This window comes from Meriones unguiculatus, chromosome 3, assembly GCF_030254825.1.
Source record: "Meriones unguiculatus strain TT.TT164.6M chromosome 3, Bangor_MerUng_6.1, whole genome shotgun sequence".
Classification (NCBI taxonomy): Eukaryota; Metazoa; Chordata; class Mammalia; order Rodentia; family Muridae; genus Meriones; species Meriones unguiculatus.
In genome coordinates, this window is record NC_083351.1 from 8,678,817 (window position 1) to 8,741,909 (window position 63,093).

General features: G+C 43.8%; 1 protein-coding gene and 1 pseudogene across 1 annotated transcript; one reads left to right on the plus strand and one right to left on the minus strand.

Annotated features, from left to right (window-relative positions):
• Positions 1-7,786: 7,786 nt before the first annotated feature.
• On the minus strand, positions 7,787-23,200 carry LOC110541076 (arylacetamide deacetylase-like 4 family member 1). The gene is made up of 4 exons (XM_021627893.2): positions 22,974-23,200; positions 16,130-16,346; positions 13,496-13,559; positions 7,787-10,570 (listed from the first exon to the last, which is right to left on the minus strand). Exons 1-4 carry the CDS (start codon positions 23,136-23,138, stop codon positions 9,796-9,798), a joined length of 1,221 nt encoding a protein of 406 aa, XP_021483568.1. The 5' UTR covers positions 23,139-23,200; the 3' UTR covers positions 7,787-9,795.
• Positions 23,201-39,417: 16,217 nt separating this feature from the next.
• On the plus strand, positions 39,418-43,751 carry LOC132652713 (uncharacterized; annotated as a pseudogene).
• Positions 43,752-63,093: the final 19,342 nt, after the last annotated feature.

Consider the following 63,093-nt stretch of genomic DNA (forward strand, 5'->3'; position numbering starts at 1 on the left):
CCACATCTCCTAGTAGTGCCACTCAGTGGACAAGCATTCAAACACACGAGTCTAAGGAAGCCATTCCTATCCAAACCAGCACACACGATACTGTGGGTTTATAACACTGACTCACAAAGCACTATAACACGTGCGTGAATGAAGTTCCCCTCTAGAAACACATCTATGGCAAAAGTTTCCCCGTGGATACATTATAGTCTTCTCAAACTTACTAATACTTCTGTACTTGATTAAGGGTTGTCTTAAGCTGGCAGTGGTATTGGATGCCACAAATCCCAGCTCTCAGGAGGCAGAGGCAGGAGGATCACTGAATTCAAAGCATGTAGTAGTCAGTTTCAGGCCTGCTAGGAGAGCACAGCCAGACCCCACCTCAAAATTAATAAATAAAAAATACTCACCCTCAAAAGCCAAATTATCCAGCAAGCTCTCTCTCCCCCTTCCCCACCCCCATACACGCTGAAACTGTTGCATTAAGTAGACTATAAATCTGTCTTTCACACCATAGGCAGCGATACAAAAAGACAAAGCAGCAGCTGCTTTACTTACCCTCAGCTGTACTGTGTGTTCTGGGACTCAAATGTGTTCTCTTTAGCATATTTATATCTGGACCTAGCACTGAAATAGTACAGGCATTAGTGAATGATGGTGGTGGGGGTGTAGGTAGGTAGGTTAAGAGGTTGCATTTTTAGAATTTACTTCTCATTTTCCTTTCACCTTGTTTTAGAGGTGAGTCTCTCTTGCTATACTGAGTTGAATGCTTCAGGAGAGCCCACTCAGAGGCTTCCAACCACTTCTCCTGCCTCTGCCTCCTGTCTTGCTTTCAGTCTTCTGGGATTGCAGATATGAACCACATCCTGCTTTTTATATAGATCCAACTCAGGTCATTAGGCTGGTGTCTGAGCCATTCTCCCTGAATTCACAATTATTAATTTTGAGAGTTCAATGAAATTTTCATGAGTAGGAGAATTTAAAAATGGGGAATTCACAAATCTTGAGAATGAATCTTAACACTAAAGGCATTGAACCCACCTATAGGACCAGGTGAAAAATGACCATCTTAAAGTGTGAGTCAAACAAAAGCAAGCTCTGAGGGCAGCCTGAGTTGTAGTGAGAGCTTCTGTCCCTCTTGTGATCTAGCGGGTACAGTGCTGCACTGGAAGAATTATAGTGCAGACTTCTAGGGTTTAAGAGTAAACGACCTAGCTAGCTCCACAGAGTAAATACTCCTTTTGAAAAACAACTTTGAGCTAGCTTCTTGTTCTGGGCAGAGAATGAAAACCTTAGCATGTATGAGGGTTGTTTTTTTGTTTTTTTTTTTTTGTTTGTTTGTTTTCCTTTGCTGTTGGTTTCTTTCTTTCTTTCTTCCTTTCTTCCTTTCTTCCTTCCCTCCTTCCCTCCCTCCCTCCCTCCCTCCCTCCCTCCCTCCCTCCCTTCTTTCTTTCTTTCTTTCTTTCTTTCTTTCTTTCTTTCTTTCTTTCCTTCTTTTGATCCGTTTGATTGGTTGGTTTTGGCCTTGCAATATAGGCTAATTTAGACTTAGTAATTTATAAGGAAAAGACATTTATGTATGTCTTTATATGTTTTAAAGCCTAGCAGGCTGAAGATCAAGATACTAGTATCTGGTAAGGCACATGTAGTTTGTGTAGCCAACAGCCTGAACTTCAGTATCAACCTTAGAATTTAGTAGGGCCTCAGTTTCCCATCATTAACTAACTGTTCAAGAGGAGGCAACAGTGTTGGTGTACAGCATTGACCGCTCTTCCTCAGCTCATCCCTGCAGGGGGATACTTACAACTCAGAGCTGACCATGAAGAGTATGTTGATGATCAGAATCTCAATGCAACTTTGAATTTTCCATTTCATGTGTCTCAGACAATAGTCAGAATGAGGTTCTACAGGTTCATGGTGGATTTTCTAGTGGGCTAGCTGGATGGCAAGAAACTTAAAGGAAACAAGAATGATGGAATTTGAGGTTTAGACAACCATCTCAAAAAGAAGTGAACTGTGATGACAATTATATTCCATTGATTATTCATCTACTGAAGAAAATGTCAGGATGTTAATTATGCCAGAACATGTGATATCTGCCAAGGAATGCTACAGACAAGAGTGAAGTCAACCCAAGAGAGAGCCTACATATACTATAGGCAACAGAGATGGAGGATGTCTTATTTTCATTTCTTTTGTTGAGGTTCAGGAATAGTCACACAAACTACTCAGACACAGATCTCGGTCAGATATGAATGGTTTATTGAATGTATACCCCAGGACTGATTGATCAGGGATGCAGCCCAGATGTAGGAGCTGAGACTGTGACCTCGAATGTTTATCAGAGTCAGTTTTTAAAGACAAAACCAGCAATTAGTTCATACAAGGGGGTAGACAGTGTAATAGGGTGGTCATCCCTGATCCAAGTTATTTTTGCTAACTTGACTTTGATTCTAATAGAAAATGGTGGCTAGGGAAAGCTGCATTCAGCTGTTTCTGTAATTGAGGGATTTCCAAGAATAACAAGGTTATGGTGTAGGCTTAGGTTTTTCACCAAACCTGCTTTATTTAGGGTTCTTAAGAATCTTCACCTCCTTTCCACCCACCCCCCCAACCTTAGATAGGAGATTAGTAGAGAAAAGGGCTGCAGATCTCCTTTATTACTTCCTGCTGAGTAGGGTCGATGAGTTTTTAGGGGATTACCAAACTCGGTCTTCAGGATCCCAGCAGTCCAGTCCAAAGGCCAACACCAAGCAGAAAAGCCTCAAGATTCAGTGGTACTGCCCTGAGAAGTTCACTGGAATGTCTCTCTCTGCAAAGTCAAATGTTGAGGAATGAAGATCAGTGCAGTGATGTAGAGTCAAAAAGCGATGTCTCACCGTGTGTGGCCTCTATATATCTCCTCTCCTCAGAGTCCACCCACGGATGTTCTCATCCAAAGTCATGCCCCTCACATATGAGAACACACAGCAAAACATCACATGCCCTCTCACAAGCCAACGTCCAACAAAACATGATGTGCCCAGCTTGCAGCAAAATATCACATGACAAAAACTGAGTCTTCAAGGAAACTAGAAATTTCTACTTCATTACAGCTGAATAGAGTTTTTGGTCAACCTGGCCTTATACAGAGATTCTTCTATGTCAGCAACAAGCTGAGATGATGTGGCTGGTGGGCCTGAAACAAAAAATGGCTAAAGGCATAGGCATATACTTGGGGATGGTTCAGTAATGGTGAGTGAGCTGAGCATTTCAGATCCACTGCTCAAGTGGGCTCTTGAGAGCCCCATCTGTTACCTGGGGGTGTGGTGATGATCAGGGGCTGTCCAAGAGTCCATTTGTCTTTAACCAACAGGACTGTGGCCGTTATGATCTTAAGCAATTTGGTCTTCCTGTTGCTAGGAGTCCAGTTTCCTAGACAAATAGGCCACAGGTCAGTGCCAGGGACCCAAAGTCTGTGTCAGTACCCTTTGCTTTAGCTTTTGGCCACAAATAAAAGAGTTTTGTCACATCAGGTAGGGCCAGGGCTGGGGTGGACAACAATGATAGCTTCAAGTCATTGAAGGCTTTTTCAGCCTCTTTAGTACATTCCTGCTTCCTAGTGGTTTCATGGAGTGGCTTAGCCATACATTTCAACAAAACTGGGAATCCAAAGGCTACAGAAGCCAGCTGATTCCAAGAACTCCTGTATTTGACATTGAGGTCTTAGATGTCAGGATACCTAAGATGGCCTCTTTATGGGCCTGGGATAGGCTTTGTTGGACCCCCTTTGAGTTGGAAACCCAAGTAGACAACATCAGTCACACAGGCCTGAACCTTCTTGGCTGAAACTCTACACCTGAGTTTTTGTAGGAGGGTCTTGGTTGCCTCCATACAGGAGTCAGCGTCTGTGGTGGCCAAGAGCAAATCATCCACATACTGAAGTGATGTAACATTTGGCTTATCCCATCTGTACCCATTCAAGTTCTGGTGGAGGGCCTCATCAAAGATGATGGGCAAGTTCTTAAACCCCTACAGCAGTCTTGTCCACGTCAGTTGAACACTAAACCCATTTTCTGAACCTTGCCATTCGAAGGCAAAGAGGGATTAGTTTTTTCTCCCCCCTAGGAGGATATTAAAGAATGCATCATTTAAGTCTAAAATTGTATAGACCTGCTTATCAGGTGGTGAGGAACTCAGGAGTATATATGGGTTTGGGATTGTTGAATGTATATCTCCCACTTTTTTGTTTACTTCCCTTAAGTCCTATACTGGTTTATAATCCTTTCCTCTCAGCTTTATAATTGGTAGTTCCAGAGGGAGGACATGGAACTAGGATACCATGGCCACACAGGCAGTTGATATGTGGTCTGGTATCCTGGAGCCCCTCCAAGAACGAGGGGTACTGGTTTTTTTTTCTAAATTTTAATTTTACTAAATATTAATATTAATTTAATTTTATTAAACATTAAATATTAATTACAGTTTATTCACTTTTATCCCAGTTGTAGCCCCCTTACTCATTCCCTCCCAATCCCCACCCTCCCTCCCTCATCTCCTCCTGCCCTCCTCCCTTTCCATCTGACCATAGTTTATCAGGTCTCATCAGGACTGGCTGCATTGTCTTCTTCTGTGGCCTGGCAAGGCTGCTCTTCCCTCAGGGTCAGGGGAAGGTCAAAGAGCAGCCACTGAGTTAGGGGTACTGTTTTATCTTGATAGGACTGGCAGTAGCTTTTAACTCTATTATGGAAAGTTGATGAGAAGCCGGGATGTGTGTGTGTGTGTTTTCAGTTCACACTTGGGGTATCTGGGCAATAAGTCTTCCAAGAGGGGTGATGGAGAGCTATGTCTCCTGTCCCCTGGCTGCAGGTGATATTTGTCCTCTAAAGAGAGGACATAGACCAGAGTTGGGTTCATCTGGACCAATATCTTGCCCCCTGGGGAGAAGTGAATTTGAGCTCCCATCATAGTCCCTTCCTAACAAGGTCCCTTTCTAACAAGGGCTAAAAACATTCAAGAGGACTGAGTGGTGAGCTCTGGTATCCATCAGAAAACTCACTGGGCATTCCCCCCACTTTTAAGGTTACTCTGGGCTTGGGAGGGGACTTCAAGTCCTGACTGTTTCAGACTGACAGTTCCAGGAAAGACTTTGGTTCCTGGTATTTCTTAGGGTTTGGGGAACATTCGCCATTCCAGTGATCCATCTCCTAACAGCAGGCACATTGGCTCTTTAAAAGTCTAAGACGAGACTAACTGGACTTGCCTGGCTTGCTTCCAGGCTGGTAGAAGCCTCTGCCTTGACCTACTTGGGGTTTCTGGGTTGTGACTAGGACTGTTACCGATTTCCTCACTTGTCTGTCCTCCATACTTTTTTCTCTGTTATTGAAAGTTTTATGGGCAACCTCCATTAATTCAGACAAATTCTTACCTTCAAATTCTTTAATTATCTGTATTTTCTTTTGAATGTCTGAGGCAGATTGACCAACAAAGGCCATGTTGATGGCTTGTTGATTCTGGTACCTTGTGATCAATCAGTATGTTAAGTTCTGTAGGCATCTAGGAGGCACTGTAAAAACAAGCAGCTTCGGATTTTGAGGGCCCTTGGACCACCTGACTTACTTTTGACAAATTTGTTGGACACTTGGCAGCAGTCCTGAGGCCCCTCCCCTCCGGAATCTGGCTATAACTTTTGAGTGCCTTTCTACCTTCAGCCATGTTAGGGTCCCAGTCAGGGCTGGTCCAGGAAAAGGCAGTGTCAATAGTCATGGGGTCCTCAGAATATTGCTCGTTTCTCCCGGCACCAGCTTCCAGGCCTCCCGCCCAGTGTGGTCCCATTCCTCGGTGGTGAAGAGTCTGGAGGAGCCGTTGGATGTCCTCCCAAGTGGAAAAAGTGGTCTTTTAAGAGAGAGATGAAGGCCTGGGGCTCCTCAGGAAAAACGAGGGTTCTGAGCCTTTCAGTTGTAAATGTCACTTGTGGAAAAAGGTTGGCGAACCATGAAGGGCGTCAGCAGCAGGTGGGGCAACAATGCACAAGGGGCAAGCTTCAGTTGGCGGGCACTGAAGAGGGTTCCTGACCAGGTATGGAGTGGACTGGTGAAGGAGGAAGAGGAGGGAGGGGCCGAAAGGGCCAGTCTCCTGGGTAGCAGTGGTGCCTCAGGTCACTGCCTGTGTGGGCTGCATGCGATGAGTAACAAGGAGTGGCAGCAAGTCCTCATTGTCAGGTTGCCACAAGATTGGTGGGCTCTGCTTGAGATGGTCCTGAACCGCCATGGTGAGAGCCTTAATTGTTTCTTTGGTCTGCCTAGATTGGTCCTGGAAATTTCTAGCTATGGTAGAAACATTTTCTTTCTCTGTAGGTGAAGGAAAGGGAGAGGAATATGATTTTTCAACCATTTGTGTGTGTGTGTGGGGGGGGAGTTTCAGAGAATAGAACTCTCCAAGACATAATACAGAGGACTTGGTCAGGGTGTCTCAAAGCCTAAGGAGTATGGCCTGTATGGGGAGAAGTTAAAGAAGCCCTCTGATGGCCAGCCAGTGCCAAAAGAAGGCCAGTCAAGTTCACAGAGGGTCCAAAGTTTTCTGAGTTGAGTCCAAGTTTCCTTCTGAAAACCCTTAAAGTGGAGCAAGAGGAGTGCCTCAAGAGGAGTGTCTAGAGTAGATGAGAATTATCTCATGGTGAAGGAGTTAAATATTATAAAGAACAGAAAAAAAAAACCAGAAGGAACACAAAAGACAGACATCAACAAAACCAAGTATCAAAGACAGACACAGCCCTGGGCCTCTCATACAAGAGTCCCGCCCAAGTTGAAGGGGTGGATTTTAACCTGTTCCCCTCTGCCAAGTAGAGAATCAGGGAGTCCCCCATCTCCTGACTCGAAGAGCAATGCCACATCCTGATTCTCTTTGAGTCACTAAGGGTCTAGACCATACCAGAAACAAGACCAAACCAAAAAGCCAAGAAAAGAACTTACCTCCTCGCGGAGGTGCTGTCTAGTTTGGTGACATTCACTTATCAAGCTGAGGGGTGTTCAAGGGTATGGGACCTTCTGGCCAACATGCCAAGTGTTGGGGGTCAGGAATAGCCACACAAGCCACTCAGACAGTCAGATATGGATGGTTTATTGAAAGTACACCCCCAGACTGATTGATTAGGAATGTAGCCCAGACTTGGGAGCTGAGACTGTGACCACTTCTCAGAGTCAACTTATAAAGGCATCACCACAATTAGCTCATACAAAGGAGGTGGACAGAGTAACAGGGTGGTCAATCCTAGCTCAAGTATTTTTGCTAACTAGACAAAGCAGTTCTAGCCAACCTTGGTCCTAAGCTGGGAATGCCAGTTAGGGCCAGCTGCATCCAGCTGTGTCTATAGTTGGGGGATTTTCAGGAATAACAAGCTTACAGAGTATGTCAAACATAAACATAGTTTTTGGTCAACCTGACCTTGCACAGAGATTCCTCTGTGTCAGCAACAAGTGAGATGATGTGGCTGGTGGGCCTGAAATAGAACTGGCTACTGTTATGCTAAAAGGGTAGGCCTACCCAAGAGGGAAAGCAGGTCTTAACAATTTTGATGTCAGAAAGTATCCTAACAAAAAAGTAACAAAGTAAAATTTGCTTTATTTCAGCTAGAATTCTAGATTGCAGTTCATCATTGTGGGAAATCAAGAACTTAAAACAGATAGTCACATCACATCCATAGTCAAGAGCAGAAAGAAATAAAGTTTGTTTACTTGGTTTTTTTTATCAATTGATTCAATTTACATCTGAGTCATAGGCCCCTCCCTCCTCTCCTCCCAGTACCATCCTCCCTCCTGCATCCTCTCCTCCCTATTCCTCAGAATAGCCAAGCCCCCCTACCCAGACACCCATCTAGTCACTTGAGGACTGAGTTAATCTTCCTCCTGTGTGGCCATGTACGATGTCCCATCAGGGGGAAGCAATCAAAAAGCAGGCAAAATAGTTTGTGTCAGAGATATCACCCACTTTCCTAACTAGTGGTCTGACATGAAGCCTAAGATGTCCATTAGGCTTATCTTCTTGGGGTCTGTGCATTGTAGTATGTCTGACTTGTACTATGTGACTAAAATCAACTTTTAAGTGAGTGTATATGCTATGTGTGTCTTTCTGTGTCTGGGTTATCTCACTCAGGATGATCTTTTTTAGTTCCATCCATTTGTCTGCAAATTTCATGATTTCCTTGTCTTTAATGGCTGCATAGTATTCCATTGTGTAAATGTACCACAGTTGTTTTTTTGTTTTGTTTTGTTTTGTTTTTATTTTGTTTTGTTTTGTTTTCCATTCTTCAGTTGAGGAACATCTAGATTCTGGCTATTATGAATAAAGCTGCTCTGAACATGGTAAATCTTGAATGATGGAGAAGCACTTAAAGAAATGTTCAATGTCTTTAGTCATCAGAGAAATGCAAATCAAAACCACTCCGAGATTCCATCTTACACCTGTCAGAATGGCTAAGGTCAAAAGCTCAAGTGACAACACATGCTGGAGAGGATGTGGAGAAAGGGGAACCCTCCTCCATTGCTGATGGGAGTGCAAACATGTACAACCACTTTGAAAATCTATCTGGTGCTTTCTCAGAAAACTGGGATTAGCCATAGCTCAAGATCCAGGTATACCACCCCAGACATACACCCGAAAGATGCTCCACCATACCACAATGACATTTGTTTGTTTACTTGTGTCCAGCTCAATTTCAAGACTCTCTACCAATGGCATGATGCTCCCTCAGTTTGCTGACAGCTTGAGATGTAGCTGGGTCCTCTTGGATCACAACTGTACCAGCTTCTGTGAGAAAAACCCAATGAAATGCTTTCCTGGACATTGGCCTTCAAAGACAGAGAATCTGTTCCTTTGAATGAATTAGGATCCCCACAAATGGTGCCTCTAATGGGTGAGGTGGTGACTTCAGGATGTCCTTTCTATTTACTCAGTGCAGAGTTTTCCATATTCCAGTTGGTCTCAGATACTCACAAGAGAATCTTGACTTGAGACTGTGCCTCCTGGTAGATAAGAGTCTTCTCCAGAAGCTCCAACTGAAGATCTGAGTCACGGCAAAGCTCACCACTCGTCAGAACACACACTTTCCTTCCACTCCTTCTTTCTTCCACATTCTGCGACTCTTTTTCCTACAAAGGCCTATGAAATTTTCCTGTGATCCATCCTAAGGGTAGATGGGTCTACAGAGTTCCTAATGATTTTCAGGCCAGAAAGAGAAAATGTAAACTGGGCTCTAACCAGTGAATTTGACTTCATCCACCAGGAGGGTGGTCCCTGCAATGCTTTCTCATCATGGATATAGATTCCTCCACCAGTGACTATGAGACAGATTGGTGGCATCAGTTCAGCACATTACCATAGAATAGTGCTTCTAGAAAAACTTGAGATTCATTCTCTAAGGGATAATAATAGAGTTCTGCTATATGCAACACTGAACATTGCCATTGAGGGAAGAAAATAGACATGATGAGAATTCATGCACCCAGCAAGTCCTCAGCTCTCTCTCTCTCTCTCTCTCTCTCTCTCTCTCTCTCTCTCTCTCTCTCTTTCTCTCTCTCTCATGATCTGGGGTACTCAGCAAAGCCCTTTGCTGATGTCAGAGGCTGTCTTTGACTTATCCTACCTACGTGGTTACTAACACATACTTTTTTCTTTATTTTCCTTTATGGGTTTTGTTTTTTTCATTCTGCTTGTTTTCTCCAGTCTGCTTGTTTATGTATTTCTTTAAAGTTTTTTTCCTTTTTTTGCAGTGCTAGAGCTTTAATTATTTCTGCTAAGCAATTATTAAACTACTGGCTCACTCTTAAGGTCTCAAATGCCCTTTATAAAACTGACTGTAGAACTCATAAGTTTATGTGAACAAGGAAAAGAGAAAATGTTCTTATCAAATAAAAGTATGGATCCATGAAAGCCATCTTCCAGGTGGCACCAGGTCACAGGGACCCCCTGGTCCTCCAAGCGCTTCTTGTAGAGCAAGGTGTCATCCCGGAGAACATCATATTCGTTGCTCACCATGAATGCTTCAGGAAGCCGAGCAATGACCTTGTCATCTGCCAGTAGAGGTGAAATTTCTAAATTGAAAACACGGTTGATTTCCAAATAGGCAGTTTCATTGAAAGGTCCAGGAAAATCAGGTTGTGAGCAATGGCTCTTGAACCTTTGGGGGATGTTGTCAGGGCTGAGCCATTTCTCATACTTCTTCCAACTGTCTGGGGGTATAAAAGTACCTTTTAACATGGCATCAATCCAAGAAAGGTCAATGGCTAAATACTTACATACACAAGTCATCAAAAATTTCCTAGGCAGAAAAGGGGAATTTTGATACTGTTGGTAAGATGGTAACTGAAAATTGACCCCCTGGATGACTGGATTAATCAAAATCTGAGCCCGAAACTGGGGAAGATCTTGTCTGTCCAATAATATCTGGGCAATGACAGCTGCAGCCGTAGCTCCAATGCTCTCTCCACTAACTACCACCCGGGCAAGGTCTACCCCATAGGTTTTCAGGTCTTTCAAGAAGTGGATAGTGGCATTGAGGCAATCCTGGAAAGCAGCAGGGTGATGGTAGCCAGGGACCTTGCGGTATCTAAGGAGGAAAAAGAAACAAACAAGCCATAGCACACTGGCACATATAGGAAGTTATTCAAATAATGATCTCTATGCCCAAAGGAGACAGAGCCTGATTAAACCCCAAGACTGACCCAGTCAAATAAAGATGGAGTCCTGGTTAGCTTTAACTGTCAATCTAAGAGAGCATGTAGTTGCCTGAGAGGAGACCCTCAAATGAGGAATTTCTTAGATCAAACATGCGTCTGTGTGTGGGATGGTTACCTGACTGGTGCCGGAGAGTCACTACCATCATGGGTAGCACCATTCCCTGAGCAGGTTGCTTGGGCTGTTCAGCATGAGCCCAGAAGCCACCAGCCAGGGAGCATCCTCCATGGCTCCTATCATACGTGGCCGGGAGGTCCGTTCTTTAGTTACAGATAATGCTTTCTGTATCAGCAAACAGGCCATGCCTTCGAGTTCCCACCTTGACATTCCTTAATGATGGGGCTGTGACTCAGAGTTGTAAGCTAAAATGAACCTTTCTTCTCCTGCTTTTTGGTCAGGGTATTTTACCACAGGAAAAGAAAGAAAAAGAAAAAACCAACCAACCAACCAACCTTGGCTGAATAGTTACCCTCATTGTTTTCTATGTGACTTCAAACAACCTACCCAGAGTAAGAGTGGCAGAGACTCTCCATTCAAATCCATATGGATGAACAAACCCCACACAGGATTGTGCAATCCCGTGTCAAGTTGAAAGCTCATTGCACTGAAGTGGGAAAACAAAACAGCAACAACAGGGACAAAGCAATGGCTTTTCTCACTGCCTGTCTAAAGTAAAGTAAGGTTAAAGTCAACATGAAGTTGGTTCAGCTGAACATAACAGGGAAGAAGAGAGAGGATGAGAGGGAGGTGAGGGGGAACAGGAGAGGAGAGAGGAGTGTTGGTCTCCTTGTGTTTCAGCCTCGGGCATTCCCTCCTGGCACTACCCACTACAGTTCTCTGGCAACCCAAAGTCCCTTTTTTGGCTAAACAAAATCAGTCACTGCCTCACAATATTCAGACCTACAGGCCAGAACTTTGCAGTTCCCCACAAAATATCACTTCTGGGAGTCAGGAAGCTTGTGGCATACACCCAAGGAACAAAGAGAAACATAGCACAACAGTGCGCAGCTGCCAGTGGGTGTGTGTCTCTTCCTGTGCCTCCTCTTGCCCTGCATGCAAGAGATCTTCAGTGCCTACGAGGCCTTCTGGGATTTGGATTCTAATAATGGAAGTTCAGTTACCATAGAAACCAGGTAGGAGGAGGTCCCTGGAGACTCTAAAGATGCTGCCATCAGAGAGAGCCATAAATGCTTAATGTGATGGCTAATTATGGTTGACCAGTTGACCACATCTAAACTCAACAAAAATCCAAGCAACATGTGTGAGGGGTTTTCTTGACTGGATTCACTGAGGTAGGAAGACCCATCCTAAATCTGGGCCACATAATCTGGGTGGCAGGCAGCCCACATAAAAGGATATGGAAGATGGAATGTTTGCATTTGCCTTGGTCTTGCAGACAAGCTTATCTATTCTGTTGCTGAGGTATTCCTTAGCTGGTATTGGAACCTACTTTGTTGAAATTCCAACACAGACTGAAGACTAGCAGTTCTCTAGGAACCCTTTGGGACTTCAGCACCAGATTGGGACTGTTAAGACATCCAGCCTTGGTCTTTCCATTAGAAGACAGCTCCATCACAGCCTGTAAGCCACTCTAACAAATATTTTTTTAAAATATATTCATTCTCCCAGTTCTGTTGCTCTAGAGAACCCTGGATAATCCACTTAGTAACTTTCTCCAGTCACAGTGTCTGCACTGTCTACCCAGCCTGAGGGAAGCCAAGGTGTAGAGGCAGTGGAACAGTGTTGGCTTTTTCTCTGCTTTGTTTTCAAAGTTTACTGTGTTCTTTTGGAGCAAGGAACTCATGTTCTTATAGAACAAGAAGCAGAATTTGTAGTGAGCAGCCCCCTTTGCCCCTCATTCACTCAAAACCCCCCTTTTGTTTCCAGAAGACAATAATAGGGTCTTAAGTCACTCTCCACTCTGGTTCTCGTGTGTCTGGTATTTGGGCAGGTGAGTTTTTTAACAGCGCACAGAGAACTTTCAGAATCGTCTCTCCAACAATAACCTTGACCTTGATCTGGGTCATCTTTCAGTCCTCCATCACCCTCCCCAGGCCAATGCCAGCCTGCTGAGAACAAGGTTCCTCTGTGTGATGGTTTGAATGAGGGATGTCCCCCACAGGCTCTGATATTTGAACATTTGGTTTTTCCAGTTGGTGGCACTGTTTATCAAGCTTGTGAAACCTTTGGGAGCTAGAGCTTTGCTGGAGGAAGTAAGTCACTTCGAGTGGGCTTTGGGTGTAGCCTTGCCCCACTTTCTGTTCACTCTCTGCTTCGTGTTTGTGGTCAAGGACGTGAGCTCTCGGCTTGCTTCTCCCGCTGCCCTGCCTGGTGCTAGCTGCTGTGCTTGCTAGCCTCCTAGGATAATGGACTCTTATCCTCCTGGTACCATAGGCTGAAATAAATCCTTTCTCCTTCATACTATGTTTGGTTGTGATGTTTGATCACATCGACAGAAAATAGTGACTGAGACACTCTGATTCCTGGATCCATCACTTTTTTTTTCCTCTAATATCAGTTTATTGTGTCTCTGGTTATCCACAGAATATATCCTACTGGTTTTAATTATTTTAGACTATGATAAAGAAGACGTGGGGTTTGGTGTAAGCTGTTGAAAAGCTTATTATTTAATGTTTTCGCTGTCTAGATTCGTTCACATCATGAGGTACCTTCTGTTTCACTTACTGATTGGCCAGGGGCTGGCCCAGAGCAGAGTAGGGCTGTGTAATCTTGTATTCACTCTACCTCGGCTCATCCAGATCCCTGATGAAGTCAGTGTCTACTATCAGCTACTCACCCCACTGACAGCAGCACTGAATCTGTCTCCCGGGCCAGATAACTGCATACGTTGTGGTAACAATCTGGAAGACAAAAACGGGTCTAATGCAGCCCATGAGAAGGGTCTGGAACTCTCTACCACAGCGCTAGGGCAGAAGCTTCTGCTCCAAGTAAGAAGGTGACATCCTCCTGTGTTCTGGCTCTTGCCACCTCGGGCACTTCCGACACCTCTGGACAGATCTGCCAGGCAAAACCAGTCACCACTCCCCACCTCAGTGTCAGGGCTCAAGGGGACTTTGTGGCTCATCTTCTGTGTTATTGCACTTTACAGTGAGGAAACTGATGACTTGGAAGCCTGGGGGATCTGAGATGGACAAAGCCAAGGCTGTAGAGTTTGGAAAGATATGCTGGGAATATTAATAATTTTATCTACTTCATACTGAATAAAAGTATGCAAAGTTAAGAGGGTGGTACACCTGAAGTTCCAGAAGGTGGAGCCTCTAAGATTACTAGCTTTCACATCCAGGTACAGTGTCAGGCACAGAGCCAGTGAAATGCATCTTCAACTCAGCTGTGTCCTGCCCTGGCTCTTCTTACAGAGGTAGTCTGTGTCTATGTTCTGCTCAGGATGCCCAAACTCACTGGACCAGAAGCTCTGCAGTGGGAACTCAGGAACCAAGATTTTTAAAATGTTACCAAGTAATGTAGTAATAGCGGGCCATTGCTAGGTGGAAACAAGGACCTTCAATGATAATGGCAAGAAGAGAAAACAGGTGCTGAGGCCAAAGTACTGAGGAGTCGCAGCTGAGGGAAGAGGCTAGCTCCTGTAATCACGGTTCTGAACAATCATACTTTATCCTTGATGTATATTAGCATCATTCAGTCTCTCTTAAGGATAGCATCTGGGACTGTCTTAGTCAGGGGCTGAACTGGCTTCTAGGAGAGAACTGGGAGTGGGTGTGGCAGCTAATGGAAAGCCAACACGAGTCCCTCTTAGCTACAGCCTTGGCCCTCCCATCTGTTCAGCTTTCCCCTACTCTAGCCCACTTGCATCCTTCCTCCCCTTAGGAGCCCTACGTTGCTACAGTTTCAGAGTTTTGTACCTGCCACTCACCCAGCTTGGGGTGAGAAGAACAGGGTTAAGATAGGTAACTCATCTCTGTGGCCTCTGAAGCAATAGGGCACCAGGACTTCAGCAACTCATATAAGCAACATTTCTCTTAATGTTTTACACCACTGAAGAGCTTGGTAGTCTAGGTGGAATCTTCCAAGGATTTCTGAGATTGAAAAAAAAAATGCTCCTGAGCGGGGGTCCATACCTGTGTTCTAATCACAGTTAATTTATGGGCATCATAGAAACACCTTCAGGTGTAGAACAGCCATGGATATTTCCACCACCAGGTGGCAGCAAGTAACCACCATCGCATCCTGTTCTACCAAAGGAGGTCATCCATCTATATTTGTCTACATCTATGCTTATTGTTCATTCACTCATTTGTTCCCTTGCAAACTTATCCTTTCACTCAACCATCAATAGATAATTACATCCATGTGTTTATACAGTCAAAAAGTACAAACAGAGGGAGGGAGGGCAGGACTGGGAGGAGATGAGGGAGGGAGCTACAACTGGGATACAAACTGAATAAACTGTAAATATAATAACAATTTTTAAAAGAAGAAAAAACTGCAAACAGTGAGGCCAAGCACTAGAGATCCAGCAACACAGATCACACCGTTCTTCCCTCTTTCTTGGTGTTAGGGGCAGAAAGTCAGAAAATAAGGAAACACCGGGGTTGGGGAACCAAAGCAAGCTCAGATGGTGTCCAGTGCCATAAAGATATTCAATAAGAAAGCTGTCATGGGTGGAGTCAGAGCATATGAGTTCAGCCTCAGGATGGCAGGAAAAAAAAATTGCAAATAGTTGTTGGGGGATACTATTCCAGAAGGGCCTTTTGTGAAAAGGTCCAAGATCAAGGGAGTATTCACCTATTTCAAGCCAGTTATTGGATACATGTTTTAAGAGCAAAGCAGCATGCACAGAATACCAAGAATGCTGAGCTCAGTATTCTGCTGGGCATAAGGGAGTCTGTTGTGTGGCATAGCAAAGGCGGGAGCAAACAAAAAGTGAGTGCGTGGGAGAGAATAGCAAAGGGCCAAAGAAGGGACTGGACCACCGAAATGCTCTTTAAGGTGTGTTTTAACCCCTTGCCCCCAATGGTTGAGAAAGAGGAACAACCTACAACTTAAGAAATGGAGTAGAGGGCTGCCATCACAATGCCCAGACTGCGTGGTGGGTGGCTACAGATGGACTGCACTGTGCTGGTCCAGCAGAGCTGAGGAATGTGTGTGAGTTTGGGATCTCGGATGAGCCAGTGGCTTCGAGAATGGATGGAAGGGAGGAGGCACACCCAGTACTTGGCTGCTTGTGACACTGTGGCCCCTCCTGGACTAAGACTTACCATAGGAATGCTTCAATGGAAACTGCAACCTTATTGGTTGACGTGACCCTCAGCCTCAGTCTGGCCTCCCCAGAAGGATTTCTGACTGTTGCTTTCTTTGGCTCCCTCCCAAGAATCCCAATGGGAATGTAGATGTACCTATGTCAGTCATGACCTTCCCCCCTCCTTTCCTGTGCCTCAGAGACACTTCTTACCCAGGCCACCGAACATGCCACCTCCTCCATGGTAGAAGATAATGCCTCTCCGTGGACCACAGCAGGCTGCCTTTGGCTGAAACAGCCTCACAGGGATTGAGCCGAAATGCAGGTTCTTCACCAACACCCCAGAGCTGTTCTTTGTCACCAACAGGTCTTGTATAAGGCAGAAAAAGCGGGGCATGCTGCAAATTTTCATCTTCTCCAGTAAATTCCCCTGGGGAGAGATAGAAGGAAAGACCAGTTAGCTACCTTCTACATCTATCTGTCCCTTCCTCTTTACTGCCGTTGCTTAATCTACTGTGTGGCTCAACTTAGGGCTTCACCAAAGCTCCTACTTGTCTGTAATTGTTTCCTGTAAGCAGGTGAGTGCTTCATTGTGCTCTGGGAAATGAGAGAAAAGCTAGTCCTCCTTGCTGTCAGGATTTGCCAGTGGCCTTTGTAACAAACACCGGTGGTCCCATAGTTTTGGCTTATGCTAGCTCTCAGCTCATTTCTCCTAATCGGCACCTCATTTCCTAGGTACATAGGTGCCTTTTCACATTGCTTTACCCATTCCTTAAAAATGCATCAAGAGGTCAGGCAGTGGTGACACACGCCTTTAACCCCAACACTCAGGAGGTAGGGGCAGGCAGATGTCTATGAGGTTATGTCCAGCCTGGTCTACACAGTGAGTTCCATGATAGCCAGTAAGACCCTGTATTGGAAAAATAAGAACAAAAAATAAATACAAACACGCAAGCAAAAACGTGAGAAAAGCCATCATTTCTAGTTCCATGATCACTTTATGACTCATGTGATACATGTCACACAGTCCATGGTGAAGCTGAGTGCTGGCCAAAGCCCACCAAAGAACTGAAGTTTCTTGCTTCAGCCTTTGTAGCTATGAGGCCCATACCTAGTTCAAAATCTGCCCCAAATTATGTGCCCTAAGCTAGGTGACATGGTGACAGCTTTTTGCATATTCCTCATCCACAAAGCAGGACTAATTTCCATATACTTCAGGACTTTCTGGGATCCATAAAGTGGGCAGGTTATGAAAATTACCAGACAGAAGTTTGCCAATGGTGGCTCTCTTTTCCATGACACCCTGAGTATCAACCATGTGCTTGTCAGAAACTACGTGGTGCTCTTTATATGTGAGTGACAGGGATAGACTCTACCGGTAAGCCTGAAGTCAACGGCAACTTTAGATTTTTGAGGCGCCAAAGGGTGGGACTAGAACCTGGTAGCCACAAATGTCTCACAGCAGGTCAACCTTGGACTGACACTTCTTTGCCAGCTGAGATGGGGGCTAGATTGGTGAGTTCGACTTTTCACTCTTAACAGGTTGATAGACACCAGGACATGCCATGCACTCCACCTAGAAGATGTAAGTGGGCTTGCTTATTGTGGAAAACACCAATAACCTCAAGACATGTTTAGCGGTTTACACAGTCCACAAGCACACTCCCTGATGCCAATGTCATACTTTCCCCCTCCCCTCCTTTCCTGTGCCACTAGCCTGAACTCTGTGCTGATGGAGAGCATGTCAGGTATGTTCGTGAATGTGCAGCACTTGCTACTAAAGGGAAGCTCGGAGTGATGTTTGTCTTCCGCATTCACCTCCCTGTTCTTGGAGCCTTGTTGGCGCCACCTGCTCAGAAGGTGTACTCAAAGCCCGATGTGCCAGGGCGTAGAATCCCAGCGGGCTCACACAGACTGAGAGTGTCATTGGGGATAAACCCAGCACAGCAGCGGCTCCACGCACCACATCACAGCACTGGCTCTGTGCACAAGCCTCTTTGTGTTTGCTAGGAAATAAGGAAGGAGAGGTGTTTCCTCTTCTTCTCTGGAATACACTGAGGATGGAAGGTTCCAAGAGCCTTTCTCAAGGTGGGCTGACAAGGACTGGATCTGTCTCCTGCCAGTCCTCTCCAGGTCTTCCCCCAACTTTATAACTTATACTTTTCACCAAGCGTGGCACTACACAGATGCCCACCCTATGCTTGCTGAATAAAAGACCGGTAGAGTGACTGAACACTGAGGTGGACAATCTAGGCTTATAAAATTAAACAGTCATGAACCTGAAGAGGATCTTCAAACAGCTAAGAAATTCCACTGTAAACAGTCTGTTCCTGCTGAGAGCAGTCAGCTTCCTTTAACAATGTCCACAGAATCAAAAACCCCCAAAGCCCCGAAATGTAGTGGTGGATGTCTGTAACCTCCATACTTGGAAAATGAAGGCAAGAGGATCACAAGTCCAGAACAGCGTGGGCTACACAGTGAAGTCTTGTCTCAAAATGTTAAAATAAAAAAAAAAATCTGAAAGGGAGCCCTGTCATAGAGGAAAGCATAGAGGAAAGGTTCATAAGAGGTTCACAACTCTATCACGAGCCACTGAGGGTGTGACCAGACAGCTTTAGCAATTAGTTGGTGACTTGGCATCTTTCAGCTCTACCCAGTTCCCTTAACTTTTCAGACTAGATTAGAACCTGGAAGTTAACTATTTTAATAAGGTTTAATTTCTGTACTTAGGTGGGCTTTCTATCTTCTCTCTCAGTTTGCTTTTGTGATGAACCTTCCAGGAGGGCTTTTCTCACTAAAAAAAGGATGACTTAAGACACTCCAAGGACATCCTGCTGCATATTGGAGCCTTGAGCTTCACTAGTCTTCATGAACCCAAAGCAGACCCCACATGACCTCTTCCTGGTATACCAGGGTCTGTCATTTAGGTGCTACTGACATATGGGACTGGATTAAACTTGGGAGGTGCTTAGCAACTTTCCTGGTGACTAACTACCCCAGACACTGCCAAAACAACCTTTGTGAAAAGGGACACTTTTGGTGATAATCATTGGTCTGCACCATGGTACTTCTGACCCTCCTATACAGCCCATGATTCAATAAGGATTCACTTGGAGAATCGCCCTAAGAACCTAGATGCATTCTTCCTTCTAATTTGGGATAGAAGAATATCCACCCTTGTGATCATGGTGTGTGTTCTGTGATCAGACTGCCTGTCTACACCATGCAAGGTAATGAGTCCAGAGAAGTAACTAAATCTGCCATTGGTGGACAGTAAGGTTGAACCAGATTTGGTGAAACTCAAGGAGGAAAAACGTGCAAAACTTCCACCAAGAGATCAGTGATGCTCTTGTGCCTTCAGATTGAGTGGAAGAGCTGTCACCTGAAATCTGATGTTTCAGGGGAGTGGATCATATCCCACCCCAAACATGACACTTTGGAATAAGGAGTATTTTGAGTTGACAACAAGAGAGAGATGTCATATTAAAAGGCTTTTTGCTTCCCTGTTATTTGCTGAAAAGTAAAAAAGTAAAAATAAAAATAAATTTCCTAAGGGCAGAAAAAAATAAATCTAACCCCCCTCCTCCAAAACTGATTGTTGGTATATATTTTTTTAATGTATACACCTTGTTCATTTAAATACTGATTTCTCCCCCACCCCACCCCCAACTCTCTAGTTTCAATCTGGATATTGCATTGTGATACTCATTCTAAGCATCCTGTCTTAACTCTTGTGTAAACAGGAACAAAATAAAAGCAACTAGACACAATGTTGAGCAGGGAGGAGCCAGAGGACAGGAAAGAGAGGAGGAGCCAGAAGGCAAGAGATGAGTCGGAAGAGAAGGGGCAAGGGGAGAGCGAGGAGAGCAGAGCTGGAGGAGAGAGCTTGGAGGACTTGGAGCATGAACCAGACCTAAGATTTCACAAAAAGCAAGTATAATGTGGGAAATCTAAATGTTAGGAAACTGAGGGCTTGGAGGTTTAGGAGGCAGTAAATATTGCCCAGCATTGTGTTCTAGGTTAACTAAAAACCCAGTCTCTGTGTGGTGATTTGGTTATACAGCTGTTTAAGATTAACAGCAAGCTTTACTAGAAGATAAACCAAAAGTAAATATCAATAATCTCTTACAACAACTGACTTAAAAAAACCCAGCCAAATCTTATTGCATGTAACTTTCCCCATAAACATACTTTCTTATAGTGGGTTGCCTGTAAAATTCTGAACACCTTTGCTTTCTCATTTCTCTTTGTCCTAAATGGGACATCTGTATCATATCCCTCTCCTAAGGCCCAGGGGCTTTCACCAGAGAAAGGACAAAATCATTGTAAGAGCTAAAGGAAGTGAGAAAATTTCATGAAAACAGTGGTCGCTGAACATACCAAGGCACATACAAGTAGCACATATGAACTAACAACAATGTGACAGCATGTCCAAGACCTCAAGCTCAAGGCAGACCAACATCTCAGCATGAAGGGGAGGAAGGTGGGTGCAAAACTGCAGCACTGCATGAGGGGCTACTGACACGTGATCATGTCTGTGTGAGGGAAAGCCAGTTTCTTAAGTGATGTGGCCCTAGTAGGTGGACAACTCTCCAGGGCGGTCCAACTCCAAGAACACAGAAACCTAACTTGACAAAAAGAAGTAATGGAAAGAAAAATAGAAGTTTGGGAGGTAAAAGTGGAGAGGTTAGAAATAGCAGGAGTGGGAGGAAGGGTTAATATTATCTAAATACATACTATGAAACTCTCAAACAAATTATTTGGTTTGTTGGTGTTTAATTTCTTGAGTTCTTTATATATTCTGGACATTAGCCCTCTGTCAGATGTAGGGTTGGTGAAGATCTTTTCCTAGTCTGTAGGCTGTCGCTTTGTTCTGTTGACTGTGTCCTTTGCTTCACAGAAGCTTTTCAGTTTTATGAGTTCCCATTTATTGATCATTGATTTTAGAGCCTGTGCTGTTGGTGTTCAGTTCAGGAAGTTGTCTCCTGTGCCAATGAGTTCTAGGCTCTTTCTCACTCTTTATTCTAAAGGATTTACTGTGTCTGGTTTTATGTTGAGGGCTTTGATCCACTTGGGTTTTACTTTTGTGCTGGGGTTAAACCAACAAACCAAATAATCCAATTAAAAAATAGGATGCAGAGCTAAACAGAGAATTCTCAAGAGAGGAATATTGAATGGCAGAGAAACACTTAAAGAAATGCTTAACATCCTTAGTCATCAAGGAAATGCAAAACAAACAAACAAAAAACTCTGAAGATTCCATCTCACAACCACCAGAATGGCTAAGATAAAAAACTCAAGTGACAACACATGCTGGAGAGGATGTGGAGAAAGGGAAACCCTTCTCTATTGCTGGTGGGAATGTAAACTTGTACAACCACTTTGGAAATCAATCTGGCACTTCATCAGAAAACTGGGAATAGTGCTATCTCAAGACCCAGCTGTACCATTCCTGGGCATATATCCAAAAGATGCTCAACCATACAATGAGGACATTTGCTTAACTATGTTCAAAACAGTTTTATTCGTTATAGCCAGAATCTTGAAACAACCTAGATGTTCCTCAAATGAAGAATGGAGACAGAAATTGTGGTACCTTTACACAATGGAATACTACTCAGCTATTAAAAACAAGGAAATCATGAAATTTGCAGTCAAATGGATTGAACTAGAAAAGATCATCCTAAGTGAGATAACCCAGAAGCAGAAAGACACACATGGTATATACTTACTTGTAAGTGTATATTAGCTGTATAATATAGGATAACCATACTAAAATCTACAGACTAAAGAAGCTAAACAACAAGGAGGATGCTTAATTCTCATTCAGGAGGGAAAACAGAAGAGGTAGAAGAGAGAGAGCAGGATGGGAGCCTACCACAGATGTCCTCTTAAAACTCCACCCAGCAGGGAATCAAAGCAGATGCAGAGACTCAATCAAACTTTGGACAGTGCACAGGGAGTCTTATGGAAGAAGGGGGATATGAAAGGACCAAGAGGGGATAGGAGTCTCACAAGGAGACCAACAAAGCCTATAAAGCTGGGCCCAAGGGGGACTGAAGAGACTAATGCACCAACCAAAGACCATACATAACGAGGATCTTGTCCCTTGCTCAGATATAGCCCATAGGCAGCTCAGTCTCCATGTGGGTTTCCTAATAAGGGGAGAAAAGACAGTCTCTGACATGAAGTTGGTTGCCTGCTCCTTGATCACTTCTCCCTGGTAGGGCAACCTAGCCAACTCACAGAGAAAGAGGATCCAGGCAGTCCTGATGGGACCTGATAGATTAGGGTCAGACAGTAGGAAGGAGGACTTCCCTTATCAGTGGACTAGAGGACAAGGATAGGGGAGGAAGAGGGAGGGAGAGTGGGACCAGGAGGAGATGAGGGAGGGAGCTACAACTGAGATGCAAAGTGAATAAATTGTAAATAATAATAATAATAATAATAATAATAAGAAGAAGAAGAAGAAGAAGAAGAAGAAATTTTCAAAGAAAAAAATATATAAAAAATTTTGAGTGGGAGCAACCGTTACCAAGAATGTTCTAAAATCTTGTGCTGTTTTGAGACTGCTGGTTCCAAACACTCAAAATATATCAGTAATCACAGAGCCCACCATGTCAGACCCTTGAACACCTAACCAAAAGCTCCATTTCTACCAAAAGAACAATAGGCCATGTTTACCTAACTGGTTATGGACTGATAGTTTCATGCTTCCCTACCAACACAGAACCACCACACACAATTCCATACCCAATTTCTATCACTCAAATTCCAGGGTCTTTCTCATCAGAAACCTTCTCCATGGATTTCTTCCTTATTAACTGTCCCCATGCTGGCACATGAATGGAGAAAGCACTCAGAGCTCATTTAATGGACATGGTATGGGGGAGGGAACACAATATTTAAGAAGTCCTTATCACAATGTCTGTCATCATCACTGACTGGTGCATATTATCAGATGCTCTTAAATTATGTGGATCATTGTCAAATTATTTCCCAGGGCTGGGATTCTGTCTATCCCTGACAGGACTCAGTCATTAAAGACAAAACTTACCAATGTTATTGTCAGCTCGAATAAGTAGTGTAGAATGTGAAATCTCAGTCGGTGGGGTATGCCAAGAGGAACATGAACAATGAAGATCTCTTTTAGGAGAACCCATACACTGACTCCCAGGACCACGAGCCATGCAGTGGTGAAGAGGATTATTGCCAAGATCATCGTTTCTTCAGAACAAGCTGAGAGGAAAGACCTACCAGCTAGACAGAGGTTACAGAACTGTCTTTTCCACAGGCCCAGGTAATTTATAGCACACAGAGTGACTTCAGAGCCTTCCTTTTCTGCTACAGACAAACATGGCACACATGTTTCTGTGATGCTCAATGGGTTACATCATATCCCCACCTGGAGAGGTTCTTGCCCAGCAGCAGAGGAGAGGATCCCTGCCACCTTGTCCCCAGGGCAGGTTGGGCTTTATCATACCACCTGGAGAGTCACCAGCTGGTTAGGAGAACAACACCAGCGAGGAAGCAGTTGCTGGAATACGATGTCAAAGTACAGCTACATCCATGGGAGATTTGAGGAACTTGCAGAAGCCATGTTAAGTGCTCTCTGGATCTTCTCTCAAGAGCAAAATCAGAAGCTTGAGAGGTTGGCCTTGTGTGCCAGGTAATATCTGAGGAAAAACACAGAGAAATGTATGGAAAGTCACTCATATCATGTTTTCCTCTTGCTAGCCTGATGTGCTTGGTTTCAGGAATTAGCTTCACGATTACTCTTTGTTTGAGTCCTATTTTTATATATATATCTTACACACTGACATCTATGGTATAGCTGATGTCACTGGGAATCAGCTAATTTAGAGACAGAAAAAAATCCCTTGCCTATAAACACACTTTCCCTATATAAACCAAGACATGTAGGATAAACACTATCTCCTTTATTGGGTTCTCAATGCCAAGCACAAGCAGGTATGGTGATTCTCCCAAATAGCTTAGACACCAGAGAGTGCACTGCACTCTCTAAAATTAGCACGTATGAGGCAGACTCGTAAGCAGAGTGTGATAGCTATTCCATAATCTCTGCTGTGAGTGATAAGGCATGTAGCTGTGACTCTGTGTGTGTGTAAATTTAGTGGTCTCCCTGATCAACAAATTGATAATTTGTTGAAGATTGTGAATATACATGGTTAGGAAAAGGCATTCCTGGGAACCACAAGACTGTTGGATGAAAACTTTAATGCTGAGAATGAGTTATCTCTCTAAAATTTGTTGAGCTGTGAGACCACTAAATCTACACACACACACACACACACACACACACACACACACACTAACAACAATGACAATAACAACAGCTATTGCCAGTACTGTTGGGTGCATATCTAAACTAGGCAGTAAGATTCTACTGCTGGAGACACTGCTTTGGTTACAGGCCATAGAGCTAGCAGGCTGGTACTAAGATAGATGTTCTTTAGCTGCTGGCTCCCTTTGGAAGTACAGGAAGACAGTGTGCAGAAAACTGGGGGAGAACTACCAATGGATAGCCCATATATATATATGAACAGGGTGGGCATCTTGCATGCCAGACTACCAATGTGCCAGGCAGGATGTGGTTACTGGCACAACAGTAGCACAACAGCTATAGATACATCCACCTGATTTATGACGAGAAATTTTTTTCACAGAAATTGGTACAGTTGATAATATAACACACACCCTCTCTCACACGCACACACGTGTGTGCAAAAGCATCTATGGAGGACATAATCCCTACGGAGAAATAACCCTAACCCAAACCCAAATGAAGGTGGGGAAGAGAACGTTTACTGCCCTTCTATCTCCCCACCACAGTGCATCGCTAAGGGAAGCCGGGGCAGGAACCTGAAGACAGAAACTGAAGCAAAGGCCATGTGGGAATCCTATTTATTGGCTCTGTTATATGACCTAGGACCGCCTGCCCAGGGGTAGCATCCTCCACAGTTGGCTGAGCTCCTCCACACCCATCACCAATCAATAAAATGTTCCACAGACATACACTCACAGGCCAGTATAATGGAGGCAATGCCTCAATCGAGACTCCTTTTCTGGGTGGACCTAGTTTGTGTCAACACAGAAGTGGGAGAAATAACGTTGCTACAAGACAAAGCAACCATGTGCTATGGAAACCCCAACCAGGACAAGAACATAATTCTACTTTAGAGCCTTCAGAGACAGCCTGGCATCACTGGCGTTTCAGATTTTTGGCCTAGAAAAGTGAAAGAAAGTAATTCTGTCACTCCAGCCCACCAGTTTATAATGGTTCGTCCTGCTTCCCTACTAAGTTGGGGGCCTTTCTGTGTATATCACTTTAACGCATTCTGATAGGCACTGGTTTTTTTTAACCCACGGCTAGGGAAGCCCTGGTGCTGCCAACAACCACATGAGTGACCTGGAAAACTGATCCTCCTCCAGTTCAGCCTTAAGTAAACAGCTGCAGCTGTGAAGGATTAGACTTGATCTCACTCTGTGAGACCCTGAGTCAGAGGTACCTGGCTGGCCTGTGTCCCAGGTTCCTGCCAGGCAGAGCCTACAGACGCCTGAAGCGGAAAACCACCACAATGGCCATCTAAAGATGTGCTCAGTAGACTTAAAGTTGCTCTCAGCAGTAGCCTGCATTTACTGGTGTTGACATGCTAAAATTTCCCCCAGCTTTATGGGGAGAATAGAATCTCAAGGCTCATGGATACAGGGCAACAGAGTTCACCTTCAGATGGACAATCTACAGCCACCCCCACCCCATACAGCTATACTCAGCAAGACATCACAAGACATAAAGTTCATGATTAGGGGTAAAGGTAAAGGTGAGACCTAAATACTTACAGACACTCTGCTTTGGGTGTTACTCTTTATAAGGCAGGGGAGACCGTGGAGAAGGTGACAGAGACTCCCTGATTTTTCTCCAGATGATGTTATCTTGGAGCTATAGGAGATATATGTTGCACTTGCTCATTCAAGTCAAGGTGGTTACATGGCTACAGTCAATGTACAAAGATAAAGGCTGCACCGTGACGCCATCTTGCTTAGCCCATGGGATTCTGTCAGTGTTTGAATGATCACAGTTGAGTGGGAACGAAGCGGCTTCTAAGCCTATTACACGATGGTTTTATTTTAAATATATATATACTAACCTATAGGAGAAAAAAATATTTCAAGTCCTGACCCATAAACCATTCAGAGGAACCCAATGGAGTTATGACTTCTTGCCCAATTCTACAAACTGTTACTCATATATATATGTATATACATATACATATATATAATTCTAATCTATTTATTTATTGAAAACAAGATCTTACTTTGGTGCTCAGGCTGGGCCTATACTCGGACTCTTCCTGGCTCAACCTTACAATCAGCTGAATTATAGCTATGCCCAGCTATAAGCATGTATTTTAGCTCTATTCCTGATCTCACTGTAGAGTATTTAGAGCAGTTATCTACACTGACTCTGGGCAGGAGAAAAAGCAACACCCACAGATGTCAGTTTTAAGTGGCTGTTAATCTTTAGGACTAATAATCCTGGCAAGTCAACACAGGTGCTTCTTGACATCAGGTAACAGAAGACAGCTTGCCTCAGACCCATCCCTTGGCCTACAGATGCTCTTGTTTGCTACGGCTCTCCTGCTAGACTATATAATGTGGCAGCCTTTTGGAGGTAATGGCACATTTGGAGTTAATGGCATGTGAGCAGTGGAATTTGGCCTCTTGGCTCTGGGTTTAATCCAAAGTCCGGTCTCTCATAGACTGTCCGTGACAGTCCTTCAGCAGAAGGCTTCGACCCTGAGAACCAGATAGTAAATTCCTTGCTACCATGGTAACCAGACCGCAGGTTCTTTGTAACCTTGAGTAAACCCTCTTGTGTTTTGGCTAAGTAAAATTGCCTACTTAAGTGTTAACCTAACGTCCATTAAACTGACACCTAAGATCAGCATGTAGACTTGGTGTTCTTTTCTGTGTCACCCTGTCTCTCTCTTTCTCTCCCAGCCCTCTCTCAGGTGGTATTCAGGTGTCACTGCTGGCTGATGACAATATAACACAGTAGGTATAAGGGGAACTGGGCAGAACCACATGGACCCCTGATCATGGAGTCAGGGTCACATTGGTGGGAGGATCTATGTATAAGAGCCTGCATTTCCCTCCCCTTACAGGACAGCAAAACAGAATCAGTTCTATATCTCAAGTGCCACTACAGAGACCAAGAAAGTGTTGATCAAGCCAGTTGCATTCACCTGGCTAGAATAAGTGGAAGTGTGTTGGAGAATGGGGTTGATTCTGAAATGACTCAGGCAGTTACTCTGACTGAAACTGCCTCCCAGCTCTCGTGACCTACTGCAGCAAGTAAACCCAGCACCTGGTAAGTGGTCACCTGCTTGCCTTTTACTCCTTACCAACCATTAAAGGCAGAAGGCTTCTTTTCCTACCCAGCAGGGCCAGCTGTACACCATCTCAGTCTTGCCTTGGGATTTCCACTACAGTAACGGTCCAATCCCAGACATCTTGTATGTTATGACATTCCACAGAGAGGCACAGGAGTTCATGCTGTCTGTGGTAGTTTAAAATACTGTTCGATATTCATGTGGAGTACAGAACATCAGAGAGACAGCTGTGGGGAGGGGAGAACAAAAAGCCATTGTAAGGGGGCAGCGACCACTTGAGATTTCTCAGGGTTTGAATAGTATTTAGAAATCCTCATGACAAAAAGCAGGTCACTGTGTATGCACCATATTCTTTGGAAATCTTCTGAATCAATAATTTTTGTGCGTTTTTGAAAACTGGGGCATCTGGGCTGTTTCCAGCTTCGGGCTATTACAAATAAAGCTGCTACAAACATGGTTGAGCAAATGTCCTTATTGTTTACTTGAGCCTCTTTTGGATATATGCCTAGGAGTGGCATGGCTGGATCTTGAGGAAGCACTATTCCTAGTTGTCTGAGAAAGCGCCAGATTGATTTCCAGAGTGGTTGTACCAGTTTACATTCCCACCAGCAGTGGAGGAGGGTTCCCCTTTCTCCACAACCTCTCCAGCATGTGTTGTCACTTGAGTTTTTCATCTTGGCCATTCTGATGGGTGTAAGGTGAAATCTCAGGGTTGTTTTGATTTGCATTTCTCTAATGGCTAATGAGGTTGAGCATTTCTTTAAGTGTTTCTCTGCCATTCAGTATTCCTCTACAGAGAGTTCTCTGTTTAGCTCTGTTCCCAATTTTTTAATTGGATTACTTGGTTTGCTGCTTTTCAGCTTTTTTAGTTCTTTATATATACTGGATATTAGCCCTCTGTCAAATAAAGAGTTGGTGAAGATTCTTTCCCAATCTGTAGGCAGTCCCAGAAGCTGGAAACAGCCCAGATGCCCCTCAACTGAAGAATGGATGCAGAAATTGTGGTACATCTACACAATGGAGTATTACTCTGCAATGAAAAATAAGGAAATCATGATAAGGTGGGACCTGGAGAGGATCATCCTGAGTGAGCTGTGCCAGAAGCAGAAAGACACACATGGTATATACTCACTCATATAGACATATAATATAGGATAAACCTACTAAAATCTGTACATCTAAAGAAACTAACTAAGAGAGAGGACCCTGACTAAAATGTTCAATCCCCATCCTGAAAGGCAAAGAGAATGGACATCAGAAGAAGAAAACAGGAAACAATCTAGAAACCTGCCACAGAGGGCCTCTGAAAGGCTCTGCCCTGCAGACTATCAAAGCAGATGCTGAGACTTATGGCCAACGGTTGGGCAGAGTGAATGGAATCTTATGTAAGAAGTGGGAAATAGTAAGATCTGGAGAGGACAGGAACCCCACAAGGAGAGCAACAGAACCTGAAATTTGAACACAGGGGTCTTCCCAGAGACTCATACTCCAACCAAGTACCAGGCATGGAAATAACCTAGAACCCCTGCACAGATGTACCCCATGGCAGTTTAGTGTCCAAGTTACATAGTAATGGGAAGAGGGACTGCCTCTGACATAATCTGGTTGGCCTGCTCTTTGATCACCTCCCCTTGAGGGGGGGAGCAGCCTTACCAGGCCACAGAAGATGACAATGCAGCCACTCTTGATGTGATCTGATAGACTAAGATCAGAAGGAAGGAGAGGGGAACTTCCCTTATCAGTGGACTTGGGGAGAGGCATGTGTGAAGAAAGGGGAGGGGAAGGTGGGACCGGGAGGGGAGGAGGGAGGTGCTTATGGAGGGGATACAAAGTGAATAAAGTGTAATTAATAAAATAAAATTTAATTTAAAAAAAAAAAGAAAGAAAACTGAGAGCAGCATATACAAGGGACATGTTGGCTGCTTCAATCTAGTGATAAAGTCCCTAGATCTTTCCATCCTGGTTCAAATCAGACCTGGAGCAAGAGTCTGCATGCTGCTATAGAAGCTGCAGGGCTCCATGGTAACCATAAGGAGTCAGACCAGCCAGCCAGAAACTCACTGGGTACTTAATCAGTCTGTCCCCTCTAATTGAAAGTGGTGCTACTTTCAACTAGAAGTGGCCTCAAGAACTTGAGTGACATTGTCTTTCTAGTTAGCCACATGCACTTCCCTGGGACTGCACTTACACGGATGGCACGTGTTTGTTTCCTTGCCTCCTGTCACAATGATCTACATTCCTTTCCAGAATGGATGCCTCATCTGAGATCTCCGAATGTTAAAGAAACACCTGGTAGGCCTTGTCATCGTCATGGCTATGTGAATGATATCAGCACCCTCAAGGCCCTTCTGTGGACCAGTGCAGCATTTGCTAAGTTCCAGATACATTCTGCTGGACCCAGACCAATGCCTCAGGTGAAACAAAACAATTAATGCAAAAATCAATGGATCAAGCAGTGTGAGACAGAACAAGATGATGAAATTCAAATGCACACCTGGAAACTCTGGCAGTGAGTATTGAGGGCCACAAAGGAGTAACTATATCCCAAGTGGAGAAAGAGAAGAACTCAGAACCAAGATGGAGGTAACATGAAAATCAAGCAAAAGAATGGCACAAGAAGTCAACGCAGAAGATTTTGAAGTAACTCTCAGCTCCAGTTCCAGTTCTCCAGTTGGAGGAGGAAAACTGCATCCTCCAGGCACTAGTTGCAATGGTTAGTGTGCATTGGAAGACTCTAGCTTGGAAGACTCTAGAATCAGCTGGGAGACAGGCCTTTGGGTATACCTATGGGGGTTGTTTTGTCTACAGTGATTAAGATAGGAAGATCTCCCACTGTGGGCAGCCCCATTCCCTGGATGGGATCCTGGACTGTGTGAGTGAGTCAAGGAGGGGATCTGAACAGCAGCAAACATTTAGTACTCTCTGCTTCCTGATTGTGGATGTACCTCGACAAACTTCCTGATGGCTTGGCTTCCCTGCCATGGTGGACTGTGTTCTTCAACTGTGAATAAACACTTTCTCCTACAAGTTGTTTTTGCTAGTATATTTTGTCACAGCAAAAGTAAAAAAAGCTAAGACCCTAGGAAAGCCAGAGGTAACAGACAACAGTGAAACAGCCATCTCAGCTGCAGGAAGACCTAGGATTTATCAGCATTAAGCCAGTGTGGGGTTGTAGTCTGACTATCACTTCTTTTCTAAAATAGGCAATATTTGTATGAAGACAAAATTCAGGTTTTCATTCGGCAAACACTGAAAGTACTATAACCAGGAGCCATCTTGAGAAGGATCTTATTAGTGACTAAACTGTTCTCAAGTTCAGAGAATAGATCAAATAAGTTCAATTTTTAGGGTCCTTGGGGACACAGTAATTAGATAGCGATGACCCAGAGAAGCAGTTATGGAGTGGGGAAGTCTATAAGGAACCTGCTAAAGAGTTTAGCAGTGGGGAACGTGGGCTGTGGATCACATGGTGACCAGTGCTCTGCCCTCTGTTAGAAGAAGGAAAACAACCCCCATGTGGTTCTGCATGGAAACCAGATGTAAGACCGCCAGGTTCACAGCCTGTCCCTGGTGATTTTGTCTACCCTGCTGGCAAAGAGCTCCAAGCCAGTAGGGGAAACACCATTCCAGGTGTTCCCAAACAACGACTGTGTGTTCTGAATAAATTTGGTGGTCACTCCAAATTGTCCCTTAGAAGTTTCCTCAGCTCCAAGAACGATGGTTGGCCTTTGAGTTGGGCAGCACAGCTTGTTAACAGGTAGCAAGAGGGACTGGAGAAGTTTACAAAGGGTCAGGCACAGTTATGTGACTGCAACCTGGCCCTAAATCAGGGAGGTTGGAATGTTGCCCCTGTTGCTCACCACCAAAGTCTATGATTTTAAGAGAATCTTGGTCCCAACTGAAGGCTGATTGGGGGTATGTGGATATGAAAACTTCAACATCAAGAAAAAGTGGAATTTTCTGTCCAATCTGATAACAAGTTCAGGCTGGAGGATAAAAGATGGAACCATACTGTAAATTTATATATAGGTTGAGAGTCCCAGAGGGAATGTGCATGTATGTGTGTTTGTTTCTTTGTGGATATATTTCACATAAATATATATTTCATAAAACTCAGCCACATAATCCCATGGCTTTCAAGTTCTAAAATATCACCTCCAAATTTCTAACCATCTAAAGATTTATGCAACTTAATCCCTCTCCTCCCTTACTCCAGATGTATGGTAGGAAGGATTAGTACCAGGAGTCCTTCTTAATTGAGAGCCTAGCCCAGGAGAGGGATGCAGTTTTGAACTCTATGGGGATACACTGAAGGGGGTGCAAGAAACAGATAATCACACAGTCTATTTGGGAGAAAATTTGGTAAAATTCAACAGAGGCCAAGGGAGGGGAAAGCAATGCCAAACTGTGTCAAGAATCTCCTGAACATTGGTTCTATTTCCTCTAGTCTATATCAGAACTTTCTCCCCTCCCAAAGACAATCTCAACTTCAGCCCCTTTGAAATGTTGGATGGAACACCCTTTTCAGAAGAAGCTAGCTCTGACCCACACCAGTCAATGGTAATTAAACAATCAAACACATCATCACTCTGTCGATATCTTCTCCCACAGATGTCCCCAGATGTCTCCCCTGGGAGCAGGGAGCTGCACATGTGTAGAAATCTTTAAGTCACAATTTCCTCAGGACCAGCCCAACCCATTCATATATACAGGATATTCATTAAAGATTCACCTTTCACTCAAAACCCAAGTTATATCACAGAAAAGAAGCTCCAAGAACCAAAGGACTCAAGTGAGCCTGCAAGAATCTTGTGAATTCAAACCAGGACCCACAACAAGGTTAAGAAAGTCCAATGAGAAAGGCGGAGTGGACATGGTGGTGCATACCTTTAATGAGGCAGAGTCAGATGTGAGTCTGAGGCCTAGTCTATATAGTGGGTTCCAGGGTAGAAGGAAGAGAAAAGGAGGTGGAGAAAAAAGAAGAAAAAGAAAAGGAAATAAAGAGTCAAAAGTGAATAATTCTTTTTGTCCCACTTTCCTTGTTTGTCATTATTTTTGTAACTCTGTGTCTTGACTGGCCTGTTTGCTTAACCTATATGGTGGGAGATTATCCTCCAAGATCACACACAACTCTTTCAATCCCCTGAAAGTTTATTTGTCTGAGTTCTTTTTTTTTCATCAGTCTTCTCCACCCTCAGGTTTACATGCAAAAATAGCCTCATAGTCAGACTTTCTTAAACCCTGTCTGAAGTGGAAAACCTTAGACAATTGAATATGCCATCTGAATCCATGATCCCTTCCAGCATATGACCACACTGATCCTTAGGTTTTTGCAGTGGTTCCTAACCTCAATATCAGAGATGATAAAAGGCTCTCTGAGGTACAGCAGCCATCTAGAAGCTCATGCCCACTGCCTGCCCAGACCCTCTCAATGTCAACTGTACCATTTCCCACATGCAACAAATCAACTGGGTTCTTTATTAAGGAAGGGTGACATTACAAGACACTTGTCTCCTGAAATATCTTGGCCAAGTCTATCAAGGGTAATAACCACACCCTCTAGTCATGTTTGGTTTATGAAAATACCAATATTTATATGGTTCAGAGTTTATAGTCCCCCAATTATGAATCTTTAAAAGCTTATAAAGTGACTCTGGACCTTTTAGAACAAGAATCAGAGATGCAGACCTATTTGGAAAGCTTTGCCCAGATACCTATTCAATTTTAGGAGAGTTTATGTGTTCTCCCAAGATATCATTGAGAATAATTGTCACAGTAAATAGTACACCTGCTAAGGAAAACAGTATGGTGAGTCCACCACCACCAAAAAAAAAAAAAAAAAAAATCAAAACTGCTGTGTGATCCATCTGTATCAATCCCAGGTGTATGCCCAAAGGAAAGGAATTGGCATATAACAAGAGCTTTCTGAATATTCATATCAATTGAGGTAGTGTTCACAGTAGCCAAGCTCTGGAGTCAGCCTGTCAACAGATGAATAGATAGAGAAAATGTACATAGTGGATACTTACACATCCATAAAGGAAACTGAATGAAAATGACATCATGTATAGTGAAAAAAGAAAGACAAGTATTGTCTGTTTTCTCTCAAGAAAAGATAGTGTAGAATGGTAACAACACTTTGGGGAGGGGGAAGAGAAGAAGAATATAAGGGTGTGAAGAAAGAGAAGGCAGCATGGTAGGAAGGGGTAATAGGGAAAATAAATGCAACCAAAGCATAATATATGCACATATCAAAGTGTCATGGTATATCCATGTACAATTAATATACATGTTAATTGGAAGTGATGAAAATGAAAAAAATCCAGCTGGATTCTTATTCTAAACTCTTTTACTTTATCACATGTGAGCAACTGGTTAGGTGTGTCGTGGGTTACCCCAACCTAGATATCTGTAGTTTTGTAGACAGAATTGGTAAGTTGAATGTTAAAGATGATCAGCTGTTGATTTCCCCCACCCCTGGCATCAATTAAGTCACAGTGGCTGAAGAAAAGCACACTCGTGTCAAAGTTTGCCAGAATCCAAGATGGTGTGGCCAGGTGGACCAGGGACCCTTCTCCCTGGTCTCTCCTGGTTTTATTTTCTTGGGAATGGAGGCACTGATGGCTTTTGATCCAGGCTCTTTGAAAGAATGGAAAACACCACTGGAAGCTCCAGATAACGCTTCTTCTTGGAGTATATTTACTGCCCAGTATGACACACAGCGAGGGAAAAGGTTATGCAGGTGTGTTTGCTTGCAAAAGGTTGCAGTTCCCTGAGGCCTGGTTTTCTCAGCTGTGATGCAACTTTTTTTTAATGAACTAGTCCTATAGGTTTCCGGTCATAGCAGATAAACATCTGATATGATCCTGAGAATAAGTATGGACTTCCAGTATTCTAAAATAGACTATCAGTGAGTCTCATGTAAGGGAGAAATTCATGTCTAAGAACCAGAGGGTAAGCTATTTCTGTTAATAAAGGAGTCTACAGTCCATTTGTATTTTTGAGTTTCATCTAAATCTAAACATATAACCCCACCTTTATATGTCAGGGTCCAAAGTTAGTGATTCTGTAGTCACACCTGCCATGATAATTCACCAAGATACATCACTCAATTTTGCATTTAAATTCCTCCAATGTCCTTTATGTGGCTGCAAAATTTGAAAGATTCTTTTACAACTGCTATGGAGCTTTCAAATTTTCAGTTCAGCAGGGAAGAAAATACTTAAATTTTTTTTCTTTTTCTCTTTTGTTTATGTAAATCTAGAAATCAGGGGCACCACATATAGCTCATTGTCTTCATACCAAGTACAACCATCAGCTGGAGAAACACTTGTCCTCTCAAGATGTCTTTTTTATTTTTTATTTTTTTGGTTAGGACTTTAACCAAATTAACCATTTCATTAACTGTGAAGCTACCAACTGTCATGTGTTACTATTACCTAATTTCCACCTGACAAAGTGCACCTCAGCCTTGCACTTAAAACCATAGGACATCCTCTGCTATACGCTCCAAACTATGTTATACAATGTATCCCCTGGGTACCATTGTTACAGGTAACTCCACCAGAGAACACAGGAATATGCTTTAAACCAAGTGGAAAATCTTTACTCTCACTGGTTGCAGCTGCGTGAAGAACTCACCCAAACCATTGCACTTCTGACTCTTGCCATTCTTGACTTTTTTTTGCACAAATAATAATAATAATAATAATAATAATAATAATTGACAACTTCCTGAACAGAACACCAACAGCACAGGCTCTAAGAGCAACAATCAATCAATGGGACCTCATGAAACTGAAAAGCTTCTGTAAAGCAAAGGACACTGTCGTCAGAACAAAACGACTACCTACAGATTAGGAAAGAATCTTCACCAACCCTCTATCTTACAGAGAGCTAATATCCAGTATATATAAAGAACTCAAGAAGTTAAAAAGTAACAAATCAAGTAATCCAATTAAAAAATGGGGAACAGAGCTAAACAGAGAATTCTCGATAGAGGAATATCAAATGGCAGAGAAACACTTAAAGAAATGCTCAACCTCATTAGCCATTAGGGAAATGCAAATCAAAATGACCCTGAGATTTCACCTTACACCCATCAGAATGGCTAAGATAAAAAACTCAAGTGACAACACATGCTGGAGAGGTTGTGGAGAAAGGAGAACCCTCCTCCACTGCTGGTGGGAATGTAAACTTGTACAACCACTCTGGAAATCAATCTGGCGCTTTCTCAGACAACTAGGAATAGCGCTTCCTCAAGATCCAGCCATACCACTTCTAGGCATATATCCAAAAGAGGCTCAAGTAAACAATAAGGACATTTGCTCAACCATGTTTGTAGCAGCTTTATTTGTAATAGCCAGAAGCTGGAAACAACCCAGATGCCCCTCAACTGAGAAATGGATACAGAAATTGTGGTACATCTACACAATGGAATACTACACAGTAGTGAAAAGCAAGGAAATCATGAAACTTGCAGGTAAATGGTGGGATCTGGAAAAGATCATCCTGAGTGAGCTATCCCAGAAGCAGAAAGACACACGGTATATACTCACTCATATAGACATATAATATAGGATAAACCTACTAAAATCTGTACACCTAAAGAAACTAATCAAGAGGAAAGACTCTGGCTAAAATGCCCAATCCCCATCTAGAAAGGCAAAGAGGATGGACATCAGAAGGAGAAACATGGAACAGAACAGGATCCTGCCACAGAGGGCTTTGGAAAAGCTCTGCCCTGCAGACTATCAAAGCAGATGCTGATACTTATGACCAACCTTTAGGCAGAATGCAGGGAATCTTATGAAAGAAGTGGGAAATAGTAAGATCTGGAGAGGACAGAAGCTCCACAAGGAGAGCAACAGAACCAAAATATCTGAGCACAGGGATCTTCCCTGAGACTGATGCTCCAACCAAGTAGCATGGAGATAACCTAGAACCCCTGCACAGATGTAGCCCATGGCAGTTCAGTCTCCAAGTGGGTTCCATAGTAATGGGAACAGGGACTGTCTCTGACATGAACTGATTGCCCTGCTCTTTGATCACCTCCCCCTGAGGGGGGAGCAGCCTTACCAGGCCATAGAGGAAGACAATGCAGGTACTCCTGATGAGACCTAATAGACTAGGATCAGAAAGAAGGAAAAGAAGACTTCCTTTATCAGTGGACTTGGGGAGGGGCATGTGTGGAGAAGGGGGAAGAAGGAAGGAATTGGGAGGGGAGGTTGGAAGGAGCTACAGGAGGGATACAAAGTGAATAAAGTGTAATTAATTAAAAATGTAAATAAGAAAAAAAAACACAACCTGGTTTGACACACTTCAATTATCAAGAAGGGTTAGCAGTAAGTGGAGCTACAGAAGCCAAGAAAGCAAGGTTAGTACATTCAGGAACTTTCCTAGAACTATGACCTATGATGGATTACATCTTTGTTTATATTTGTGCAGGTGTTGAGGACTATGAGCTAGGTTCTTCAGTCAAAATGGTGCCTCTAACAGTTGTGCTAAAGTCTGGGGCCTGTTACACCATTGCTGATACTGATACCATATCAGTTATGTTCATACAGGAGGAAGAGATCATATAGCAATTTGGACAGATAGAGCTTAATAAAAACTTTTAAGCTAATACAAAGGTTAAAAGCAACAGATACTTGAATGAAAAAAAAATGAGCATTCCAAGGAACACAGGAAGCACAGATATAGGAATGGCTGTTCTTCCTTCTGTGATCTTGGCTTCAGTGAAGAGCAAGCTTCCACGGCTCACTGTGCCTCAGAAGCATGGAGGTGCTGTATTGATGCAACACTCTGGAATGCAAGCAAGGTCTTCCACAGAAAATCTTCTGCCAGAGTATACATAGTATACATTGATTGGCTGTGAAGTGGTTGGCAGGGATATGAACTGTTCAAAAGGACACTGGTAAGACAATGCCTAGAGGGAAACCTTTGTAAGCAGGAACCAAATACTCCAGTCGCCTCGACTAGTAATTCAAAGGCCCGTGTCTATTTCATGGTGTGTGAAATGAAGATTGACAGTGGGAATCAATACATATATAAGTTGTGAAGACACCTCCATAGATACACGTAGACTAAAAAGTAGGAGATAAATTTCACAGAACATTCAAGTTAATCTCTGTGGTGATAGTCAGGGACTCGATGATCTATGGAAGTTTCCAGTATCATACTCTTCAAGCTAGAAGAGCAGATTGTAGATCTTATACCACTGAGCATAATATTTGATAGGCCTCTTTATACTTTCTTTTGGCTCATAGATCTAACTTAACACACACACACACACACACATATTGACTTGTAGTATTTGAGGTCATTCTCTTATACAAAGTCTCTATGACAACTTTGGCATCTTGGGGAAACAAAGAGGTAAGCACAACTTTGACCACAATGTATCCTTCACATTGCCAAAGAAAAACCTATCTTTGTGAATGTCTATTTAAAGAGTCTTTATCTAATGTACAACATGAATTCTTCCATAATAACTCACAGTGCTGTAACATGTGCCTGGAACAGCTCTCCCAAACGGGTATATCCTGGAAGTTACATTATAAACTGCTTTCACCTAGAAACAGCAGATAACAATTCAGTGTTACATTGAGGGGGTCATTCTAAACAGGCAACTGATAAAAAAATACTCATGAAAAATTCTAAAGCCATGACAGTAAGTAGATCACAGAGAGAAAAACAGCCCTTCACAATACAAGGGCCAAAGAGAGAAGGCGATGGGGCAACATCTCATTCATCCTTGGTGGGGAACGTATATTCAGTGCCTCCGAGATTCTTCATGCCCGGACCTGCCTGGACCCACAGCATTAATCTGGAGATTACATTAGGAGGCAGGAGAATTCTCAAACGCTAACTTCAACAATCATACAGCTATCTGTTGAGTCAAGTAGAAAAATCTGAATTTAAAGGCTTCGCAAACCAAGCAAGAGAAGACCCTGGGGATGGCCAACACTGTCGTGTGAGCTCCTGTCCCACTTGGATTTGTGATCTAGCAGCTCCACAAACATGTACAGAGAATCATGATGTAGCCTCTAGGATCTGGGAATGAAAAGAGCCCTTCTTTACAAAGAAATGTTCTCCTTTTGTTTTTTGGGGGGAGGGGTTGGATGCCTAAATTATTAAGAGAAAGCATACTTAGAAAATAGAAAGAAGAGAAATTACACTTTCTAAATAGTTTAGAAAAGTGGGCCAATGTATAAGCTATTTGGCTACAAGCTGGGGTGGGGTCTCTTGTAAGAAAAGCGCAGTTCCTCATTAAGGAAAAATCATCCCATCTATCGCTTTAGCATGGCTTAGGAATCCACCTCCCTAGGATGAGTGGCCCCTTGTCCAGGTGATTGACCCTCCCCAAGTAGGATGCTAGATTCCACCAAGACCAGAGATACTAGTCTTTTGACTAGAAGTTTTTTTTCTTTTTTTTTTTTAAGATTTATTTATTTATTATGTATACAATGTTCTGCCTGCATGTACACCTGCACACCAGAAGATGGCACCAGATCTCATTATAGATGGTTGTGAGCCACCGTGTGGTTGCTGGGAATTGAACTCATGACCACTGGAAGAGCAGCCAGTGCTCTAACTCTGATCCATCTCTCCAGCCTGAGTTGGGTTTTTTTTTTCCTTAACAGTTCTTTATTGCTGTTCTAACATATATGAGTGAGAGTCAACTTAATAGTAATTACAATGTTTTTCTTTTCCCTCCCTTCTTTCCTCCCTCCCTCTTTTCCTCTTTTCCTCCCTCCTTTCCTTTTCTCTCTTCTTCTTTCTTAGTGTGTATATGTGTGTGCACATACACATGACAATATTAGGACTGAAGTCCTATTTATGTGCTAAGCCTGTGCTCCACCAATTTACCCACATTCTTTTACAAGCTTCATTTAGTTTTGTATAGATATTATGTAATACCAGACTACTGTAGCTGAGTTTGTCTCAATTGTTTTAAGTTCACCTATGCTGAAGTCTAGGTTGCTAGCTCTCAGTGGGTAGGAACACTTGATGTTTAAGAAAAAAAAATAACCTGGGTTCTAATTCCCAGGATCCATGTTAAAAAAACATGTATGACTGCACAGCATGGTGAGGAGTGGAGAGGAGTGGGGATTGCTGGTTCCAGGTGAGTGGAAGATCTGTTGTCAAAGGAATAAGGCAATATATATATATTATATATATATATTATATATATTATCATGCACACAAAGAACCCATTACTGTGAAAATCTTTTTTTTTAATTTAAGTTTTTATCTTTTGTTTTGTCTTATCTTGTTTTTTTGTTTTGTTTGTTATTGTTTGAGACAGGGTTTCTCTATGTAGCCCTGACTGTCCTGGCCTCACTTTGTAGACCAGGCTGGCCTCAAACCCATGGATATCTGCCTGCCTCTGCTCTCCCTTCCCCCCAAGTGCTAGGACTAAAGGCATGCATCATCACTCCCGGCTCATTTTTTTTTAATTTAATCACTTCACAGCCTGATACCAGCCCCTTCTCCTCTACTCCCACTCCTGTCCTCATGACCCATCCCCCCATTTCCCTCTCTCCTTCTTCTCAGAGAAGAGGGTTCCTAAGGAGTACCAACCCACCCTGGCACCTCAAGTCACAGCAGGACTAAGCACATCCTCTCCCACTGAGGCCAGACAAGGCAGGGAAAAGGGATCCAAAGGCAGACAACAGAGACAGAGACAGCCCTACACCCATTGTTAGGAGATCCACATGATGACTAAGCTGCACATCTGTCACATATGAAGGGGGTCTAGGTCCAGCTCCTGCAAGCTCTTTGGTTCAGTCTCTGTGAATGCCCATGGGCCCAGGTTGGTTTACTCTGTGGGTCTTCTTGTGGTGTCCTTGAACCTTCCAAATCCCTCAATCATGTCTCCCACTCTTCCACAAAACTTCCGAGCTCAGGCTATGGTTTGGCTATGGGACTCTGTATCTGTTTCCATCATGTTCTCCTTTTGAGAAACACTTCTTAGTTCCCTGCTGGTCCATGGTAGAGAGCAAACACCTGGTAAATGGATGACTAGGTGGCCATACAGCCTGTCTTAGAAGCTATATTGCTGTCAAAGAAACTAACAAACAAAAAGCAAAACAACAAAAGTACATGTACAGAGTTCTGTACAAAAAATAAATTTATTGCCCATCATTTTGGTGGCTGTGAAATCCAGCATCAAGGCTCAGGCATGCAGTGAGGTCCATCTTAACGCATTATCCATGGGGAAAGGGAAAGGCAAGAGAACCTGAAAGAATAAAATACAACTAAGAGCCTCAAACGTTCTCATATCTGAACCAACCCATTCATGAAGGTGAAACCCTCAAGACCTCATTACTTTGCATAGTGGCCCTGAGAAATGAATTTGCTAGCACATTCTAGGGACACACTCTGGCTGTGTGTCTCCCTGATCTCCCTGCATAAGCTGTCGCCTAGTCTGCCGAGCCTGCACGGCTCTACATCTGGGTACGTACATTAACGTATTGGTTATTTTTACAGCATTGTGATAAAATACCTGACAAAACAACTTAAGGGTGATGTTGGCTCTGAGTTTCAAAGGATCTGGGTTCATTAAAGCAAGAAATGTATAACAGAGGGACTCAATTTGTGGCGGTAGATGTGTGGTAGGGACTGCTGACATCATGGTGAACCAGGGGCAGAGAGAATGAGACAGTAAATCCCTGGGAATAATAAAACCCAAAAATGCAGAAGGTATTGAGGGACCACCTGGGAATGAGAAACAACTGTGATTATTTGAATTGAAGCCAAGTGCAGAGAGCTCTTGAAGGGTGGGGTGAACTGTTCTGAGAAACAACCAGCTGTAAACTATCTACAACCAGCTGTAAACTATAGAGCAAAAGTGACCTGATTTTCAGGTATAAAAACCCTGTGCTTTGCATGTTTGGGGTCATCTCCTATCTTTGGAGGGGCAACCCTATCGTGATAGCAATAAAACCTCTTGCTTTTGCATCGAATTTTGGTCTGTGAGAGTTCCTGGGAAGGGCGCAATCCTGAGCTCCTGAGCAGTGAGACGCCAGGGCTTACATTTTGGTGCATTGGCCGGGAATCAGCGTGCCCCTTCCCCAACCCTCATCAAACTGGACTCGGAGGTCGAGCTCAGAACAGGTTAGTCTGATTTCTGGTATACCACTCTGTATCCGTTTAGGCACCTATCTGGACCTTTTTTGGTCATCTGATCAGTCATTGTGATAGACAGACGTGTTAGAATATTGTTTGACTGGGAACTGGACGAGGCTCTAGATTCCATTTGGGGAGGCTAGGTCCGTGATGGTCCTCCTCCATCTGTTTCTCATTGGAGATGGCTGCCGTGAGGCAGCCTCTCAATCAGAATTCTGTGGTACCACCCATAAGGGCGTCCTTATCTGAATTGCCTGTCGTGTTCTCTTTGTCTCTATCGTTGTTGCTTCTTTGACTTTCTTGATGGACGACTTATTATGGGACAGACTGTGACTTCTTTTTGACCTTCCACCTCTTTATCCACCAGCTCTTCCCCCACTAATCCCCCAGGAGGTCTGCAGCAGGGTGCCATCAGTCCCTCCACACTGCCAGATTCTGAAAGCGACAGTGCTGCCAGCAGTTCCTCCGCACCACTGCAGTCACCACCAGATTCCGAAAGTGAACCCCCCTTTTCCGAAAATCCCCAAGCTCTAGCTGATTTGTTTGAATCTGTCCTATTGTCACACCAGTCCACTTGGGATGATTGCCAGCAACTCTTGCAGGCCCTCCTGACTACCGAGGAACGGGGACGGGTCCTCCTTGAGGTGAGAAAGAATGTGCCAGGAATGGATGGGAGGCCTTCCGTCCTCCCTAATGAGATTGATGATGGCTTCCCCCCACCCGCCCCAACTGGGATTACAACACACCCGGAGGTAGGGAACGCCTGAAGGTCTACTGCCAGACTCTAATGGCGGGTCTCCATGGGGCTGCTCAAAAGCCCACCAATTTGACGAAGGTAAGAGAGATGGTTCAGGGGCTGGATGAATCCCCCACAGCCTTTCTTGAATGGCTGATGGAGGCTTACAGCTGGTTTACACCCTATGACCCTACCTCAGATGAACATAAGGCAATGGTGACTATAACCTTTATAGACAAGTCAGCCAGAGATATTCGTAGAAAACTCCAGAAAATAGAGGGTTTACAGGACAAGTTGTTGAAGGATTTAGTGCAGGTAACAGAAAAGGTTTTCTACAGCAGGGAGATGGAAGAAGAGAAAGAGGAAAGAAAGCAGAAAGAGCAGGAAGCAAGAGAAAGAGAAAGGGATAAGAGGCAAGACAGAAAGTTGACTAAGATCCTAGCCACTGTAGTGCAGGAGAGTCGTAATGATAGGGAGAGAGTTCCTAGCATTTGGAGGGGCCCTCTGTCTAAGAATCAGTGTGCCTATTGCAAGGAGAAAGGACACTGGATCAAGGATTGTCCAAAAGGAAGAAAAAGCCGGTCCACTTCTTGGTGGACACTGGTGTCCAGCATTCTGTTCTGTTACGAGACTTAGGAGCTAAAAAAGAAAAAAAATCATGGGTCCAAGGAGCCACTGGATGTAAACAATATTCATGGACTACCTGAAGAAAGGTGGACTTTGGAGTGGGCCGGGTATCCCACTCATTCTTAGTTGTCCTCAAGTGCCCGTACCCGCTGTTAGGGCAAGATATCCTAACTAAGATAGGGGCCCATATTCACTTTAGACCAGATGGCCCACAGGTGACAGACAATAAAGGGGATCCCATTCACGTGCTGACGATTCAACTGGAAGATGAATACCGCCTGTTTGAAAAGGTGTTAAGTCCAGAAAAAGACATTGACTGATGGCTATAGAGACATCCCAGGGCATGGGCTGAAACAGCTGGCCTAGGAAAAGCAGAGAAACAGCCCCCAGTTCAGATAGAGCTGAAGCCTCAGGCTACCCCGATCGCAGTGCGACAATATCCGATGTCTAAGGAAGCCCGTGACGGGATCCGCCCTCACATACAGTGGCTCCTTGACCTAGGGGTTCTCAGAAGGTGCCAATCCGCCTGGAATACTCCATTGCTGCCAGTTCGGAAGCCTGGGAGCAATGACTTGCAGGACTTGCGCGAAGTTAACAAACAGGTCACGGACTTACATCCTACCGTGCCCAACCCGTATAACCTGTTGAGTTCCCTTCCCCCTGACAGGGTTTGGTATACAGTCCTGGACCTTAAGGATTCTTTTGTCTTCAACTTAGCCCTACCAGCCAAGACATTTTCGCTTTCGAATGGAAAGACCTGGACTCAGGGGTCTCGGGCCAGCTAACATGGACCATATTTGATGAAGCCACCGGCTGTAGCAAGAGCTGGGTGACCTCCGCTACAGAGCGTCGGCGAAAAAGGCCCAGCTCTGAAGGAAACAGGTATCCCGGGGTTTTGCCGGCTGTGGATTCCGGGATTTGCTGAGATGGCAGCCTCTCTGTGTGCCCTTACAAAGGGCAACAACTCTTTCATCTGGGGAAAGGTTGAACAAGCTTCATTTGATAACAAGCCTTAATGTCAGCCCCAGCATTGGGACTCCCTGATGTGACCAAACCCTTCCATCTCTGTGTGGCCGAGAATCGGGGAATGGCCAAAAGGGGTGCTAACACAGAAAATTGGACCCTGGAAGAGACCGGTAGCCTATCTATCCAAAAAGCTATATTCAGTAGCGGCAGGATGGCCAACCTGCCTGCGAATAGTAGCAGCAGTGGCGGCACTAGTACAAACTGACTCTGGGACAGGACCTCACCATCTATGCTCCTCATGCCCTTGAGAGTGTCATAGGCAACCACCTGATTGCTGGCTCACAAATGCCCGGATGACGCATTACCAGGCTTTGCTCTTGAATAACGATAGAGTCACCTTTGCCCCGGCAACAGGGCTAAACCCTGCCACCTTATTGCCGGATCCAGAAATCCAGCTCCCGGAGCATGATTGTTTGCAGGTTCTAGCAGAGGAACAGGGATGGTGAAAGGACTTGAGATTCTGGCTTTGCTCAATGCCTTGTTGCTGCCCACCAAGGTAAGCATTATTAATTGCCCGGGACATCAGAAGGAAATTTCCAGGGCAGCAAAGGGGAATAACATGGCCGATCAGGAGGCTAAAGTAGCCGGCAGAGGAAACTCTGTCCCAGTGGTACTGACTGCTGAGCTGCCCAGAGAAGAACGACTAAACTACTCAGAAAGTGACTTGAAGCTAATACGGCAAAAACAGGGGATATTTGACACCGATGTGGGGGCATGGATTGACTCCAAAGATAAGATCATTCTACCACAAAAAGACACTGAGAAATTAATAACTAAGATGCATAAGTGGATTCACTTGGGTCCAAAGAAATTGGCTAAAATTGCCTGCCAATCCCGGTACCAAATACTAAACCTCACCGCTCTGACTGAGAGAGTGACTCGGGAGTGTAAACCCTGTCAGAAGGATGGGTGGAAGCTTTTCCCACAAAGAAAGAAACTGCTCTTGTGGTAGCCAAAAAGATTCTGGAAGACATTTTTCCTCAGTTCGGTATTCTAAAGATAATTGGGTCAGACAATGGGCCGGCCTTTGTTGCTTAGGTAAGTCAGGAGGTGGCCAGGTTTCTGGGGCTCAATTGGAAATTACACTGTGCTTATAGACCCCAAAGTTCAGGACAGGTAGAAAGAATGAATAGAACTCTAAAAGAGACTCTCACCAAATTGACCATGGAGACTGGCGGTGACTAGGTGGTGCTCCTTCCCTTGGCCCTTTTTAGATTCAGAAATACTCCCTCCTTACTGGGCCTGACTCCCTTCGAACTACTATATGGGGTTCCTGCTCCCCTGACTCTTCTTGGGGACCCTCTTGACATAACTAGTGGTAACTCTGACTTGTTGTCCAGGCTGAAAGGACTGCAGCTTATTCAGAAAGAAATTTGGAGCAAGGTTGGCAGTACATATGTGCCTGGGTCCTTGGAGGTGCTCCATCAGTGATCTGGTATGTGCAACGACAGCCAGAATCTGGAACCCCAGTGGAAAGGTCCTTATTACATCCTGCTCACCACTATACCAACTGCCGTCAAAGTAGAGGGCATCACATCTTGGATCCATGAGTCACACATCAAGCCAGCTCTTCATCAACCTGCAGACACCTGGCAAGTCCAAGCCCCCAGCAACCCGCTAAAGCTGAAACTCATCAGGGACAATAAACTCTCCGACCAGTACTCGCCTTCATCAGGGAACGTGTAAATGCAGTTTAGGTCCTGATGCTCCAGAGACAGTATCAACCTTTCCCTGAGGTTGATCCACAACTTTAGGGTTAATTGAGGCAAAAAGAAAAGGGGGGAATGAGGGATCACCTGGGAATGAGAAAAAACGACTGTGATTATTTGAATTGAAGCCAGGTGCAGATAGCTCTTGAAGGGCAGGGTGAACTGTTCTGTGAAACAACCAGCTGTAAACTATCTACAGCCAGCTGTAAACTATAGAGCAAAAGTGACCTGATTTTCAGGTATAAAAACCCTGTGCTTTGCATGTTTGGGGTCATCTCCTATCTTTGGAGGGGCAACCCTATCGTGATAGCAATAAAACCTCTTGCTTTTGCATCGAATTTTGGTCTGTGAGAGTTCCTGGGAAGGGCGCAATCCTGAGCTCCTGAGCAGTGAGACTCCAGGTCTTACAGTATACTGTATCTTATAGTTCGATTCTCAATCCGAAGATTCATAAGCTTTCCAAAATAGCACATCAGGCTGGGAAATAAGTATATCAACTGTGAGCCTACAGGGCCATTGTAGGTTCAAGCAATAACATTCCATCCCTTGTTCCCAAACACATGATCATAATTTTTACTGTGGAATGCATTTAATCCAACCTAAGTGTCCTCAGCATTTTCAGAGTTCCAACGTTCTCCTGAAGCCAAGTCTAGAGTATCTACAGGGACTTCAGGCAAGTTCTTCAACAGTAAACACCTGTAAAATTGAAAATTAGCTCTTGGAGGGGGCCAAGATGGCGGCACCAGGAGAACACTGAGTCTGAGGAGCAGGACAGCATTTTCTGTACAGCGACCAAGAGACTGAACTCTGGGCCCTAAAACAACAACGATCATGTTTCCCAGGTGAGAGGAAACCCCCATGGTGTGGAAATCAGGCAGGTCCACTCTCAGGCCACCCAGCCAGAACCCGGAAGAGATCCTGGGTTGTACAGCCATTAGGTCGCTGGACCAGAGCCACACACATGTCCCAATAACCTTCCCAGGCTGAACAGTGGGCAAAAAAACACCAGAGACTGTGAGTTTCAGTCGTGAGAAAACCCATGGGGAAGGAAAGTAGCAGGACTGGCCATGGGTCATACAGTCTTTCCCTGGAAAAAGTCTCACAGACCAGCGGGTACGAGCTGCCATAACTGAACTGGGCTCCAGCCGACAGAGCCAGCATGGAGAGTGGCTGTGCAACCAGCTCTCTAGCACAGCCAGAGCTGTGCACCCTAGTGCAACAGAGACTGGGAGTCCCTGTTGGGAGAGGGCCCCACAGGGAAGGAAGAAAACAGTGCTGACTTGGGCCACCCAGGCTTTGCCTGGGGAAGGTCTCACAGACCGGTGGGTATGAGCCGCCATCGCTGATCTGACCCCAAGCCAGAAGCACAGAGAGTAGTTGGGCACCCAGCTCCCGTAGACTAGCAGGCGGGCATGCACGCTGCCAGCTCAGAGACCTGCTTTGTACCAACTATTCCTCACAAACAGAACTGTGTGCCCCAGGACACCAGAGACTTGGAGTCACTGTCTGGGGAAATCCTCACAGGAAATGAAGCAAAGGGGATGGACTTAGACCACCTAGTATATCCCCAGAAAAGGTCCCGTAGACTGGCCCAACCCAGGGACCTGCTGTGCACCAGATAGCCTGCTGTTGCCAGGAGAGCAATACTCACCTGCCACAGATTACTGCTTGGGTACTGGGGCACAGAGCCCCAACCTCAGACCTACAAAAGCCCGGGATCCCCGAGATCAACCCCCATATAGTGCTCTAAGGTTCAACCAGTTATCCCTAACAAAACCAACCAAACCACGGGACACACAGGTTACAGCAGCAGATCACTAAATTCACAGCAAGAAACAGGGCAGCTGTCTTCAGGACTTCTCCACGTGAGAGGAGAGCCCTCTCGACTAACAAGGACCACAGTTACCATTCAGGTCTCTATGCCTGAGGTGAGCAGTGGCAACTCCTGAAAAACACCAGCCATCCAGTGACTATACCCAAAAAGCTGAGAAGGCTTTCTTTAGGAAAAAACATCTTCCTGCCAAAGGGATTCTCTCCACCACAGGATTCCAGGAACCAGCAGAAATCAACTCCAAATGCCTAAGATAGCCCAATGGGTAGAGGCCAGCGTAAAAGTTCAACCAACAAAAGCCAGAGCAATATGGCATCTCCAGAACCCAGTTATCCAGGGGCAAGTAACCCTAGACACCCCAGCAAATTGATATTCAAGAAGATGACCTAACATCTATGATCATGAAGAGGATAACAGAGGAAACAAATAAAATTCGTAAAGAAATAAAGGAAGATAAAAACAAACAGATTATGGCCATCCGTAGAGAAATAGAGGAAGTTGCAGCCAGTTTGTGGCCTTTAGAGAGGAAATGCTTAAATCACTGAATGAAAGAAAAGAAACAGAGGTTTGTTCAAACAAACAGCTAAAGAAATTGATGGAAAAATAGGAAAATACAGTCAGAAGGTGAAGGAAAACAACAAAACGGCTCAAGATCTGAAGATAGAGTTGGAAAAATTAAAGAAAACACAAATGGAGGAAATTGTGGAGAGAAAGAACTTAGGGAAGAAAACAGGAACTACAGAGGTTAGCATAACTAATAGACTACAAGAGATAGAAGAAAAATCTCAGGTGTGGAAGATACAATGGAAGAAATATATGTATCTGTCAAAGAAAATGTTAAATCTAAAAAATTCATGACACAGACCATCCATGAAATTCAAGACAACATAAAAAGACAAAACCTAAGAATAATAGGAGTAGAAGAAAAAGAAGATTCCCTGCTCCAAGGACCAGAAAATATTTTCAACAAAATCATTGAAGAAAATTTCCCCAACTTAAAGGAGAGACCAATAAGAATACAAGAGGCCTACAGAACACCCAATAAATTAGACCAGAAAAGAAAATCCTCCCGCCACATAATAATCAGAACAGTGAGTATACAGAACAAAGAAAAAATACTAAAAGCTGCAAGGGAAAAAGGCCAAGTAACATATAATCGCAAACCCATTAGAATCACACCTGACTTTTCAACAGAGACTACGAAAGCCAGAAGGGCCTGGACAGATTTCATGCAGACCCTAAGAGAACACAGATGTCAGCCCAGGCTACTATACCCAGCAAAACTCTCAGTCCTCATAGACGGAGAAAACAAGATATTCAATGACAAAACAAATTTCAACAATACCTACACACAAATCCATCATTACAGAAGACACTAGAAGGGAAAATAGAACCCAAGAAAACTAGCTACTTTCAAGAAAACACAGGAAATAATTAACCTCACTACAGTAAAACAAAAAGCAAACAAGCACACAACCTTATGACCACAGCCAACATCAAAATCAATGGATCTAACAGCCACTGGTCATTAATCTCTCTCAACACCAATGGACTCAATTCTCCAATAAAAGGACACAGACTAACAGATTGGATGTGTAAACAAAATCCAGCAATCTGTTGCATACAAGAAATACACACAAAAAAAAAGAAAAGAAAAAAGAAAGAAAAAGAAAAAAAAAAGAAAGAAAGAAAAGAAATATACCTAAGTCACAAAGATAGACATTACCTGAGGGTAAAGGGCTGGAAGACAGCTTTCCAAGCAAATGGACCCAAGAAGCAAGCAGGAGTAGCCATTCTAATATCTGATAAAATAGACTTTCAACCAAAATTAATAAAAAAAAAGATGGGGAAGGACACTTCATACTCATCAAGGGAATATTCCACCAAGAAGACATCACAATCCTGAACATCTATGCCCCAAATACAAGGGAACCCACGTTTATAAAAGAAACTTTGATAAAACTTAAACCACACATAGATCCCCACATATTAATAGTGGGAGACATCAACACCCCACTCTCAACAAAGGACAGGTCAACAAAACTGAAATTAAACAAAGAAACAATGTCTCCAACAGAGGTCATGAATCAAATGGACCTAACAGACATTTACAGAACCTTAACACCCAAACACAAAAGAATTTCCCTTCTTCTCAGCACCTCATGGAATCTTCTCCAAAATAGACCATATAGTTGGTCACAAAGCAAGCCTCAACAGATACAAGAAGATTGAAATAATCCCTTGTATCCTGTGTGATCACCATGGAATAAAACTGGACCTCAACAACAACAGAAATAGCAAAAAGCCTACACACACATGGAAACTGAACAACTTGCTACAAAATGACAGCTGGGTCAGGGAAGAAATAAGAAAAGAAATTAAAGTCTTCCTAGAACTCAATGAAAATGAAGACACAACAAACCCAAACTTGTGAGACACACCAAAAAGGAGTAGATGGCTGGAAATAATCAAACTCAGGGCTGAAATCAATTAATTAGAAACAAATAAAACAATTCAAAGAATCAATGAAATCAAGAGCTGGTTCTTTGAGAAAATCAACAAGATCGACAAACCCTTAGCCAAGTTAACTAAAAGACAGAGAGACACCATCCAAATCAACAAAATCAGAAATGAAAAGGGGGACATAACTACAGACACTGAGGAAATCCAAACAATCATTAGGACTTACTTCAAAAGTCTATATGCCACAAAATTTGAAAATCTAAATGAAATGGAAAATTTTCTTGATCGATTTGACTTACCAAAGCTGAATCAGGACCAGGTAACTCAGTTAAATAGTCCTATATCCCCCAAAGAAATAGAAGCGGTCATCAAAAGTCTCCGATCCAAAAAAAGCCCAGGACCAGATAGTTTCAGTGCATAATTCTAACAGACCTTCAAAGAAGAGCTAACTCAAATTCTCTTCAAACTATTCCACAAAATAGAAACAGAAGGAGCATTACCAAACTCATTCTATGAAGCCATAGTCACCTTGGTACCTAAACCTCACAAAGACCCAACAAAGAAAAAAATTTCAGGCCAATATCCCTCATGAACACTGATGCAAAAATACTCAACAAAATATTTGCAAACCGAATACAAGAACACATCAAAGATATCATCCACTATGACCAAGTAGGCTTCATCCCAGGTATGCAGGGGTGGTTTAATATATGGAAATCCATCAATGTGATCCACCATATTAACAAACTGAAAGAAAAAAACCACATGATAATCTCCCTAGGTGCTGAAAAAGCATTTGACAAAATCCAACATCCATTCATGTTTAAAGTCTTGGAAAGATCAGGGATACAAGGCACATATCTAAACATAATAAAGGCGATATACAGCAAGCCTATAGCCAACATCAAACTGAATGGGGAGAAAGTTAAAGCAATCCCACTGAAATCAGGGACAAGACAAGGCTGCCCACTCTCTCCATATCTCTTCAACATAGTTCTTGAAGTCCTTGCTGGAGCAATAAGACAGTTGAATGAGATCAAGGGATACAAATTGGAAAGGAAGAAGTCAAATTATTACTATTTACAGATGATATGATAGTATACATGAGTGACCCCAAAAACTCTACGAGGGAACTCCTACAGCTGATAAACACCTTCAGCAAAGTGGCGGATACAAAATTAACTCAAAAAAATCAGTAGCCCTCCTGTATACAAAACACAAAAGGGCTGAGAAAGAAATTAGGGAAACAACACCCTTTACAATAGCCACAAATGACATAAAATACCTTGGAGTAACCCTGATCAAGCAAGTCAAAGACTTGTATGAAATAAATTTCAAGTCTCTGAAGAAAGAATTAGAAGAAGATATCAGAAGATGGAAAGATCTCCCATGCTCATGGCTTGTCAGGATTGACATAGAAAAATGGCCATCTTACCAAAAGCAATCTACTCTACAATAAAAGATCTTCTGGAGGTATCTCCATCCCTGATCTCAAGTTGTACTATAGAGCAACAGTTATAAAAACTGCATGGTCCTGGCATAGAAACAGAAAGGTGGATCAATGGAACCAAACAGAAGACCCAGAAATAAACCCACACACATGTGGACACCTGATCTTTGACAAAGATGCCAAAAACATACAAAGGAAAAAGATAGCATCTTCAAGAAATGGTGCTGGTCTAACTGGATGTCTACATGTAGAAAAATGCTTATCACCCTGCACAAAGCTAAAGGCCAAGTGGATCAAAGACATCAACATAAAACCAGCACATTAAATCATTTAAAGAAAAAGTGGGGAATACCCTAGAACTCATTGGTACTGGAGACAACTTCCTGAACAGAATACCAACAGCACAGCCTCTAAGAGCATCAATAAATGGGATCTCATGAAACTGAAAAGCTTCTGTAAAGCAAAGGACACCATCATCAAAACAAAATGAATGCCTACAGATTGGGAAAGAATCTTCACCAATCCTTTATCTTACAGAGGACTAATATCCAGTATACATAAGAACTAAAGAAGCTGAAAAGCAGCAAATGAATTAAAAAATGGGGAACAGAGCTAAACAGAGAATTCTCAATAGAGGAATATCAAATGGCAGAGAAACACTTAAAGAAATGCTCAACCTCATTAGCCATTAGGAAAATGCAAATCAAAACAACCCTGAGATTTCACCTTACACCCATCAGAATGGCCAAAATGAAAAACTCAAGTGACAACACATGCTGGAGAGGTTGTGGAGAAAGGGGAACCCTCCTCCACTGCTGGTGGGAATGTAAACTTGTATAACCACTCTGGAAAGCAATCTGGCGCTTTCTCAGACAACTAGGAATAGCGCTTCCTCAAGATCCAGCCATACCACTTCTAGGCATATATCCAGAAGAGGCTCAAATACACAATAAGGACATTTGCTCAACCATGTTTGTAATAGCCAGAAGCTGGAAACAGCCCAGATGCCCCTCAACTGAAGAATGGATGCAGAAATTGTGGTACTCAATGGAGTATTACTCTGCAATGAAAAATAAGGAAATCATGAAGTTTGCAGGTAAATGGTGAGACCTGGAAAGGATCACCCTGAGTGAGCAGAAAGACACACACGGTATATACTCACTCATATAGACATATAACTTAGGATAGACTTAGTAAAATCTGTACATCTAAAAAAACTAACCAAGAGAGAGGACCCTGACTAAAAGGCTCAATCCCCATCCCGAAAGGCAAAGAGGATGGACATCAGAAGAAGAAGAAAACAGGAAACAACCTAGGAACCTGCCACAGAGGGCCTCTGAAAGGCTCTGCCCTGCCGACTATCAAAGCAGATGCTGAGACTTATGGTCAACTGTTGGGCAGAGTGCATGGAATCTTATGTAAGAAGTGGGAAATAGTAAGATCCAGAGAGGCCGGGAACCCCACAAGGAGAGCAACAGAACCAGAAAACTTGAACACAGGGAACTTCCCAGAGACTCATACTCCAACCAAGGACTATTAATGGAGATTACCTAGAACCCCTGAACAGAAGTAGCACATGGAAGTTCAGTGCCCAAGTGGGTTACATAATAATGGGAAGAGGGACTGCCCCTGACATAATCTGATTGGCCTGCTCTTTGATCACCTCCCCGGAGGGGGGAGCAGCCTTACCAGGCCGCAGAAGATGACAATGCAGCCATTCCTGATGTGATCTGATAGACTAAGATCTGAAGGAAGGAGTAGAGGACCTCCCCTATCAGTGGACTTGGGGAGGGGCATTCGTGAAGAAGGGGGAAAGAGGGTGGGATCTGGAGCAGAGAGGGCAGGAGCTTATGGGGGGATACAAAGTGAATAAAGTGTAATTAATAAAAAAAAGAAAATCAGGTCTCATACTTTTAATGCACAATGGTAGGGAATAGACATTCCTATTGCAAAGGGAGAAAACATAATGGTAACAAGGGATGACTAGACAGAAGCATGTCTGAAACCCAGCAGGGCAAGCAGGTCCACGTGCAGCTCCTGGGCTGTGCTGGATGATGTGAGCCCCAACAGCCTTAGACAACTCCTGCTCTACAGCGTCTCCCTGAGGCTGGTTCCACTTGGTACTTGAGCCCTTTCTCTTTACATGCCCCACATCCCTGGCATCCCAAACATTCTGCAGGTTCTGTTTTGACTTGGACTCCATTCTACATAGTGCTCTTGTAGACAGCTTGACCCTGGTGTGCATCACCGGGCCTCACATTGGGGTGCAGTCTCGGGTGGAGTTCAGGACTGCATAGCTAGACATCTTCACACCTGCAAAATCACTGCCCTGTGGGTGGAACCAAGACTTGCTGTCAGCTCAGATAGCAGCTGGGTGCCCTGAGAACATGAGCGAAGTGCCCTCATGGCTGAACACAGGGAAACATTTCTCCCTGCCCCTCTCAGCAGGTAGAGCAACAGAAGTATTTCCAAAGGAAAGTCGTTCCAAAGTTTTCAGTTTTCTACCCTGAACATGTGATAGATTGGATCTCACCACTCATAAAAGGTCTTCACAGCACCCTTTTCATTACACAAAGGTGTTTATCTTCTTTTTATTGACCTGTCTCCAATGTTAAATATATTCCTTTTCTGACCAAATGCACTATTCTTCACATCTTTAGGCTCTGTTTTTCAACTCTCAATTATCATTGAAAACAAGACTTAAAAACAGCCGACAAGAACCGTGCCACAGCCTGAATACTAGGCCATCTTAAAATGTCTTCCTTCCAGTTCCTTAATACAAAAAAAAAAAAAAAAAAAAAAAAAAAAAAAAAAAAAAAAAAAAAAAAAACACACACACACACAGAAATAAATAAATTTTGGGCTGGTGAGATGGGTCCACAGTTAAGAACAATACTTGTTCTTCCAGAGGTCCTGAGTTCAATTCCAAGCAACCACATGGTGGCTATAAAGCTTTCTGATGCCCTCTCTGGCCTGCAAGTATCCATGTGGATAGGGAACTCCTACATTAAAAAACAAAAACAAAATTCCTTTATACATTTCATTTGCAATCAGCCTCACTCAGCTTTTCAGTTCATGGACAAAATATAGGCTTTGTTTTTGCCAGAATATGCCATGAATGGACTCTAATCTAATGTCCAAAGAGTCCTGACAAGTAGGAAAAGGTGTAGAAGTATTTATGTTCTATTTTATGAAGATAAATTCACGCTTCATATTGTAGAAAAGAATACAATGTATGCACTGTAAGGAGCTTGCTGTGTAGACAGTGCTAATGAGTTCTTTGAGTTACCCCCAAGTGCCACATTAGAAGGACTGCAGCCACAGGAGCCTTCCAGATATGCAACCCCACTGCACAGAGAAAGGTGACAATGGGGGCAGGGTGACCAGGAGAGAAGCACCACCATCGTGGATCTCAGAGACCAGGCTGACAATGTGACCACAGATAGAAGACCAAGCTTCAGGATAATGATCTTGTTTCCACTACTATAAAACCTGCTTGCTGGAGACAGAACGGAAAGGCTGAATTTTAGCATGCTCATGGGCTGACTTCTCAGGTCGCCTGCCCTCTGAATGAAGCGATGCATCAGCGGGTGCAGTGCTTGCTGAGCAAGCCTGGCAGCCTTTCTTCAGTGACCCTGACCCTGCAGCACACACCTCTGTAATCCCAGCACCCCTGTGGACAGTGAGACTCTGGAAGCTCATGAGCCAGCTAGATTGGCCTCTGCAACAGCAATAAGACCCTGTCTCTGATGGGGTGGAATGTGAGGACCAACACCTGAGGTCGTCTCTGATCTCCACAGGCACTCCATGGCATGTGTGTACCTGCACTCGCTCACATATGTGAACACATGCCTGTGCTCACACACATGGCTTACATTACTCTTTTTTCTTTCTATTTATTACAATTTATTCATTTTGTATCCCAGCTGTAGCCTCCTCCCTCATCCCCTCCCAGTCCTGCCCTCCCTCCCTCTTCTCCTCCCATGTCCCTTCCTCAGTCCACTGATAAGGGAGGTCCTTCTCCATTTCCATCTGACCTTAGCTCATCAGGACTGTCTGCATTGCCTTCCTCTGTGGCCTGGTAAAGCTGCCCTGCCTCCCCTCTCCCCCCCACTCAATTCAGGGAGAGCTGATCAAAGAACCAGCTACTGAGTTCATGTCAGAGTCCCTGTTCCTATTACTAAGGAGCCTACTTGGAGACTGAGCTGCCATGAGCTACATGTAAAGGGATTCTAGGTTATCTCCATGAATGGTCCTTGGTTGGAGTATCAGTCTCAGAAAAGATCCCTAGGCCCAGATATTTTGGTTCTGTTGCTCTCCTGTGGAACTCCTGTCCCCTCCAGGTCTTTCTATCTCTTCCTTCTTTCATAAGATTCCCTGCACTCTGCCCAAAGTTTGGCTATGAGTCTCAGCATCTGCTTTTATATCCTGTTGGCTAGAGTCTTTCAGAGTCCCTCTGTGGTAGGCTCCTGTACTGTTCCCTGTTTTCTCCAGCTTCCGAGGTCTATCCCGTTTGCTTTTCTGAATGAGGATTGATCATTTTATGCAGGGTCCTCCTATCACTATTTGCAGATGATATGATAGTATACCTGAGTGACCCTAACATTCTACCAGGGAACTCCTACAGCTGATAAACACCTTCAGCAAAGTGGCTGGATACAAAATTAACTCAGAAAAATCAGGAGCCCTCCTGTACATAAAAGACAAATGTGCTGAGTAAGAAATTAGGGAAACAACACCCTCCACAATAGCCACAAAGGACATAAAGTACCTTGGTGTAACCCTAACCCAGCAAGTCAAAGACTTGTCTGAAAAAACTTCAAGTCTCTGAAGAAAAAAATTGAAGAAGATATCAGAAGATGGAAAGATCTCCCATGCTCATGGCTTGGCAGGAGTGACAGTAAAAATGGTCATTGAATCTACAGATTCAATGCAATTCCCATCAAATTACCAACACAATTTTTTACAGACCTTGAAAGAAAAAGTCTCAACTTCATATGGAATAACAAGAAACCCAGACTTGCTAAAACAATCCCCTACAATAAAAGATCTTCTGGAGGTATCTCCATCCCTGATCTCAAGCTGTACTACAGAGCCAAAGTAATAAAAACGGCATGGTACTGGCATAGAAACAGAATGGTAGATCAATGGAATCGAATCGATGACCCAGAAATAAACCCACACACTTATGGACACCTGATTTTTGACAAAGACGCCAAAACCACACAATAGAAAAAAAAAAAAACAGCATCTTCAACAAATGGTGCTGGTTTAAATTACCCTTAAGCTTTTCTATTTTATTATTTCTTTGAGAATTTTATACAGCACATTTTGATCATATTTAGCCGTATTCCTCAGTTCCTCTCAGATCCACCCTCTCCTCCGTGTTCACGCAACTCCGGGTCCTCTTTTGTTCCTTTAACCCATCGAGTTCAGTTTGTGTTGTCCATACACTCTTGGGCATGTGACCTTCCACTGAAATATGGTCAGTTTACGAGAGCTGACACTTTAAAAAATCTTTTATTTTGAGAGTATAATTTTATCATTTCCTCCCTTCCCTTTGCTTCTTCCAAACCTTCGCATATTCCCCTGCTTGCTCTCTTTCAAATTCATGGTCTCTTTTTTTTGTATTAATTGTCATTATATGCAATATTCATTTCTAAATCCAACATCCTTTGTCTAAATGACATTTCTTGAATGCATCAGGCCATTAAGGAACACTGAACACGGGAGAAATAGTCCTCAGAAAATAGCACACCTGTGGGTTATCCCACACCAATTTGTCAATCCTGAAAAGATACATACAAGTAACATACAGGGCCTACAGGCTTGAAGAAAACAGACTCTCCCTCTTCCAGCAGCTGCTCATTACCAATAGTTCTTCAGCTGGGGGGAGGGGTCATGCCCACCTCCCCTCCATGCTGTGATCTTGTCTGACTTGAGCTTGTACAGGAGTTGTATATGCTGTCACAACCACCGTGAGTTCATACCCGCACCTGCCCTGTCGTGTCTGGAAAGCATTGTTTTCTTGTAGGCATCCACCACCTCCTCATATGGCAGTTGCTAAGCTTGGGAAGGAGGCAATGTGGTACAGATTTCCCATTTAGAAGTGAGCGCTCTACACTCTCTCATTCCCTGCCTCATGACCTTTTGTGGGTCTCTACATTAGTCACCATCTCCTGTAAGAAGTTTCTCTGATGAAGTCAGAATGTGCACTAACCTACAGGTACAATGATCATCTGTTAGAAGTCTATAAAATACTGTGTTCATTTAACAGAATGGTGTTTATCCTCTATGGCCCATGGCCTCTATAGCCACAGGTTGTTGGTCTCAATAATGATACCTGGTGTTGGTTTCATCTTGTAGAGTGCACCTTAACACAAAAGACATTTCCAAAAAATCATAAGGAAACCTATTAAGTAAGCAAGTGTCCGCCATTTTGCTGGGTCTTGCAATACATAATGGTTGCCTGAGTTGAAATCCTGATGGCTTCTAATTGGCCCAAAATCTCAGTGGAATTTTTTCTTTGTTTTTGTTTTAATTTAAATTTATTTATTTATTTATTTATTTATTTATTACAATTTATTCACCTTGTTGCTCTCCTTGAGGAGTTCCTGTGTCCTCCAGGTCTTTCTATTTCCCTCTTTTTTTATAAGGTTTCCCATACTCTGCCCAAAGTTTAGCTCTGAGTCTGTCTCTCCTTTGATACCCTGATGGGTAGTCTTTCAGAGGCACCCTGTGGAAGGCGCCTGTCCTGTTCCTTGTCTTCTCCTCCTCCTGATGTCTATCCTGTTTGCCCTTCTGAGTGAGGTTTCAGCCTCTTCCCTAGGGTAACCTAGGTGAGGGTATCCAACTGAAGGTGAATAGGAACCGGGAGTCTGAGTATATGAAAATATGAAAGAAAGCATCTTTGCAATCTAAAGTTGGAAACCAAGAGGTGTTGGAGGGTGTCTGTTCTGAGAAGTGGTTAGAGAGCACAACCTCACATGACCGTCATGTTGTGGTAACCCCCCAAACTTAAATTATCTAGTTGCTACTTCATAACTATAATTTTGCTACCATTATGAACCGAAATGTAAATATCTGATATGTGACCCCCAAAGAGGTCGTGACCAACAGGTTGAGAACCACTGCTAAAGGATATTGATACTTCATGGAAGATTGCTAGATACTGTGGAGTAATTGTGACAGGAGAGACTGCAGTGAGGGCCTGGGAATGGATGTATGCCAGCCTTCAGATGGAAATGGTCTCTAATAGAAACTATAGGGAGAGCATTTGCAGTTTCAGATATCTCTGGGTCATTGTAGAGTAGGGGACTAGGGACTGAGAATGTCACAGGGTCTCTAAGCCCTTAGAAAATCTTAAATGAGCCTTGAGTTTAGATATGATGTCTCTACAAAGGAAGAGACTATGACAACGAGTTAGTACCGGAAAGGAATGAATGAAGGGATTTGTCTGTCATAGAATTTATACAGGGTAGAACTGACTGGTTGGGGCTTGTCCTCAACATTGGTTAAAAAAATAAATAAAATAAAATAAGATAGAGACTGGAAATCTAACCAAATATCCCTCAGTTGAGGAATGGATACAGAAATTGTGTGACATTTTCACAATGGAATACTACTCAGCAATTAAAAACAAAGAAATCATAAAGTTTACAGGCAAATGGTGTGATCTAGAAAAGATCATCCTGAGTGTGGTATCCCAGAAGCAGAAAGACACACATGGTATATACTCACTTATAAGTGGATACTAGACATATAATATAGGATAATCATGCTAAAATTGTACACCTAAGGAAGCTAATCCAGAAGGAGGACCCTGGGTAAGATGCTCAGTCCTCATTCAGAAAGGCAAACAGGACAGACATCGGAAGAGGGAGAAAACAGGGAACAGGACAGGAGCCTACCACAGAGGGACTCTGAAAGACTCTACCCAGCAGGGTATTAAAACATATGCTGAGACTCATAGCCAAACTTTGGGCAGAGTGCAGGGAATCTTATGAAAGAAGGGGGGAGAGAGAAAGACCTGGAGGGGACAGGAGTTCCAAAAGGAGAGCAACAGAACCAAAAAAATCTGGGTCCAGGGATCTTTTGTGAGACTGATACTCCAAACAAGGGCCATGCACGGAGATAATCTAGAATCTCTGCACAGATCTAGCCCATGGCAGCTAAGTGTCCAAGAGGGTTTCCCAGCAATAAGAACAGGGAGTGTCTCTGACATGAACTCATGGCCTGGCTCTTTTATCACCTCCACCTGAGGGGGGAGCAGTCTTACCAGTCCACAGAAGATGACAATGAAGTCAGTCCTGATGAGACCTGATAGACTAGGGTCAGATGGAAGGGAAGGAGGACCTCCCCTATCAGTGGACTTGGGGACGGGCATAAGAGAAGAAGAGGGAAGGAGGGTGGGATTGGGAGGGAGTGGGAGAAGGGGCTAGAGCTAGGATACAAAGTGAATAAACTGTAATTAATAAAAATAAAATTAAAATTAAAAAAGAATTAGGGTATGGGCAATGAGGTCTGAGGGCATGTGTCTAATGACTACAGCAACTGTGTGGCTTACCCAATGCTGCATCTAGTCGATGCCAGAGTTTAAGTAGGAACTCCTGAGATCTTCTTCCATCTGAATGAGGATATAGGAGCCACTTTCTCCTCTGCATGGATCCAGGCCACGCCTTCTGTGACTCTTTGCCTGGGCTGGCCAGTGTTTACAGGAAGCAGGGAGGTGGAGAAGGAAGCTGGTGATGTGTAAGAAGCCTGCTGATCTGCAGTGTTTTCCATGGCCTGTGGCACTCACCTATGACACTTGGCCTTCTCTGAGGTGGAAGCAGCATGGTGGTTCTGGCTCTGACACTCTTTGTAGGTGCCATTGCTGTGTTCTCTGTGGGGCTCCTGCTGTGGGTGATCTGTAGAAACTTTTGGACAGAACACATCCCTAAAGGCATCACTCACCCCGTGCGGCTTCGAATCCTCAGTTGCCTTCTTCAGCTGACAATGACCTGGGTGAGTTTACTTTTGCTTATCCCCTTACCCTGATGTCTGAGGACAGGAGTTAGCACAAATCTGATACTGGATGCCTCAATACTACCCACTATTCCAAGAATGTTTGCTTTCTGGATGTTTCCATTATTGTAACAAAATAACTGAGACAGTGGATTTACAGAGCAAAAAGGTTTACTTAGGATCATGGTTTTTGAGGTTGTAACTTGTGATGTTGGTCTTACTGTGTTGGGAGAGAGAGCGTATGGCTGGGGAAAACTGGTCACATCCCAGGGAACAAAAGAGGAAGAGCCGAGGTTCTGTAGTGCCTTTTTTTCTTTGTTTTTTATTCATTTTGAATTTATCATACATATTATTCCTACTATCAACACTAAGAAGTCAGTCCTGCCAAGTGTGTAATCCTCTGATGTTATGTTCCTGCCTGGTGGGGTAGAGAGGGACAAGAAGAACAAGGCACTTTCTGATTGCCTTCTTGCTGGGATATGGGTAAGAAGCGCCTATGTTACACTCAGCATATTTCTAGGTACCAAGCACTCATGAATGGACTTGCAGGTTGGTCACTGGCAGGGTGCTGATGCTCGTCTTCAAAAGATGTGTCGCCTAGACAGCAGGTGACCATCATTCAGATCACGGTCATTGCACATGTCATCAGGCTGAGTTAGTGTAAGGATCTTGAGATATGATGGCACTGATGGGCATGGAGAGGATACACGCAAGGATGGGTACTTTTGTAAGAGAGAGAAGGAAAGAAACCACACAGACAACAAGAAAGGCAGGTGAAAGCTGAAATGGGAAGAGGTGATGTTGCTATGATGCAGTCTGCCCTGTGTACCACAAGAAGCATGAGGAAGAATGGCGCAGGGCCTCATCCTCTGTGCCTACATCCTACTGCACCCCCTGCCCTCCTTGCAGTGGCACCTTGAGTGCATGTGGCAACATCCTAAAAACTGTAATGGAAGTGGAACAGGGGAAAGCCTGTGTTGGGCATTTTCTCTCACTGCTTCTTGTCCCCCGTGTGATTGGCTCTGTTCTGCCACAGCCTCCCAGTCGTGATGAGTAGACACTTCTGAACCCTTATTCCAAAATATGTCCCTACTCCCTTAAGTCGCTTTCTTGGTATTTCGTCAATAGCAGTGACAGTAGTTATTAGTACTGGCCTCAGGAAAGCTCTGGTTGTGCAAAGGGGAAAGCTGGGCAGCTCCAGGTTCATCAGTTCATTGTGTCTGGAGAGCAGTGGGACATGGAGCTTCCATTGGTGCATAGAAAAGTCAGGCCATACATAAACCACTGGGCCACCCCACCACGGACAGCAGAAGACATTCCCTTTTCCTGTGATGAGAGGGTGCCCTGTTGACCAGGCAAGGGCAAATGTTTTTCTAATAATCAGAAGTCTAGGAAGGCTCCCTAGAGAAAGGAAGCCAGCATGTTACTTTATTTTCAGACAGTTGCCATGGTACACATTATTATTGTTAGCATGCAGGAGGCAAAGGAGAATCTGCGATTGTGAGACCACCCAGGGCTACAGAGTGAGACCCTGTCTCAAAGGGGAAATGAAGGTTTCTTTCTGAGACAAGGACCCACATATTCCAACCTAATCTCTAACTCAATATGTAGCTGAAGATGATTTTGAAATTGGATTTCTTTAAATAGTTGGGATCATGAAATTTGCAGGCAAATGGATGGAACTACAAAATATCACCCTGAGTGAGGTAACCCAGACCCAGAAACACACATATGGATATTAGCCATAAAGTACAAGATAACCAGGCTACAATCCACAGACCCAAGGAAGCTAAGTAACAAGGAGGGCCCGAGGGAGGATACTGGAATCTCTCTCAGATGAGCAAATAGAATAAACATTGGAAGTAATTAAAGACAGGCAATAGGAAAAGAGAGGGAGTTCTAGGGAAATGAGGGTGGGGATCAGATGTGGGGAGAAAGGGGGTGGGAGGACAAAGAGTAGAAAAACGTGCTAGGGGCATCTCTGAGACAACCTGGAGACCTATGACAAGGTAGACTCCTGGGAAAATGTAGGGTGACTGTAGCTGAGACTCCTAGTAGCAGAGGTCATGGAGACTGAAGAGGACACCCTCTAACCAGACAGGACTCCCAGTGGAGGGAAGGGAAGCACCAACCCGCCCACAAACCTTTGAATCAAAATCTATCCTGCTTACAAGATGTACAGGGACAAAGATAAAGGCAGAGATTGAGCGAAGGTCCAACCAATGCCTGGACACTCAACCCATGGGACAGAGCCAACCTCTGACACTATTCATGACCTTCTGCTCTGCTTGAAGACAGAAGCCTAGCCTAGCTGTCTTCTGAGAGGCTGCACCCAGTAGCAGATCAAAACAGATGCTGAGAGCTACAGCCAAGCATTAGGCAGAGCACGGGGAGACTTGTGGAAGAGTGGGGAGGCTAGGAGGACCTGGAGGTGGCAGGAGCGCCAAAAGAAGACCAACAGAGGCAACTAACCGGGAACCAGGGGGATTGCAGAGACTGGAGCTCCCAACCAAGAACTGGACCGAGGCCCCCTACACATATGTACCCAATGGGAAGCATGGTCTCCATGTAGGTGTCCTAGTGAGGGGAGTGGAAACCGTCTCTAGTCTCTAATGTGGGCTCTGTTGCCTGCTTTTCAATCACTTAATCCTGGTTGGGTTGCCTTGTCAGGCCACAGTGAAAGAGGATGCACTCAGTCCATGCGACTTGATGTGCTGGGGTAGATTGAAGGAGAGGGAAGCTTTCCTTGTCTGAGGTGTAGGGGAGGGGGCTAGGAAGAAGA

Excerpts from the sequence above, each read along its gene's own strand:
- LOC110541076 (XM_021627893.2), bottom strand. The coding sequence starts at position 23,138 with ATGATCTTGGCAATAATCCTCTTCACCACTGCATGGCTCGTGGTCCTG. Across the intron at positions 16,347-22,973 it reads TCGAGCTGACAATAACATTG|GGGAATTTACTGGAGAAGAT; the intron begins GTAAGTTTTGTC and ends ATCTCTCCCCAG. Across the intron at positions 13,560-16,129 it reads TGGCATGTTCGGTGGCCTGG|ATTGTTACCACAACGTATGC; the intron begins GTAAGAAGTGTC and ends TTTGTCTTCCAG.